Source organism: Rhamphochromis longiceps, linkage group LG17 (genome assembly GCF_057381845.1).
Source record: "Rhamphochromis longiceps isolate RC_006_pf linkage group LG17, R_longiceps_female_GT1.1, whole genome shotgun sequence".
NCBI lineage: Eukaryota > Metazoa > Chordata > Actinopteri > Cichliformes > Cichlidae > Rhamphochromis > Rhamphochromis longiceps.
Genome location: NC_140573.1, coordinates 33,733,758 through 33,805,846, shown reverse-complemented (window position 1 = coordinate 33,805,846; position 72,089 = coordinate 33,733,758).

Below are 72,089 nucleotides of genomic sequence, written 5' to 3'. Positions count from 1 at the left end.
TACCCGGATGCCGCCGGTGAAACTCGCGGAGCAGACCAGGAGCCAGAACCGCCGACCGGGGCACCCAGGAACGTTCCTCTGGCCTGTAGCCCTCCCAGTCCACCAGGTACTGAACGCCCCTCCCCCGCCGCCGAGAGTCCATAATGCGGGTGATGCCAAACACTTCCTGCCCATCCATGAGCCGGGCGGGCGGAGGGGGCCCGGAAGGAGGGCACAACGGGCTGGAGAGCACGGGCTTGACCTGGGAGACATGGAAAAAATTATGGATACGCATATTGCGAGGCAGCTTCAGACGGACGGATACCGGATTGACCAGGGCCTCAATCTCGAACGGACCGATGAAAGCCAGGGAAAGCTTCTTCGACTCGGCACGAAGGGGAACAAAGTGTGAGGAGAGCCATACCTGTTGCCCCACTGTATAGGCAGGCGCAGGGATCCGGTGGCGGTCGGCGATCTCCTTATTGCGCTCCGCCGTCCGCAGCAGAGCGGCTCGGGTGGACCGACAGGCCCGGCGGCACCTGCGGAAATGATGTTGCACTGATGGAACGGTATGCTCACCTTCCACGGCCGGGAACAGGGGTGGTTGGTAGCCTAATGAGGCTTCGAACGGCGACAGTCCAGTGGCTGAAGAGGTCAGGCAGTTGTGGGCGTACTCAATCCAGGGGAGCTGCTCGCTCCAAGTGGTCTGGTTGAGAGAGACGACACAGCGGAGTGCCGCTTCGAGCTCTTGGTTGGTACGCTCGGCCTGTCCATTGCTCTGAGGGTGGAAGCCCGAAGAGAGGCTGACCGCGGCGCCGAGCAGCATGCAGAACTCCTTCCAAACCCGAGAGGTAAATTGGGGTCCCCGGTCGGAAACGATGTCCATCGGAATGCCATGAAGCCGGAAGACGTGGGTGGTGAGCAGCTGGGCGGTCTCCAGGGCTGTAGGGAGCTTCGGGAGGGCGATGAAATGAGCCGACTTAGAAAAACGGTCAACAATAGTGAGGATGGTGGTGTTACCGGATGACGGTGGGAGCCCCGTAACGAAGTCCAGCGCTATGTGAGACCAGGGCCGTCCTGGCGTGGGGAGCGGTTGAAGAAGCCCGGCGGGTGGTCGGTTGGGACGTTTGTTCCGGGCACACGTGGTGCATGCCATGACGTACTCCCTGGCGTCCTTGTCCAAGGAGGGCCACCAAAAAAACCGCTGGAGAAAGGTGATGGTGTGGCGGGCTCCGGGATGACAGGTGAACCGGGCAGTGTGGCCCCAGTGTAGTACCTGAGGTTGGACAGCAGCAGGGACAAACAACCGACCAGGGGGGCCCGTCCCCGGGTCGGGGTCAGTATCCTGGGCCTCGCGCACGAGAGCTTCGATCTCCCATGTGACAGCTCCAATAACACAGGTAGCTGGAAGAATCGGTTCTGGATCGGAGTCTCCTTCCGCACTGGAAAACTGACGGGAGAGTGCATCGGGCTTCACGTTGCGCGACCCTGGTCTGTAAGTGATGGAGAAATTGAATCTTGTGAAGAAGAGGGCCCACCTGGCTTGTCGTGAATTTAGGCGTTTGGCGGACCGGATGTACTCAAGGTTCTTATGGTCGGTCCACACGATGAACGGGTGTTCCGCGCCCTCAAGCCAGTGCCTCCACTCCTCCAGGGCCAGTTTGACCGTTAGCAGCTCCCGATCACCGATGCCGTAGTTCTGTTCTGCGGGTGAGAGACGACGAGAAAAGAATGCACAGGGATGGAGCGTACCTTCAAATCGTTGCGACAGAACTGCTCCCACTCCAGAGTCCGAAGCATCCACCTCCACCACGAACGGTTGCCTGAGGTTGGGCTGACGGAGGATGGGGGCGGTAGTGAACTTCTCCTTTAGCAGGGAAAAGGCCTCCTGAGCAGAGAGGTCCCACTGAAAAGGAACTTTGGGAGAGGTAAGTACAGTGAGAGGTGAGGCAATCTTACTGTAGTCCTTTATGAAGCGTCGGTGGAAGTTGGCAAATCCTAGGAACCGTCGGAGTTGCTGGCGGTTCGGCGGTTGAGGCCAGTCCACCACGGCCCGGACCTTCTCGGGGTCAGGTTTGAGATCCCCCCGAGAGATGATATAGCCAAGGAAGGCCACCGTGTCAACGTGAAATTCACATTTCTCCGCTTTCACGAACAACCGGTTCTCCAGGAGGCGCTGCAGGACCTGCCTCACGTGACTCTCGTGCTCCGCCTGGGACTTAGAGAAAATGAGAATATCATCAAGGTACACGAAAGCACATCGATTAATAAAATCCCTCAGAACATCGTTAACAAGGGCCTGGAAGACCGCGGGCGCATTGGTTAAGCCAAAGGGCATGACGAGATACTCATAGTGTCCAATATGCGTGTTGAAAGCGGTCTTCCACTCATCTCCTTCCCGGATTCTCACCAGGTGGTAAGCGTTTCGTAGGTCTAGTTTGCTGAACACCGTGGCCCCCTGGAGTAGTTCGAAAGCAGAATTAAGGAGGGGAAGAGGGTACTTGTTCTTTACAGTGCTCTTGTTGAGGCCGCGGTAATCAATACATGGCCGGAGCGTCTTGTCTTTTTTTGCAACAAAGAAGAATCCTGCCCCCACGGGGGAGGATGACGGGCGAATTAACCCAGCAGCCAGAGAGTCGTTGACGTATCTCTCCATGGTTTCCCTTTCGGGCTGTGTGAGGCTGTAGAGGCGGCCAGAGGGGAGAGGCGCCCCAGGGAGAAGATCAATGGCACAGTCATAGGGCCGGTGTGGTGGAAGCGAGCCCGCCTCATCCTTACTAAAAACTGCTGCGAGGTCATGATAGACGGAGGGAACCGAAGACAGCTCCGGTGACTTTGAAGGCTTCCCGGGGGGGGAAGAGGGAGCAGATGGCGTGGCGGCCCGAAGGCAGGTCATGTGGCAGCCCACACCCCACCCCATAACTTGCTCTTTCCTCCAGTCGATGTGTGGGTTGTGTTGTGAAAGCCATGGATAACCTAGTACAAGCGGGGTTACTGGAGCCTTAAACACACAGAAACAAACGTTCTCAACGTGGTTACCGGAGAGAGTGAGTGTGACGGGTAGGGTGACGTGTGTTATGTCAGGCAACCGGTGACCGGACAGGGCGGACACGCGGAGAGGATGAGGCAGTGGCTGTGTGCCAATGTTGAGCTTGGAGACTAGCGACGCATCAATGAAATTCTGTTCTGCACCAGAGTCAATTAACACAGAGAGGGAATGGGACAACGACCGGAGGGTGAGTTTTGCAGGCAGCAAGAGACGGGGAAGAGGCTTGTTGCTGGACAGGTCACCCACCAGTACCCTCTCAATTACTGGCGGGCGCCCCCTTTTGCCAGCGCCGGGCAGGCAGAGATGTAATGCCCCTTGCGACCGCAATACAAACACTCACCCGCGGAAAACCGGCGTTGTCGCTCCGCAGGAGTGAGTCGAGAACGTCCCAGCTGCATGGGTACCTCCTCCTCTGTTCCAAACGCTCCAGCCTCCCGTGCGTCGGGTTGGGGCTCCCGAGAAGCCAGAGGCTCGCGAAACTGCCGCCTTCGTGAGCTCTGGCGCGCCCGCAGGCGATCATCCACCTGAATACACAGGGACATCAATGCATTCAGAGAGGCAGGAAGCTCCCGCATCATTATCTCATCCTTGAGCTCTTCGCAGATATTATTTAACAGAGTGGTCTTCAGAGCCTCAGGTCCCCATTTGGTCTGTGCAGCTAGGGTCCAGAAATCAACAGAAAAGTCAGCCATGCTTCGCCTACCTTGCTTCAGATTAATCAAACGATAGCCAGCTGCCTCCGTACTAGAGCCTTTATCAAACACCGACTTGAAGCGCGACAGGAAGTCGTCATAAGACATTCCGGGGCAAGCCTGCAGCTGGGCCTGGGCCCAGGCCAGGGCTCGATCACGTAGTAGCTGGGTGACGTAAGCGATCTTAACCCCGTCAGAAACAAACACATGGGGCAGTAATTGAAAGTGCATAGAACACTGCAACAAAAATCCCGCACATTTTCCCATCTCCCCAGAAAAAGCCTCAGGTGAAGGCAAAAGCTTATCCAGCGAAACCGCGGAGGCTACTGACGCTACCGCGCTAGCAGCCTGGGTAGCTGTGGCTGTTGTAATGACGGCAGGAGCGTGCGTTACCTGGGGAGGGGCCGCGGGAGGCTGGTACTCGGCCAGCGGAATCCGTTGGGCGAAGGCCTGCGTTAGAGACGCCACGTCTCCGCTGAGCTTCACCAGCATTTGTTCGTGTCGGTGCAGAAGCTCCTCCAGAGACATGGGGGCTGCCGAGGCTGGGCCTGCTGAGTCCATAGCGGTGGCTGGATTATTCTGTCAGGCTCAGGAGGGACTCGGAGGCAGACCGTCACTTAAGTTCGTGATTTATTTACACACACAGACACCAGGTGCGAACATATACGGGTGAGGGGGCACAGGAAGAGGGTCTCCGGGGAACACAGGCACGGGAAGAAGAGGGCTAGGTACAAAATCCACTGAAGCTCAGGTAGCTCGGACTCCGGCTTTAGCTCACCAACGGCGGTCCTCAGGCTGGCGAGAATTCTGGCACAGAGAGGTGTCATGGTCTGCGGTGGGTGGCTGGAATTTCCATAAGGCTCCTGAACTGACCTGGGATCCGCCCCTGGGCAGGGCCAACTCCAGCTCCCGCACACCTGGAGCCTATTGCAGGCAATCAAGCCAGAGGGATTTAAACCACACGTTGATGTTCATTCACTGCCAGTTCGTCATCAACACATGTTGGTAACAGGCCGTATACGTTAAGTTCTTGCTGTGATTCATCCTGTTAACACGACTCTCTTGTGCTACAGTTGCTGTATCCACCTTGGCTCACACTCCACCTCTGGACTCAGGATACCTAGTAATCATTCTGGAAATCTCTCTGTGCCTCACCTGCCTGCCCTCCTGCCATCACACTCCATCTGAAGCCCCGGATCTCAGGCCAGCTTTTCCACGCCACTCAGCCTCCCCTGGATCTTCATCACCCCCCTCTCAACACTCCAGGTCCCTAACTGCAAGTAAGAATTGCTGCTCTTACAACTGGCCACTGCAGAGCTGCCTTCACTACCTACCTAACTCCTATATCCTTTTCCTTCAGTGTGACTGTTCCCCACTCAGCTCCGTTCCGCATCTCAGGCCTCATTCCCTCGCCATAGCCACGTTCCCCAGGCCACGCCGCACCAAGACTCCACGTCTCGCTGTTTTTTGTCTTTGCCACATTTTTCTCTTGCACTTAAACCTAATAAATTGTTGCATCATCTGCTGTCTCCGCTCTGGGTTTCTGCACCTGAGTCCTGTTCAGTACCGGCCACCCGGCCACGTGACAAGAGGAAAGGCAGGTAAGTAGTGGCATGACAGAAACTCGAAAAACGGCTCAGATAGGTGATGACACTGACGAGTGTTACACAATAATCCAGCGAGGAAGCACTCTCAGCAGCCGCCTTAAGAAGTGGGTGAGATGATTGCTTGCAGGTGTCCGAGCCAGGGGCTGGAGCCGTCACGACTCCGCCCCGGTAGAGCGCAGTGCGCGGGAGGGGAGAGAGAGAGATGCAGCACAACAAAAACACTTGTAGCCATACAGAGTCAGCCGAGAAGGCACAGGGTCATGACAAGTTGTGTTATTTGGAATCTTTATATTTTTCAAGGTTTTGTTTACTTTTGTACATAGTTTGCCTCTGTGTTTGGTAATAGTTCGTTTTACTTTTCTTTTCTGGGTTTTGTTAGTATTTTATTATTTATATCAGTTTTCTTTACGCTCAGAGTTAGTCAAGTCTCCCAGCATTTCTAGCTTATTTTCGAATTTTTGTCTCTGTGTTTAGTATTTCCCTGTTATGTTACTTCCTCTTTTACTGTAATACACTGTTGTCTTATGTGTCCTGTATTTAGTTTTAATTTCCCTGTCCTGTTGTCCTTGATTTGTTTCAGCTGTGTCTTGTTTCCCTGGTGTTTCCACTTCCTTTCAACATATATTGGAGGCCCAGCTTTCCTTTGTCTAAGGATTCATTTTTCATCTTTTTTGGAGGGTGTTCCTACCATTTGTTGGAGATCTTTGTTGTTTTGTCCCATGAACTTACATCTACTTCTCTACCGTCATTAAAAGGTGCATTTGAAATTGACCTTGTCAGCATTTGGGTTAATTCCTATGACAATGCATATCTTTGTATTGTTGAAGGAAACTAGAGTATGCAGGGAAAACCCCACACAGGCACAGTGAAGATATATACATACCACATAGAATGGCGAGTGGATTGAAACACAGGCCCTTTTTGCTGTGACATAAAAGTGCACCCTACTCTGCTACTCTTCCCTTGATGATTGTATGCTAATAACTGTGACATTGATTGACAGGGATTAAGGAATGACAGCAGTTTGATTTTTTTTTAAACAGTGTTTAGTTGAACAGATGTCTGTCAAGAATCCTGTTCTTCATTCCTGAAGTGTCAAATGTTTCAGTTTTTCTCAAAGCCACTGGCTTCAAAGAGGTTGTCCTTACATCTCTTTGCAAGATGATGTTTGGGTAAGTTTGATACACAAATATATAGCAGAATGTCATTGGATGAAAGATGACTTATTGCAGGACTGAATGCATCATGGATGGGATATTGAGCCGGAGATGGATCCAGACTGGATGGCCTTCAGTACTGAGAAGAAGAGCAGAGGTGGTGAAGAGCTGCAGAGTGGATGAATTAGATACAGAGGTTCAGGGAAGAGGAGAGAGGTGTGTACAGTGTGATAGACTTTCACTGTTCAACTTTGACAATAATTATTTGATTAAAATGGATTTATTCTTTTGACATAGCCAGCCAAATTGATTTTAAACTTTTCCATCATTCTCTTCTTCTATAATGCGTAAATTATTTAGATATGTTAGTTATTTCGATTATTCTTGGATTCTAAAATGTATTTTACCCTATAACTTAAATTCTTCAAGAAGCGACTCTTTGCCATCTCTACTATTGTTGCAAAAGAAATGACATGCTCTGCCAATTTTAACCTTAATAAAAAACAGTTTCCTCATTCTTGATGTGACAGATATATGAGTTGAAGTGAGGACACTTTGAACTGATGGCTACAGATGTTCCAGGGTGGCATACTTGGACGTAATCAACAACAAAAGCAGGGATCTGGATTTAAAAAAACAACTTTTATTTGCATTTTATTCAGAGGTTCATTTACAAGTTTGTCAGATCCTGTCATGGTTTCTCTGTCCTACCTTTGATTTGGTGTATGTCTTGCTTTATAGGATTATAACATTTACAAAGCTTAAAAAAAAGAATCAGACTACTTGTCATAAAAACAAGAAAAGACAAATGCTTTAGAATTCTGTCAAAAAGGTGTTTAAAACTAAAAAAAAAATTAATTTATTAGTCAAATAGCAAACTGAATTAACATTTTTATACCCAAATTTGAGACAGCACACTGGACTTCAATGAGAAGTTAGGAATTAATCAAGCATAATATTAAACCACTAAAACTAATTATTCTGTTCAAGAATGCAAGTAAATAACAAATTCATCATCTTAATGAAAAAATGAATGAGGTTTTTTTTGGTTGTTTGTTTTTTTTTTTTTCATTTTTTTAGCATTAAAATTTTTGATTAAAGAGTTTGCATAGACTGGTTGGTTATTCATTACAGAAACACAAAAGTTTAAAAATTGCTCTTTATATTTTCTTCTTAGATGGGTTAATCAATCTGGACGAAACTTACTATATTTAAATATCTATAATACCAGAATTAGCAACATACAGTGGGGCAAAAAAAGTATTTAGTCAGCCACCGATTGTGCAAGTTCCCCCACTTAAAATGATGACAGAGGTCAGTAATTTGCACCAGAGGTACACTTCAACTGTGAGAGACAGAATGTGAAAAAAAAATCCATGAATTCACATGGTAGGATTTGTAAAGAATTTATTCCTAAATTAGGGTGGAAAATAAGTATTTGGTCACCTCAAACAAGGAAAATCTCTGGCTCTCACAGACCTGTAACGTCTTCTGTAAAAAGCTTTTCTGTCCCCCACTCGTTACCTGTATGAATGGCACCTGTTTGAACTCATCATCTGTATAAAAGACACCTGTCCACAGCCTCAAACAGTCAGACTCTAAACTCCGCCATGGCCAAGACCAAAGAGCTTTCGAAGGACACCAGGAAAAGTATTGTAGACCTGCACCAGACTGGGAAGAGTGAATCTACAATAGGCAAGCAGCTTGGTGTGAAAAAATCAACTGTGGGAGCAATCATCAGAAAATGGAAGACATACAAGACCACTGATAATCTCCCTCGATCTGGGGCTCCACGCAAGATCTCATCCCGTGGGGTCAAAATAATCATGAGAACGGTGAGCAAAGATCCCACACCGCCCGGGCAACAAAGGAGTGGCTCCGTAAGAAGCATTTGAAAGTCCGGGAGTGGCCTAGCCAGTCTCCAGACCTCAACCCCATAGAAAATCTGTGGCGGGAGTTGAAAGTCCGTGTTGCTCGGCAACAGCCCCAAAACATCACTGCTCTCAAGAAGATCTGCATGGAGGAATGGGCCAAAATACCAGCTACTGTGTGTGCAAACCTGGTAAAGACCTATAGTAAACGTTTGACCTCTGTTATTGCCAACAAAGGTTATGTTACAAAGTATTGAGTTGTATTTTTGTTATTGACCAAATACTTATTTTCCACCCTGATTTACGAATAAATTCTTTACAAATCCTACCATGTGGATTCATGGATTTTTTTTTCACATTCTGTCTCTCACAGTTGAAGTGTACCTCTGGTGCAAATTACTGACCTCTGTCATCATTTTAGGTGGGGGAACTTGCACAATCGGTGGCTGACTAAATACTTTTTTGCCCCACTGTACGTATGGCATTTGGGAAACAGCATCAAACAAACAGCTGTCAAACAGCAGCATTACATTTTCTTTATTGATGAAATTATTTGTTCGTTATGTGATGCTGTAATACATTTTGCAAAATATTTTTTTATACTGCAGTTGCACAATGAGGTCACAGATACTGTATGCACATGGTGTCATGCATATTTGTGCACTAATAGTGCCTGTAATTGATTATTCAAAGAGTATGTAGCTAGCAAATATTTAGCTTTTCAATGGGATAAAAATGTGAAAGTTGGAAACTGTTAACAATTGCAAAATTCATTTTTTTTAATGTCCAATTTCTGTTGTCTAAGAATTGTGTTTTTGTTCTGTTTTGGCTAAGTTACTCAAAATGTATCTGTATAAAGTTAAAAATCATTTCCATAAACTATGAATATGCCCTTATAAGTCACCTTCCATTGTCTGTCGTTCTAAATAGAAATACTCAAAATAAATAGAATTTTCTTGCCCTTGAAATGCAAACCCTTTTGCAGTAAAATCACCCAAAATAATGTTATAACTTTTTTAAAAAGCAAGCATTGTTATAAAGCCTCAGCATGTGTTGCAACACGTGTGCTTTAGTTGGATATGTTTTCACCTGTATGTCCTGTTATATTAGTATTTTATTTTTATTTTTTTTTAAAGCCCTCTGGGTTAAAATGTGGAAACTTAGCTAAACATTTTGTTCCACATGCAAGCTTATTTTCTACTCCAGTGCAAAAGTACAGGCACAGTGTAAAAGCCATAATACATAATTCACCACCATCTGTCCACAGCACATGTTGTGTAATAAAAGCTGTCTTGTACCCTGTTTTCCTGCCTCTCGTCTCTATCTCCTTTACTCCCGCTCTCTTTGTGCTGTGTACACAGTTTTTCTAATTTTTGTTTATATTTATTTATTTTTGTCTCTCACACATTCTTGTTCACATTCTCTCACTCTCTCTCTCTCGGTCTTTTTCTCTTTTGTCATATTCCCCTTTTCTTTTATTTCCAGGACTTTCTTTTTCCTATTCCATGCACAGTATTTTCTCCTCCTTCCTCTCAGTCTCTCTTTTATTTGTCTGCTTATTTTTTCTTAGCTGCTCTCCCTTACACACTGAACTGTTCCTTCCGTCTCCCTTTCTAAAATACCGAACTTTCAGTGGCTCTCAATTTCAAAATGCGTATCAGTATCCCTCTACTAGCTCCTAGTGTAGCTTCAGGTCAATTAGGATTTTTCTTAACTCATCAGGACTATTGTCCAAGACCATGCATGTGTGTATGTGTGTGTGTAGGTGTGTCCTTGTGAGGTCTCAATCTCATCAGGTCTATTGTGGAGGCTGACAATGCAGTGGCCCTGTGAATCAGTTTCTTTTGTAGTCCTTATAGAGTCAGACGCTGCAGTATGCGGGTGGTTAAGTGTCTGTCTATCGCTCTATGTGCGTGCGCATATGTGTGTGGGTAGTATGCAAGTTTAGCGTGGCAAAACAGCCCACTATTTAACCTTCCTCAACATTTATTATACATGCTCTTCATAGCTGCCCAGTTTAATCTGTGAAAAACTGAAAGAAGGGATGGAAAGGAGGCAAGGACATGGAAAAGAAGAAAGCAAAGAATAACAAATAACTGTTTAATTAAAAAAAAAAACAATATTTCATCCGCCAGCCTTTTCATTAGGTATAGCTGTCCATTGAGTCAATACTGTAAATATTTAATTGAAAATAGCATGGCAGTAACTCAGTGCATGTAGATATGGTCAAAGTTTTTAGACATGTAAAGCTCAATCCAAGCATCAGACTGAGTAAAAAAGTTGATTCAAAGGACTTTGATGCAGCATGGTTCTTGGTGCCAGCCAGGTGGGTCTAAGCATTTCAGAAACTGCTGATCTACTGAAATTTTCTCACACAACAATTTCTAGACTTCACAAAGAATGATAAAGAAAATATTCAGTGAATTCTCTGGAACAAAACCAGAGATCAAAGGCGAATGGCCAGCTTCAGACTGAAAGCTGGCAGAAAGGCAATAGTAACTCAAGTAACCACTCATTACTACCAAGATACGCACAAGAGCAACTCTGATCTCACAATACATGACCCTTGAACCAGATGGCTACAGCGGCAGAAGACCACACTGTGTGCTACTCCTGTCAGCTAAGAACAGGAAACTGAAGTCATACGTCTCACAGGCACCACAAATATGGACAGTAGAAGACGGAATAGTAGAAGGAAAAATCTGCATAGTGTAGAAAGCGTAGTGTGCTTTTAGTGCTTCATTGAGCAGAAGGAGTCTAATTAAATATCATCCTATTTGGTATGATAAGTCTTGATTTTACTGTATTCAAATGAAACCCAAAGTTCAGATCTCACATCTCGGTCCAACAGAATACCTTTTGGATGTGGTGGAACGGGAGATTCACATTATGGATGTGGAGCCGACAAATCTGCAACAACTGTTTGATGCATTCATGACAATATAAATGCATATTGAATGCACTTTAACGACTCTATGTAACAAAGACTTTTGTGCGGTTGTGTAGCTCTCCAGCTTCAACAGTAGTATCTTTCTTATTGATACTATTGCACTGAGCTCCTAGGTGCTTCTTTTTTAGTGTAGATGTCAGTCTTCTGTTTATATGTATTTAAGACATGCATTGCATTTGGTATTTCTCATTTGGGTCAATTGGCATAGTACCATGCCACTAATTCCATGTTCATTAATGCCTTGTTCCAGTAGCCCACCTCTCACTTGTCTGTCTTCTCCATCACCTGATGCAGACCTTACCTAAAGCATGTGTTTCTTCTTTTCTGATTTTACTTTATGTACTGTTGGAAAATAGAACATTCTGCAAATTTACAAAAATGTTTTTATGGATGTAAAGTGGTAATATTCTATCAACCACATTATAAAACAGAGTTTAGTTATTAAAATATACTTCTTGCACTCAGTGCCTTTATTTCTTTGTACATTTCTTTAAAATTTAATTTGAGGTAGTTAGGGCTACACGGGTTTTGTTTGAATGAACTGAAATCTTTTGGTAGTTAAGGAAGCATACTGATTTGAACTTGCTGGTAGGGAGGAAGTCATACCTGTTTTGTCTTTGGACTAATCAGCTCTTAAATACGTATTGAAAGGTGTGTTCACAAAGGAGAAGTGTGGAAGTGACATTTTTTTTAAAGCACATGTCTTTATTGCTTGTTCTTGACTGTTGCGTGGTAGTAAATGCCAATACTTGTAAAATATCTGCTTTTACATCAGCAAAATGTAAAAGCAGACTTCCAGTAAATTTAAACTGCTTACAATGCTGATCATTTTGATTTATGCCCGTGGCTTGATTTCTTTTTCTCTGAGCACCAAATATAAGTACATTGTACCACTGCAGGATAAATTCGTCTGTTATTTCGTTCTAATTTCTGTTTAGCAGTATCAAGTCCCTTTTTATGACCCAGTGATGTGATGACCTTATTTTTTGTGTGACTGAGATTTTAAGCTTTAACTTAACATCGTTTTTAAGTGGATTTTATTTTAGCTTGTAGAAACCTCCCTCTAACTTGTGCATCGGAGTACGTATAGTAACGATTGCACTTACTATTGTGTGGTAACTAAATACAGTACATGAGATGAAGAAGGCAGGAGTTCCAAATCCATTTTAGGTAATCAAAGTTAATTCTTATTGAATGTGTTTTCCAGCATATGGTTGTTGCTCTAGAGATAAGCAAAATTTAACAAGTACTAACTCATGGCAATTTTCTCTTTTCCCTTAGTATTTAATAATGTGCAAGAGAAATGGTTCTCTTGCAGGTGAGCAGTTCCTTTCTTAAAACGACCTAATTGCCTAATTGATTCTTTGCATTTGCACATTGTATTTCATCTTCTGTTCTCCCTGTCATTTGCTATCCTGTGTAATTTGTGTCTTCTTTCCCAAATCTTCCACATCACAGGGAAGTAAATTTGCTTTTGGACCTCTCTGGTCTTCACTGGCAGGCTTCAAACCCAGTAATTTAGAGCAAGGGAGGCCATGGAAAAGTCTTTCAAGAAGGATTCATTTCTCTGATCCCCAGGCCTCACATTTTATCACTAGCTCTTTAAAAGCATGTTTAATGTGCTGCTCAAAATGGGGAATTGCCCTTGTAGATCACCACCACACAATTCTCTGTCTACCTAAGGCCAATCGTGGTTTATCTATTTTAGTTAAGCCAGTGCCTGTATATATCTACTTCTTCTGGGTTTCGTTACAGGCCAAATTGTTCTGGATCAGACAACCAACCTCCTTCCTTGAGGAGGGAAATTGGAAATATAAACTTTTAGTTTAAAGCATGTGAGGAATTTAGAAACGGGGGAATGTCAGGCTAGGCATATGGACTGTCCATAACTGACTCGGTCCATTACATTTCTCCAGAAAGCACAGCTGCTGATCAGTAAAGTGGAATAATGTAGCATCATGCCACCATGACTAAGAAGGTGACACTGCTACATTGTTCAAAACTCAATTTATGATCCAGAGGAAAGTTAGTAGCAGTAACACACCAATCCTTTTTTTACCTTAATTTCAAAATGGACCATGGCAATGATCCACTTTCATTTCTTCTTTCAGTCATTCCCTTCTTTAAAACTCAGTTTCTGGGCAACAGTGCAACACTGTGTTCATGCTCCAAAGCTTCAGAACTGGTGTGCTCCTTAAACATAAAAAAACATGTTTAGGGATAAAGAGGCTGCATCCTGTTGGAGTGGCCAGGGAGCCTAGCGCTGGAGGCAAGCTTGTTTCGGTGTCGGTGCAGTCAAAGAGAGAGAGAGAGAGAAAAACACTATACATAGACATAAATTTGAAAAACTATAATAGCGTTTATGTGAGAGAGAAAGAAAGAGGAATGCAAATGTTTGAGGGGGAGAGAGAGATGTTTTATATGTAGGAGGGAAAGAGAGAATAAGAGAATTAAGTGGATTAAGACAAGCAGTAGAGAAAAAGAAAGGTGAATGTAGGGGAAAGAAAAATACAAAAATGATGGATGAAGACCGGATGGGAAGTGTCAGGAGAAGAAACATTGAAAGACAGACGTGCAGTTTCAAAGCTCTGCTTGCTATGCTCACATAGAGCCGTTGTTGTTTGATAGCACTTTGTTCTGCATGAATCCAAAGAAGAGAAATATTGCAATATCACTCCATATTGCGATGCAGACACCGTTAATTGGAGCAGGTACATTTTTATGTGTTCACTCTTTACATATTACTTGTATAATAATATCAATCAATTACAACACATCCCAAACACACACACACTCTGATATTATTAAACACACTCTCTAGATTTCTGAATTAAAGAGAACGGCCCTTCAATTTTAAAATAGTTTAAAAAAAATAAAATAAAATAAAATGTGGGCAATTACATCTTTAATTGTGGAAAAACACGAACATTTTTATTCATATCTCCACAGATAATGTCCTTCCACTAAAATGTGTGTGCATGTTCACGCGTACACTCTGGCTAACACTTCAAACCGTTTGGAGAATAAGCGGAGAGGGTCGTGCAGTGAGAGGGCGGTTTGACTTGTGTTGGGTGGTAATGGGGAACAAGCGTCTTGGTGGGCAGCCAAAATCATTTATTCTGAAGCACAGGTAGGAGCTAGCCAACTTTAGAAGGCAGACGTGTTTATTAGCTTATCTGAAATGAATCAAAATGCTTTACCCTCAGAGCCTGAAGTGATTTCACACATATTTGGCAGCACAGAGTAAAATACAAAACAAAATGGACAAAATCCAGTCACTTATAAGAGGAGGCTATTTTCCTGGTGCCGCCAACGTATCTTTTTAATTATATTTAACTAAACCTCATATTTGTATATTTATTTCTTTTTTTCATGTTTCTGAGTTTGTAATTCTGAGGGCAAAGTTCAGGAAATTTCAGTAAAATTGTTGATTAGTGTTAATTTAGCCAAGTATTGGGTTTTAATAGCATACATGGAGGCAATTATAAACAACATGCGATTTAAATTGGCCCAGTTTTTCCATCCAACTGCTCGGGCAGCTGCAAAAAATTTCTAATCACTTCCTGGAAGTCTTGTTTTCACAACTTTTGCTCTTGTTGGTGCAACCTTGACCTGCACCGCTGAGTAAAAAAAAACAACCCTTCAACTTCAAGACTTGTGTTTCATCTTGGGGAGTCACAGGAAACCTGGCAAACTGGTCTGGTGCAACCTAAAAGCATGATGTACTGTGAGTGGGTGAAAGATAGCATTATGGCATGTTCCACTGAATGTTATACCTCAGAACATTACAGTAAAATTCTGCTCTAGCTGTCTCACCCTGGAGGACAAATTCATGCCATAACCTCATGAATATATAATAAAAACATTGAGAGCATGTCTTGGCTGTATTTCTTAACCTGATGTGTCACCTTTGGTATTGTACATTGTGCAGTTCTTGTTCACAGCAGAGACTCAGCTCTCATGACAGGAAGCAATTGATGACATAAAATAGTATTTGTGATGTTAGCTGTTCCTGTTTGCTCTTCGTGCAACTATGAGGTCTATTGTGCAGTCACAAAGCTGTGGTCAAGGACAGGGAAATTTAAATAACTAATCTATAAATACATAAAATATTCATTAAACTCATTTTCACCTGTCTGCCAACAAAATAACTGTGAAACAACATAAAAAATGCATTGCAGATGGATCACAGATGCACTGTATTTTGTATTCAGGACTAGAATCGGCTGCATTGTCATAGCGTCACTCTTTAACATTCAGTGCAAATCCAGCTGAGAGATTAAGGGAACTAAAGGGTAAATATATACAGTGAATCTGTAATAACATTACCCAACAATGAAAACAGGGGCGCGTCAAGTCCAAGGTGGTTCCCAGAGGGTGATGAACAAATATGCCTGCTATCAGGAGCAGATCTAAAGGTGAAGCTTTGCATAAACATTGCTTTCACTCACAAAGGTCCCACACATTCATATTATGGCTTTTCACTCATAATCAACCAATTCTGTGAGCTGTCGGAAACATTTCTAAAACAATACATCTGCCTTTTAATGCATTACATTGCAGTCTAAGAACAACAAGTCCAGCTCATTGTGTAGTTTGTCAAAAAGGCTTCTTTGTGATGATGTTTGAATTAAAAATTACATAACCGCATGAAACCCTTTGTTAGAAAATACTGAAAAAAAACTACTGTCAGGAAGAGAGAATAAACGACCTTAGATAATCTCTCCTCACTAGAAAATGTTATTTGATGTTGCTTTTACTGTGATTTCTTATAACTGTTTCGGCATTATTGCTTTATTAGTAAGCCACATACCACTTGAAGATATACTAGTGCACGATCACAGAGTACCTCAGCTTTTCAAGCCATTAGAAATGACATTTTAAAACAGAGCAAAAGGACCACTCTCTCATATGAACTAATTAAAGCTGCTTTGCTGAACAACAGTACAGCCGCAGTTTATTTTTAACCCCACACCTCGCGCTCTCCTTCTTTTATTATTCTTGCTAGTGATTTTTTTTCTCATATTTTTTTCTTCTTCTTTTTTTTTTGCTCGGTTTGCCACCTTTCCAAGCCACTCCACCTTTTTAGGTAGAGTGGCTTGAGTCCACATAAAAACACAACAGAAGCAAAATCTAAAAGAATAAATAAATAAATAAAATAGAAGAAAAACCTTCACACACACAGTTGGATGGTTGAGGATGGTAGGGCAGGTATCTCTTAAAAGCAATGTTAAAAAGCACTCCAGCAGACAAAACACTTAGTCCACTTTCAGATCAGTCACGACATCAAGCAAACTACTCCCTCGCCATGTTGTAGTACTATATCTGCATACACAAACACTGCATCATGTCAGCATGTTATCGCACTTTAAACCTCCACCAGATGTACAGCGTGTGGGCAGGATCATACTAAGTGTAGGTCAAAGTGACAGCTTTTTGTATTGTATTCTGTTGGTGGAAAGTGCCTCTTATCTTGCTGAATATGCACCATATGTGATCACTGGCTACATTTGCTTCCCAGACTAGATTAGTAGCTGTCAAGCATTCTGTCTGCAGGAAACTGAATGTTATCTAATATCATTATGGGCAGAGGGATTACTACTCTCAAGAAAATGGTGCATAGAAATTTATGCTGAAACACCGAAAATGAACTTCAGATGAGGGATGAGGAGCAATGCAGTTTGAGTCTTTGTTGTGGACCACTGGACCAGCTCTTTATCCTCTCAAGGATATTCAAGGGTGTGGGAGTTTCCCCAATCAGTCTACATGTGTTTTGTGAACATGTATAAGGCGTATTATCACGTCCTTTGTGATTAAGGACATATCATGCTGTAGATAAATGCCTCGTGACACAAAATGGTCAGAAGCCTTTGTATTTTAACCCCCTTTTTCTTGTGTCTTTCTTTGGTTATCAGCACTCAAGATGCTCTCCTGCCCCTACAGTCTCTAGTGAGTATTGCAGTTTATCTGCTAGCAAATGCTGCAAGAAGCCCAAGAATCAGAAATCACTGACAAGAAAAATATATGTGCACTCAGGCACTAGTGCCCAGTCAGAGAAGAGTATATAAGGTTAATGTTTACATAGAACCAAACTACAGGCCATAATCAGACTACTGATCCTACTTAATGAGCTGTTTAAGACTGCAGTTTGTTAGAATTGTACAAATTCTGTTTTTTTGCCTTATGCACTGTATTTCCATGTATGTTTACATGTTGTTGTTGTTTTTGTATAGATCGCTGCATCCATTTCTTATATAAACAAATGAGCAGTGACTTAAGACATTTTTTCAGTACAGTATATGAAACAAATAAAACTGATGAAGTTAAATCAGGTCAAACGAGTTGTCCCAATGGCGAAAAACCACAGTGCTGTTTCAGTTGTGGCCACACTGCCTCCAGAACTGTCAAAACATTTGGAAAGGAAGGCACAGGTGTTATAAGATTGATAAAAAGCTACCCCCCTTTTTTCCCTGTTTCATCACCTTTGTTTGGCTTAAAATTAATTATTTTAACAACAGTCACTTTTAATATCTTTGAAAAACACTTACAAGTGACTTTGAAAGTAAATCTTAAAAGAGCAATGACAAGATTCCAATTTTCTCTGTGGGCCAGCGAGGTGATGTGGGAGGGATTTATAGAGCAGGTGAGATTAGCTGTGAGGGGGGAACCATTAGAGAGACAGGAGCTTAAGCGGATGACTCAGTGGCAAATGATGTGTGTGAGAGTGGTTACGGGGAGTGGAACAGAAAGAGACTGGCTATCGGTAGTGGATTTCCTTTGTTCATGCGTGTGTGAAACCAACTACATGTGTTGGCACTCCTGCGAGTGTTGTTCTTAAGCTCTACTTCTCCGTCGTCTTCTTCTCTATTGTGTTATCCCTTCATATGAAATATTCACTGGGGCCAAATGCAGAACTGTCATCCTGCTGTATATTTGTTAAAACAGATCCAGTCTCTGACAAGGTTTATGAATAAGTCATTAAAGCGACAATGACAGTGAGCTATAAACTGAAATAATGAAGTGTTTCTTCCTTTTTTAAAGTTGTATGTTTATGACAAAAAATACTTTAATGGAACTTCCCTGTCCAGAATGATCAAAAACTCACGGGGGATAAATGAAAAAGATCATCATTTTCATATTTTTCATGTGTCTTTAAAGATAACGCTGACAGTGAACTGTGCTAAGAAAAAAAAAAGTTGAGTGTGACAGTGGTGTGATAAATGGAAGATCTGTGGCTGAAGATGGGAAGCCTTACTTTTTCTGAATCTATGACAATGTGTCGGAATTAAAAAAAACTTATTTTTTCGCCAAAGTTATCTAAAACTATTTTTTAGATCCAAAGATAAACTTTAGTTTTATTCATTTAAAAGTTTCAAGAGCTCAGGAGACAGCTAACAGCAAATACAACATTAAAGGAAGATTGTGAAATCCCACAGAGACACACAAATTACAACACAGGTATTAAAGGAAAAGAAAGAAATTACAGTATGCTCAGCTGTTAGTCATTTGAAATTATATTTATTTGAAACCAACTATTAAATTGTATCTAACAAACACATATAAACAAAAATAACATTATATGTAGAGTGTGCTTTTAGCCGTAACCCTTGAATGTATATAAAAGATGGACATAACCACTGGTACAGTACCAAGTGACTGGTGAAGTCCTCTTATGAAGCCTCGAGCAAAGCATTTTGGTTGTCACCATTTTGGCGTTTTGAAAAGATAAATGAAAACGAAGTTGGATGCTAATGAGGCACTTAGAACACAAGATAAACCTGACCCAAAGCTTAATAGGCATTATCATCAATTTTGACTCTAATAAGAACTATAATTATTTAAAAGTAACATAATATTGCTTTCAAGTGTAAACAAGTGCCTGAGAAAGTTCCCACATTTCTTTGAGATGCACTTTTAATTGTTATTCTAACCAACTGGGATTAGTTGGACCTCAAGTTTAAAACTAAACTTCAAGCTTTGAACAGGAAGCTGTTACTTTAGATTAGCACAGCGGGTTTATTTTACATAAAATAATAAAGCCAACATTGCTTAACTAAGTATTAAACACTTTACTGTGCAGAAGAATAAGAGAAGCCAGAATGTAATCTTCCTATAAGAGGATGCTAGCATAGGTCAATATCGGTGTTTGCAATGGAACCTGTTTTAGCAATGAGATGAGTCACCCCCTGCTGGTTAGTGCACAGAATGCAGGTTTTAGTCCTGTCTTCCCTCTTCAGACCCAAAATGCCTTGCATCTTTTATATACAGTCTGAGATCTTAATCAATCAATGCAAATAATCAATGATATCAACATCTATAATAATACTTTATTCTATTTCTGGGACATAAAGGTGTGTCACATTTGGCGTAGCCTCTGGGGTTCATACCCTAGTACTTGACATGCACACTTTGACACACACTGGAGAAATTGGGCCATTACGCATCAGCTTGTGCCTCCTGAGCCATAGTTGCCACTTAAATGTAGACAGATGTTCATTTGCAAAGGAAAGCAGTTTAGCAAACATAAACTAGAGAAGCAAAGTTTTCACTCTGGGGTTCATCCATGATTCACCCCTGACAGTGAGCTTTTTCTCCCAAAGCCATAAATTTGGTTAATGGCTATTAATCCACTATGCCAGCCGTTTTTTGTATTACAGCAGCTCCTTCTGCTAAGGCTGCTGGGTGTTCAGTGACAGACAAGCTTGGCACGTATCACTAATCTGATTCTTGTCGGCATTTCACATTGGATCACAACTGTGACATTATCTCGCAATGAGCTTGGTCAGCAGAACTTAATTGAAAACATGAGGAAGCATGATAAAATCTGAGCTAACAAGAGAGATGCCACCATCCTCCAGCGTCCCTCACACTGCCTTCTGCTATAATGCGTGACATCTTGAGGCTGCATACACAAGTTTTGTTTGTTTCCACTTGGCTTGTTACTCTGGTTAAAGTGTGGAAAATTGTGTCTGCAACAAATTTGGGACATTCCGCAGTGTAATGATGCCTGAAATGGGTGACAACGTGCTTTAGTTGCTCAGTGTTGCCTGTGCGCGCGGCTCTTAGTGTGCAGGCCCGACTAATACTCTGGCAAATGGAAGGTGCATTAGAGAAGACAGTTTCCCACCTCTGAGTGACCTAAAGACAATTTCTTTTTCTACTCCCAAAGGTTCCCTCGACCACCCTCATCTTTCTTCCAAGTGAAGTTATAGGAGCTCACTGTCATCACAGTGACACAGATTTCAACCGAAGGCGCAGTGAGTGCGGGGGAGAAATGTATAGACAGAAATCAATCAAGCGGGTATGAGGAAATGTAACAGAGTGTGCGTGTAAAATTACAAAATGCAGCACATACTGTTTGTTTTGCAGTATTTGTTTGGAGAGCGAGATTCCCTGTGCCTCCCACTGCTGATTTGTCCAATATGTGACAATCACCCTGTCGTCTTTGTTGTGGTGGCAAAAGGGTGGCAGGATTCAATTAATCAAATTTGTCATTGTCTGCCAAGACTGTTTATGCAATCTGCTAAGGGCAATGAATTTCCCTTACTCCTGGCAACACAGCATACTAATGTATGCTTTGTCTGAGTGTGTATGTTTGGTTTGCCTCAACAGTACAATGCACAATCACTCAGAGCCTAAAAATTAGTCAGAAAACAGGAAATATAACGTATTAGATTAATAATGAAGGTTTACTGAGATTCTAAAACTGGTATTTTTGAATGACAGGATAGAGATGACAAAATTAGTAGCCCCTCCTTTAAAAATGTTTTTTTTTAAACAGAGCAAAGGTTTTTTAATATACCATTTCTAAACATACTTTTCTCTTTAAAAGCAAAAATTATTTTGATTTGCTCACAATAAGAGAAATAATTTCAAGAATTCAAAAATAACCATGATTGATATTTATTTATAGCCCCTTGGAAAACAGACCTTTTTACTGAGATGTGCAGTGGTGTTGTGCTTTAACTTTGTATTGCTCACTACTTGTAAAATAATAATGGATTGCATTTATATAGCGCTTTTCGAGACCCTCAAAGCACTTTACAATTCCACTATTCATTCCCTCTCACACACCGGTGGCGGCAAGCTACAGTTGTAGCCACAGCTGCCCTGGGGCAGACTGACAGAAGCGAGGCTGCCGTTTAGCACCATCGGCCCCTCTGGCCAACACCAGTAGGCAGTAGATGAAGTGTCTTGCCCAAGGACACAACGACCAAGACTCTCCGAGCCGGGGCGCGAACCGGCAACCTTCTGATTACAAGACGAACTGCCAACTCTTGAGCCACGATCGTCCCAAAATGAGCTTACCATCCAATTTACATACAGTAAAAAAAACTTCAATAAAGGTTTAAGCTGTCACTTCAGAAAGCCTCATTCCAAAAACCAAAATCAGTTTAGACAGAAAAAGAATTGTTTATCCATCTCCCGCTTTGTGAGCATACGCAAAGTTATCACATTTCTAAGTATCAAGAACTAGAGTGAGAAGTATCATTAAGAAATTCAAAGACAGCCAAGTACATATGAGTCCTGGCTGAGGAAGAAAGTGAAAGATTTTAAAGATAGAAAAGGAAACTAGTGAGAGATGTGTCTAAAGACCCCAGAGCAACTGCCAAGACATGGGATTGTTGGGGATTGTGGTCTCAAAGAAGACTATTTCTAGAACTCTGCACAGGAATAAACCACGAGGTTGCAAACCAAGGAAAACTTCACTTCTGCAGTAGAGACAGCCTCAAGCCTGACTGATGTATGCTAACAGCAACCCGGAGTCCAGTTAGTACCCTGCCTTTTACTCAGTGGACCCTGGGATGGGCTGCAAGCCCCCCCTGCAAGTATTAGCTGGCCAGATCATTGGATAAAGAGCTGTTGGGTATAGCTAAAACTGCTTTCAGGCAGCCCAAGCTCTGGAAATGTCTTGTGGGTAAAGCATTAAATTTCTTACGCTCCATTAAGTGTTTTAGGATTATTATTTTTAGATGTACAGTGGAGAGTTTTATTTTTAACTTATCTGATTTCCTTTGGCTCCTTCTCTCACTTCCAGGAATACATAATAGGGAGCAGAAAAGCATGCCCTTTCCCTCAGTGCTCAAGTATCTCTAAGAGTTTTTCTTTGCTTTGCCACTTTTGCCTCCATCTCTGCATTGTCATATACACTTCTTTATTTTTTCTTCTGTTCTTCCATAACCTCCTTCCTGCCTCCCCATTAACATTCCTTTCTTTCTGTCTCTCTCTTGTCCTCTCTGTAGCACTCCTCCTGTAGTGAATGGCTCTTGTGGAACTCAGAGGGTAGATGAGTCATTGTGTATTCCCAGAGCTACAGGCATTGTTGTTGTTCTGTGTGTGTGTGTGTGTGTGTGTGTGTGTGTGTGTGTGTGTGTGTGTGTGTGTGTGTGTGCGTGATTGCACACACATACACACAAAGGTCAGTCATGTCCCTCTGGCTCCACAGCACTGAGGGTTATGAGGAAGAATAAATTTTTTTCATTCACACTTTAGGATGTGTAGTGTGTGCCAAACACTAATTTCCCTCCTTTTTTAGTCTCCTCTTCTCTCTTGCTCTACACGCTTCAGATTTATAACCCATCCCACGTCCACCAGCTGGAGTGAAATAGTTAGCCCTACAATGTTAATATTCCATATTATAATCAATTTTCACCTCTGTGATAAATGACTTTGAGAGAGAGTGCAGCTGCACAGCCGCTTGTATGCTGACATTTCAGTCGGCTGAGAGCAGATACGGCACTAGTGCTGCACTTTAAGTTGGCAGTTTATGACAGCGTGATGAAATGTTGATACAAATACCTACAAGTGTATTTAAAGATATCCTTTGACCTCGTGAGTAAGAACAGAAATAGGGAATGCATGTAACAAGCACACACACGGGTCTACCAAGGGATTCAATAATTAGAAGACCTTTTAAACCTTTTAAAAGATTTAAACGACCGTGTAGGATAGTGTAATAAATTGCTGTCATGTCATGTTGTCATCAGACAATGATTTAAGATCGTTATGGCAACAATCAGCGTAGCACAAAAATTACCCGCTGATGTAAAAAAACTTATTTTCCAGTTTGTTCAGTTTCAGTTTCAGTTTGTGGATAAATGGAGTGCCATTAACTGATAGCAGTCTATGTACATGGTGAGGTACAGTTTGCCTTTTCTTGCCTTTGTAATTGCAAAACTCCAACTCTTTATCTGTAACACTTTGCTCTCTGTGAGAGAGATGGTGAGATGCAGAGAGGGATAGGACATGACAGGAATGACTAAAAATTGAAAACAAATGGGGCGTAAGAAAGAAAATATTAGAGTCACGCAGGTGGTGGTGGCATGCTGAGAAAGAAATTGTTCAATCAAATCAAATTCTAAACAACCTATTTTCTTTTCCTTTTTTTCATCTCTTTTTTTTTTTTTTTACTGTAGAGTAATCCAAAGAGAGCATTATTTTTTTGTGAGGCACATTGATTTTAATTTTGCTCATAAGTGAAAGACGCAAGAATATTTCCCTTTTGCTAGTGAACATAACAAAGGAGGATGAAATCTGGTATTTTAAATACAGAAACAGATCAGAGCCTACAATCAGACCCCAAAAGCTTAAAGGAAAAGCCTAGCAGTGTTCTGTGTTTTTTACTGTCTGTGACAGGATTTGATAGCAGTATAGAAAATGTTCTAAATATTTGTTCATTTGATATTGGAGCAACCCAGGGCTTGAAAGTGAAAAATATGCAGTAGTATAGTTAACTAAAATATTTTTTGAGTTATAATTAGAGTACCATCTGGAAACTCCAGATGGGATTTGCTTCATTTCTGTGACTGAGAATTTCATGCTAAAAAAGTATTCTAGATGCTTGCTTAGTATTTTGAAAGTCAAGTATATACCATTCAGAAATTGTCACTAATTATCTTTTGCAAGGTGAAGCTTTTCTAATTATGTGTGCTCAAATATGAGACTTTAAGGGAGTGCTGGACTTTTCTTTAAATTTTAACTAGCCAATACATAAACCTTTTTTGATGCATCTGTCCCAAATTACAGTTCCTTATTCATTTTGATGGTAAGAAATATCAGTAAAAATTTCAGGCTTTTACCTTTAATAGTATTTAAGATATTCATATTTAAACATAGCTATAGATTTTAAAAAGTAGTTGAAATATAAAGCTAAAATTTCACAGCAATTGCTACCTATGTTCAAACTCTGGCCCATAAAATTTGTATGCAAATCAGAGCTGTATGAGCAGAAAATGTTCTAAAAATTGCCTGATTTGAGATGGTATGACCCAAGTGAGAATGTAGGAAAGTGTTTTGAGTGCTTGAATAGAGAAAAAAGTGTTTTGTGAAATACCAGAAAAATGTCTTACCAAATTATAGTTAACCACCAGTACTTCTACTCTACGGTGCCCTGTTCCTCTTCCATACGCAAAAAGCTATATATGGAGAATTAGATATTGTAAAGACAAAAAAGCATTAAAACATTAGATAACTTTGTTTTGCTTTACATTTAAAGGTATTTTGTTGTTCTAATTGCTAAAGCACAATTTATAAATACAGTGGTATGAATAAGTATTTTCCCCTTTCGTAGTAAGTAAAGTAATTGCAATTATTAATTATGAATTAACTGTGATGAAACACTTATTTTTTTTGTAAAGCTGAGTTCAATTTCACCAGGGACACACATATCTGGTTACTAAAAGACCTGTTGAATCACGAAATCACTTAAATAGAACCTGTCTGACCAAGAAAACCAGAATTAATGCCAGGGATGCACAGCAAACTTATCCAGGAGGTTACAAAAGATCCCAGAACAACATCTAAATGTCTCACCTGCTGTTGTTAATGCCATAGTTCATGATTTACCAATAAGAAAGAGACTAGTAATAAATGGCATCCACGAGAGAGTTCCAAAGAGGACACAAAGGCTCGTCTCACATTTGCCAAAAAACATCTTGATGATCCCCGAGACTTTTAGGAAAATATTCTGTGGACTGACAAGAAAAAAGTTGAACTTTCTGGAAGGTCTTCATCCCCTTGCATCTGGTGTAAAACTAACACATTTCATAAAAACAACATCATACCAAAGGCCAATATGTTTGTGGTAATGTGTGATGACCAGGGGTTTGCTGCATTCAACTCTGCCTGAGATTGAAATGGTCCAGTGTGGCTGAATTAAAACAATTATGCAAAGAAGAGAGGGCCAAAATTCCTCCTCAGTGATGTGGAGGACTCATTGCCAGTTATCACAAATGCTTGGCTGCAGTTCTTGCTGCCAAGCAAAACAGGTTATTACGTTTAGGGGGGGTAAGTACTTTTTTCACAAACAGCCAGGTAGGTTTGGATTGCCCTTTTCTCTTATTATACAGAGTTAACATTTAAAAACTACTTTTCATATCTACTGGAGTTATCTTTACCTGATAATAAAATATGCTTTATGATCTAACATTAGGTTTGAAAGATGTTCAAAAAACTAAAAATCGGGAAGGGGGCAAATGTATTGTTCTAGAACACAGAAAACCAATTTGTGTGGCTAACTTTTTGGGGGGTGAATCACACACTTAAACTTAGTTTCAGCCATTTCTTTACGTTTCTGGAGCAATATTCGTTTAATTCCAATTAAAGATTTTGCCAAGATAAGTGGCTCCCCCCACTTATCACACAGTATGCTGAGGAATGCATCAGCTGTTGAATAAAAAACATCCTTGCCAGTCAGAAGACATACAGAGACAAAGGAATAAAGAGATACATAATTCAGGGGGGGAAAGTGAGCTGGCAAAGGAAAGAGCTATACAATTTTTTGCAGAGGAGGATGAAAGAGCAGAAGACAAAAGGGAAAATAGCAATACAAGCAACCAACAAAAAACAGCGGTACTTAAAATCAGAATCAGGCAAAACTGCTGAAGAAAGATAAAACGAGAAGAGAATGACAAAGACAATGAGGGGAAAATGATGCAGAGAAGCTAAAAGATGACACCCGGAGAGTATGCGTGGGAGGCAAACTGCATGGGGAAAAAAATGAAAGTGAACAGTAAATATGTAATCTCTAGAGAACACTAAAGACTAGAGTAATCGATAAGATATGGAAATTTTATCACAGTTACATGTTGCGAAAGATTGATACAAGAAGAAGAAGCAAAAAATAACTATAAGAAGTCAGCTTAGAGGAGAGAGGAGAATAGAACCAGTGTGGTTATCATATGGCGCATGGCTGCCTGTCACGGTTGGCTGGTGAGCTCTATTGATGCTTCCCTGCTCTCGCTCTTTGCAGTTTGCTGAGGGGGACACAATCTTGTCATGTGCCAACATATTGCATGTTGGTGCTGAAGCATATGGACAGCTAATGCCATCCTTTGCTTCTGGAAATAATATTAGCTAGATGGGGGGAAGGGGAAGGGGGGAGCAAGAGAAAATATGAGCGAGGCTGCGATAAGGGAAGGTCTGGTGAGGCAGATGAAAAAGAGAGCTCAAAAGGAGTTAATGAGAAAGGCTGAGAGCATGCGAGAGGTGTGGTTGTTGATGAAGAAGACGACAACTGGTGGAAAGAGATACAGATGAGAGAAGAGGGAATGAATATGTGTCCCCAAATAGTCGACCAAACATTACTCAGTGTTTCTTTGTCAAGCAAGTTTTGATCTTTCAGTTTGTCACAGGAAAGGAAACAAAATCTTCACACAGTGTGGTGACAGTCATTTGGTAAATCATAGACAAACACTGTCATTTAGACAGCTGCTCCCTGCGATATTTAGATAGTAATTAAAAGGAAAATCAGTGTGGGATCATTTCAAGAGGGTAAAGAACACCCCTGAGACGCTGCCATGGAAGCTACAGGAAAACATCTGCCTGGCTTTTGCTGATCTCAAACATGGCTTATATCGACCATGGACTTGAACCTTTAACATTAGCTTTTTGGCAGCAATCATGTTGATTTTGGAGCAGGTGACAATATTTCATAGAGGATGGAGCGTTAAGTTATCAGCTAATGCAATATTGATAAACTTGCTGGTGCTAATAACACCTGCAATAAAGTACTACAATTTCATTCACTAAATCTCAATCATAAACTTCTTGGATGGCCTGTGCCTACTAGCAGACCATATCAAATCATTAGTCAGAAAATTCCATTGCAACTTCTTTAAGGTAGGAGTGTCAAACATGTTAGCAAGGGCCCAAAACTGGCCTGAATAATACAAACTGGCCCAATAGTTGTCTTTACAAAGTCTGAAAATTGGAGCTAAGTCATTAGGAACATGTCTTCACTGTCCCACTGTCCCAAAAAATGTAACCATATGTGGTACAAAAACTAAAATAAGTTTGGCAAACCTTCCCTAAAGGCATCATCAACACAAACACAATCAAGAAGTCCACAGATTCTGCATTTAAAAAAAGAACCCCATACAGTTATAAAGGTGGGGGAAAGGCCAATTAAAACATTTTCTGGTCCAGGATGTAAAAACATTTACACTCCACATGTGTGTATACTGTTATGCTTGTGAGGGCTTGGCACTACAATGTCTACTATAAACTTTTTGGATGGACAACACAACATTTACACAGCATGTAAAAACATTTACATACTGAAAAAAAAAAACAAGCCAGCTTCAAGTGGCCACTAGAGGAACTGCAGTTTTTGATTCTTGTGTGTTGGATTTTTTTTCTTTTTTTTTTCAGCTCTGGATGTTGTTTGATGTGTATTCATTTATTCAGCAATGCTAGCTGTTTCTTTTCTGGTTGTTGTAATAGACTAAACAACTCCCCATTTTGCATGTGATGCTAACAGGTTACTTCTACATCCACACTAATAAACTTTATATTTTACAGGGCTTGTTATTTCACTTCACTGCAAAGTAACACAGTTGATAGCATCTATACTGTACTGTAATATTCCTTCTCAGCCCTAAAAATAATAATTTCAATGATTTCCTGACTAATTGCTTGAACTTATTGCTACAAGTCGACTAGGAATATCTTTGGATGGGGACAGACCCTAGAGATAAGTGAGGATGGAGAGCAGGAAAGAGAGAGAAGAAAGGAGATGACTAGAGTGTGACAGGATGTTGAATTATAAATGTGGTGGAAGTGAGGCATGGTCTCATACTCCAAGCTTGCGCAGCCTGCAGTGTGGGTGGTTCATTGATGTCATCTGGCATGCAGGGCAGACACATGCACAAATGTACCAAATGTACACACACACACACTGTAATAAATCTACCAAGCAGTGAAATGGTTCCACCCTCATTCCGCATGTGTGCATACTGTGCATGCTCGTGAGGGCTTGGCACTACAATGTCTACTGAAAACTTTTTGGATGGACAACACAATGAAGAGGGCTGACATCAATGCAGCAAAAATCATGTTGTGTCAAAAAGCTTTTGACAGAATTTCAAATATTAAAAAAATTAATTACTATTAATTAAAAGTAGTAAGCTTAGGAAGTACACTCTAAAAACTAAAACTGACATTTACTTAAAATTTTTGAGGCAACACTTTTACACTTAAAAATATTGTGTAGACTGGAAACCAGTCAAATCTGTTCCATATACTTGATCAATTGAATAACTAAGGCTTAAACATATTAAGTTGAAATTAATAATTGTAGTTGTTACACAAACATGAAAAAATGAGTAAATAATACTAACATGCTTGGTCAATGTAACTGAAATATAGATGGTCACTTAATCCAAAATTTTGTTCCATTTACTTAATATTTTAAACTGAACGTAATCAAAATTGTACTTAATATAAAGGTTTGCAAATGGCCTGTATTTGTATAGTGCTTTACTTAGTCCCTAAGGACCCCAAAGCACTTTACACTACATTCAGTCATCCACCCATTCACACACTGGTGATGGGAAGCTACACTGCAGCCACAGCTGCCCTGGGGCGCACTGACAGACACGAGGCTGCTGGACACTGGTGCCACCGGGCCCTCTGACCACCACCAGTAGTAAGCAACCGAGACTGTCGGTGCCGGGGCTCGAACCGGCAACCTTCCGATTACAAGACGAACTCCCAACTCTTGAGCCACGATCACCCCCTAACATTCAAATATGAATGCTATTGTATTTCACTGGTAGTCTAAGTCTAAAAAAACCAAACAAACTAATATGCAGTTGTGTGTTTCATAATACATGTATGAAAAATGACCACATGTTAAACATTTTTCCAAATGAAAATTTAACTTTAATAAACATGGCAATAACTCAAAATAAACAAGAACTAAAAAGACAAGAGCCTTTCCCCTTTTAGCTCAAAGCCTTACAAACTTGAAGGATAAATGGCAAACCAGGAGAGCAAACACAAAAGCTCAGAGTATTTAAAGAACAAAATGAACAAAACAATGAAAAAGGCTCATGGTACTCAATTACTCTACGCTATCGTGTTTTACTTACACTTTTCAGTTGTAGTTGCTGACAATAAATAATATTGATTTGAATAATTAATGATTTTAGTACAAGATACTGAGGAGTATAGATACATATTTCACAAATACTTTGATTCAATTTTAAACAAAAATATTAAGTACATGCAAAGGAGCTATTCTGTGAACCACATACAGAATTTTTTGTCTGAGATAAATGTAAATAAATACCTTAATTTAACACAAACACATACGTTAACATTTTAGACATTTATTTCAACTTATCAAACTCAAAAGGATTTTCATAAATTTCATCAGGCTCATCTAACTTATATTTATAGTGATATTTACTAAGCCTCTGAATTATTCTTTAGAGTGTACCCTTTTCTCTGAGGAATGCAAAGTTCAGTTGCTGTCTTTATGTAATAAATATTTTTGAATCTCTATTTTTCATGTTTGTCACTTTGGATCATGGGCCATTTCTTTTTAAGTGCAGTGCACTTTATCACGCTCACATTGGCATAAGCTGAGGTAGATTTCACAGTAAGAGGTGATTTATTTATAGTCTACGTCACGGCTACATCAAAGTTATGATAATGACACCAGCGCATGATTCAGGGCCATGCAAGAAAATTGCATACATTACAAATATTTAGTCAAAGTTAACCATCAGTTGCAAAACCAGCAAACCCTGCATGAAACATCTAACATAGATGACTTTCAGATCAAGATCATGCTGCAGACAGGTGCGTAGTTCCAGTTCAACACGTTAAAAGTGTTGTAGGGCAACACTTTTAACGTGTTGCCCTAACTCACCTTTGTAGGGCATTCTAATGTCAATGATCAGGCAAGTGGTTGCGCCACAGTATTTCTAGGAGTCTCCCAATGACTCGTGTTCATTTCTCTTTTATTTAACCAACTTGGACAATTTGTCATGTTTAATGCAAACTAAGGCTGCAATCTGCTAGCAATCAAAAGAGAGGTTTTTGCCAACCAATCGAGGAATACACAATTTTCACTTGCCATATGGTTGCAGACCCCTCTCTAGGCCTGTATGGTTGAGACCTTATTCACTTGACTCTACACTGACAAAAATCTAAAATAGCAGATGACTTAACGTCCTGTGATTAGCAGTCAAGTAACTTCAAAACCTCAACAGCATGCTTCTTCAGGGACATTTAGAACCATGTAATTTTACGGCATTAAATGATGATTTAACCCTGACATAAGATGGTTTAGGTCAGGGTTAAAGTCACGGCTTAGGTGACAGTGTGTGGCATAAAAGATGTGTGAAAAACAATAAAGATAACGTGTGACAACATGAAATAACTTGAGAAAATTTCATGATGCAAGACTAGAAACTCACCTGAAACACAGTTATATTAAAGTTTATCACTTGCTATAGTTTGAGCTACCTCTGCATGCTGTTGTAGAAAATGCAAAAATCCAGCTTTATTTACATACACGGATAACCTCCATAGAATTGCACAGGTCTTGTCAGAATTCTGCCTTCCTTTAAATGACTTTTTTTTTTAGGTTTTGAAGGTCATTAACAGGCTTAATGGTACTTTGATGATTGGCAAAACAACTTAACTATTTGAACTTTTGCATCGGACAAAGATGAGTCAGCTTGTAATGGCATGTAGGATGGCGTGATGAAAATTATATACAACATTGGGTTTGACATTTTCGTCTGAGCGATTCATTTTTCAGAAAGTCTGCCACGGTGTAATGGATTTTTTTCTAAGCTTTAGTCAATTAGAAAGGGGGGAGAAAAGAAGTGAGATAAAGGAAAAGATGAAAGGAGACGAATGTGAACAAGCAGAGGCCAAGACAGAGGAACCGATGGACTGAGATGGAGAGGAAGGACAGAGAGATAAACAAGAGTCAGTAAAGATACACAAGATAAAAGAGGAAATGACGAGGAGGACAAAGAGAGACAGTGATAAAGGGACAATGAAACTAGTGAAAAGCGGTGATTAAAGAAGAAATACGAGAAGGATTTAAATGGTGGCATAAAACAAGAGAGGAGGTGAACAAACAGGCCAAAAGAGTGAGTGTGACAAACAGTACTGCATTACAGAGATCAACAGAGGCAGAAGTTCGGTTCCAATATTTAATCTGATCGAGACATCATTAATCACAAAGGAACTAGCTTGTGCTGAATTGAACCCACTTAATGGGAAGAAAAGCTTTATAAGAAAACAGGACAAGACGTGCACACTTTAATGTTTGTGTTGACTCACAGAGAGCTTTAATGTTTGCTGCCATGTTTGGCATGCACACACACATACACACAAGTGGACAGTATGTAATCCTACAGAATCACAAGTTAGAGATGCACTTATACTATCTTATTACTTAGAACATATAGCTTATTAAGTACTCACAAGCTATGAATAGTTATTAAGATGTAGGTGCACACACATCTAACACAGAAATGGTCTCATTGGATACCAAACAACTTACTCTCTTCAGTGTCTCCAGAGGGACAGGCTACAGTGTAATTAGGTCTTGTTTGGTCAGGAGTTTCATTGGAAGCTTGGGAATTGTCTCAAGCAAAACCACAACTTCTCACAGAAGACAAGAAGGAGAAGTATTGATAATATCATCTAAAAGCCAGAAAACAACAAGAAGTAGGAATAATTGAAAACTGATTTTAGTGTGGAAAACTAATGGCAGCAACTTGTTACTAGCCAGATTTTGGCTTACAAGTATATCAGTATATTTTTCAAATATTTATATTTTTAAATGTCCACTTTTTTTGCTTGTGGCTGGTTTTCCTTTTAAAATATATATTAAAGTGTTTAAACAGGTTATAACGCTGTATTTGGTTTAGTTGTAGTTGATACAACTAAATTAATTCGTTCCCGAGGGTCTTTCGTAAGTCGAAAATTTTCGTAAGTCGAATCACCCATCGTGCCTTTTGAGTGAACGATAGGCTATAGGCTAATTGCTAACTGCAACAACAATACGTCGTTCAAGTGGAACAGCGAAGCGCAAGTACGAAAGCCAAGGGGGTCGTCACATGATTCAGTAGGCATTGTGGGCATTGTAGGCATTCTGGGCTCAGCCAATCAGAGCCAGCGGATTTCGTTACGTGGGCATTTTGCCATAACATGGGCAGAAATATTGCCATTGTACAGACACATGAAGGAGCCACAGCTTAACCTTAAGTGCATGGGTGAAAGGTGTGCTCCTTGGATAAAGGTGTGTAGTTGAGAAATCATGGCTGGTACTCAAGTGAAGAAAGGCGCTAAAAATGTTTATCTCAAAGCACAGCAGGAGGGTTTGAAATGGCAAGTTCTAGTCAGGAAGGCCAGCAAATATCTTAGAGGTTAAAAGGGCTTTCTTGGCCTGAGTGAAACATAAAGCACTTTCCCCCAGGCACACATCTCTGCTTCAAACAGCTTCGCCAGTCAAGTTCTTATGGCTAGGTTACAGAAGGTCCTAAAGCAGAGGAGAAGGGTTTAACAAAGGGAGAAAAATCACACCAGTGTTTTGAATGATCTGCGAAACAAATTCTTCGTGTTTTTTGTCTTGAACCTACAATGACTGAAACAACAGGAAATCCACGACATAAGAATATGTTACGTGCAGCTTATTTAATAAAATCAAAGTGATTTAAAGCTCTGGTTATTTTCATGGAGAGAAAAGATGATGTGTTTCAGAAGATGTTCTTAAGATTAGAAATACATGTAAATTAAAGTTTACTGCTTTGAAATCCTGATGATCCAAACTCTGACCCTGAACACGTTAGAATCGTTACTGCCAAAAGGCCACTAAAAAAAAATTCAATTTAATTAATACAAAGTTTTTGATTAGGTTGCAGTATGTTGTGTTATGATGTCCAATAATGCCACACACATGGTGGTATCCTCATGCAATAGTGTTGTGTTACATGCAATGGTTGTAGTGTGAATAACTGTCACTGCAAGGAAGGTACCTTTTTGAATCTCATTATATTCCATGTATTTTTAATGACAATAAAGATAAATTCAATTCAATTCAGTATGCAGGCCAGAGGTTACACTTAATTTAAGTAAAGTTTAGGTATTAAACTTTTCTAATTAAAATTCTGTCATTAGCAGAATGCTTGATTGCCAGTAAAGAGTATTTTGAAATGATTTTCATAATGATATAGATAGGCAAGAAAGGAGAATCGCTAAAATGAAATTGCTAATAAAGCTTGTTTAAAATGGTTTAGTGGTAACCTTCTATGTTTGACCTTATATAAAGGTAGACCTAGGACTTTATTTGTAAAGATTTTTTAAAGATATATACTTAAATGTAGTTTAGGTATATGATGAGCATATGCTGAGGGAAGAAGTGCTTAGGTCATTTCATAGAAATCGACAAGATCAGAGACGTGGTAAAGAAGATTAAAACCACATAGCTTTTTGAATAGGCTAAACAGGGGATTGATAAACAAAACCAAATATTTGGTTTCATTTAGTGGTAGTGTGTCACCATAGGCTTAGATGCATTTGCTACCCAAACTGCAAAATTTCTTCATACCCTGCAAGAAAATGAACTGGATCAAACATATTTAAAGTGTAGACATTTAAATTGATCTTAATTAAATGAGATTATGGTCATTATGAATACATGTGTTGCAATAATATCACTGAATTAATTTCCTAAGTGTCAGCACGACAGTGAGAGAGAGAAAAAGAAGGAGAGAGAGAATAAAATGGATTATCTTGGTGTAGTGGCACCTGGCCATTATGACATACATTTTTATAATTCTGTGCTTCCAGTGTGTGTAGTAGCTCAACTGATTCTAGAAGCAAACATTCATTAAGAGACTATGTTAACCCTTTAAGACCTACCATAGAACCAAGTCCGCCAGAGCTTATATTATATTTCTACATGTTGTAGTGCCATTTTTGGGAGCATTTCAAGTTGCTATACATCACTACAACCATTATAGCCCAAATTTTAATAATATGTATGCATTAAGTGCATAGTAATTACATAAATTGCAAAAAAGTGCAATAAACTACAAAAAAATTGAAAATCATTTTTGTTTTTTTAACATATATTTCTAGAAATTTAAGAGGCTTATCCCTCAAAACTGTAAATACAAAAAAGTTGCACAAAATAGTTTCCCACCACAGGAAATTTAGTTTGAGTGTCATCACAGGGCTCTAGAGTGCGACCAATTTGGTCGCAAATGCGACCAAATTTTTCAGTGGTGCGACTAAAAATAAATATTTGGTCGCACAGGTGCGACCAACTGTTCCGGTAACAAAAAAAAAATCTCTGTAACTCTCCGTGTGGTCAACAACAGACACACATTATGCCCCTATCGTGGACTAAACCAATCAGAGATAGTCAGGGGCGGGACCTCTCTGATTGGCCGTGGTCCAGTTGAAAGTGCAGGTGGAAGAGAGAGGTGAGTAGCTTGAATAAAGCGATATCAATTCATTAACGGATTCCACACAAAGACCTAAACACGGAGCGGACCCAACACATCAGAATCAGCTTCGTCTTTCTCGGCTTTCTCACCCGACGGCCTGAACACGGACACGCTGTCGGAGCTTAGCGATTCTTCGGGTCCGCGCTGTGTTTACGTCTTTTTGCGCTGATTCTGAGCTGCAGGTTTTGCCTCTCTCCAACCAAAATTCACCGAGCCTGCAGCAAAAGAAGCAGCAAACTGCGCTTCACATTTGATCAATGTCGTCATGAATTCCCTCTGACTTTTGCTGTTTTGCTTCCACCACGATAAAAATCACACTTCCTGCACAGCTCTCTCTCTCTTTGTACTTCAGGAACAGTTTCCCGTCTCAAATCTGTTTTCTGCATTATTCATTCGCTTATTACCCACCAGTCTAGCGTTGTTTACAGCGCTTTTTCTTTTTTCACTTAAATGACCTTGGACAAGAAAGCCTAATTTCTGCTGTTCAATACTGAAGAAATTTAAATTTCTTAAAATTATGCAAAATTGCAGAATATTTTTAAGGTTATCTGCTATAAAAAGCCAGACCAGGAAAATCTCCTTCATGTTTTCCTGTGTTTTATTCTCAGTTACTTTCACACAAAGGCATCTGCTGTGATTTTCACAATTCTGATGAAGTCTCATGTGTATCAGTACTGATAAATGATCAGAATTATAATATTTCTGACTGTCTGAGGCTAAATTGAATCAAATCAGGACTTTGAGAACCGGAATTGAATGGATTATAGAAATCAGTGATGATACTCAGCCCTAGTGAGCAGCCTAGGCCTGAGAGAAGTGGATGTACTGTAGCTGTGGGTAATAAGAAAAGATGAAAAGAACTATTGATAACTTTTTTGTTAAGTTAAGGCCTGATCTGTCTGAAATTCATAGCCAGTGCTCTGACACGGTGCCATCAATATTTGAATGCTGAAAAAGCACAGTGTATCCAGAAAACACATATGCTGCAGTAAATGCACTGCCCAAGTGTCCCCTCTCCCCACGGCCTTTCAGCAGCAGACAGCAGCAAACAGGTCGTCAGAGGAGGCCAAGATGATGATTAAGTTTTTAACATTTTCTACAATATTGACAAAGCACTTTAAGCACAAGTTTGTTAGTTAATAATTTAGAAATTAATATTGTCTGTATGGACTTCCCCCCCCAAAGAAAGTGCACATGTAAAACTGCGGTGTTAAGCGATGCGGTTGAAAAATTTGAGTGCGCCTAACTTTTGTGCCGGTACGCCTAAATTTTTAAAGTTAGGCGTACCGGTGCGCCCATGTCAAAAAGTTAGTCTAGAGCCCTGCATCATAGTTTTATTTTTGAAATACACCAATTTCTATATAATGCAGGAAAAACAAAAATAAATATTTGTGGAATACACCAGGCACAGACACACGCACACACAGGTATGTACTGCCAACTTCCACATTTATTGAAGCTTTGAGTGTTGAGTTTTGACAGCTGACTCAGTCGTACAGTCTGACAGCTCACGAGCCCAGCTGATCTCTCTTCTGGCCGCCCCTCCCCGTCTCACTATAAACACAGCGGAGGGAGACCATCATCAGTACATAAACACCATCAGCTGTTCTTACCGGCCTCGCAGCGCCGCCCTGTTGAGCCTTCTGCTGCACTCCTCCCCTGCAGCTGCGCCCGGGGCCACGCCTCCGCCACAATATTATAATGCAAATTTGCAAAAAAAACAGTATATGCATCAAAATAAACTATTTCCAGCAGTGCAATTAGACTTCTAAGCATCCCAGAAACGACACAGAAAGTCATTAACATAACTTTTAAAAACACCAGTATAGGCTTACAAGGCCCTGAAATGAAGTCACTTCTGGTTTTGGGCAGGTAATGGCGGACATGCGATCGTTCGCGCTGACGTCTATTCCAACATAGGAAATGTTACAAACAGCTGATCAGATCGGCAAAGCGTGTTTCTGGAATATTATGTTTTTGTTGTTGCAAGTGTTTTTTATGTAATTTTTGCAAAGCTATATGTGGAAGGAAACCGTGACCTAGGACAAGCTGATGGCATAAGATAGGTACAACTCCTCCGGTTTCATATGCAAAAATATTATTACAGCATTTATTTGAATAGTTATTTAAAGTAGTTATTTAAAGCCAGAATCTAACTTAACTTACAATGAATGGTGACTAGGAGAATCACTTTAGGTATAGAATCATTACTCAAATCTGTTTGCCTACTTCCCCTCAAAATCGATCCATCCATCCATCCATTGATGTGGGGGTTCTCATTTTTAACAAGAGGGGACCGGAAAGTATGCACCAACTATATGGGGATTACACTCCTCATTCTACCCTCGAAAGTCTATGCCAGGGTGCTGGAGAGTCCATCTCTTAGTCTAACCTCAGATACAGCAGGAACAATCCCCTCAAAATAAGATTTTAAAAAGCTTTGTTTTCTTTCATATACTTCTAACACTAGCTATACTAGTATTCAATTAATTCTTTAAAACCTTGTTTCTTTTAGGTAATGCCTCTGTTGGCACCTACCAAAATGTGCCAGGGGAAGAGCAAACTGAACTAGCAACAGGGACATAGACATGACAGGCTCACTGCTACAAGTAGGGAGGCCAAAAGAAGAGCTACTGCAGCAGAAACTGCTTAATGGCAGAAGGTGTTGGAACATCCAGTGTATGCTAACATCTAACTATCGCCCTTAGAATTGGGCAGGGCAATAATATTCTCTCTCAATGGACTTTAGCAGCAGGACTTCCTGCTAATTTGTTTGGCTCTGATACCACAGGACAACTTTCGAGTGTTGCCCATTTCCATGTTCTATTGACACAAATCGACAAACCCAAGATGGATTTAATTATTTAGCTAATGATTGTGTGTTTGTGCTGAGGGTTATGGATAATGTACTCTTATACAATGAAATCTGAGTGAAATTTTAAGAGAAATGGGCATAGGCAGAGCCACAGTCCCTAAAGTTTTGGTTTCTGTCTGCCTTGAAAGTTTTTCTGAATCAATTTATAGAAGAATGAAGTCTTTAAAAATAAAATTTCCCATCCCCACCCAAGAACATGTTTCATGCTGCTGTAAATGACTTTGTTAATAGACTAATAAAAGGTAATCCTCAAAGCATGATAGGTATATTAACTTTTGGCATTAAATGGCCCAGTGAGCTTCACTGCTTGTAGGCTTAATCTATAAGAGCTTTCAGATCTTCTCTCTGGATACTTGATCTCCTTTATTAAACATAAAGCCAGGTCAGGAGTCAAAGCAATAATCTCGACAACATATTGTTTCTGTCTACTGCAATAAGATAAGTCCTAGAGTAACTGATCAGTTCCTTCTCAGGATTTTGCCTACTAAGATGCTGAAAATCAAGATTAACAATGATGATTGGATCCACAATCTTTAAGAGTCTGCATAACACCGCATTTCTCTGAGCTACTGCTTCAGATCACTTCCATTTCCTTTGAGCTTGCTTTGTCAACACTCCAATATTCCTGGTGGGGTACTTCAATACACAACTTCTGACCCTCTGACTGGTTTTTAAATCTTGTTATTCTGTAAGCGATACAGTTCCATCTCAGCACCAGAAAAGTAATGCAGGCTCATATGGCAAGAAAACAAGATGCACTGTACTCCAATATCCTACACCATAGTATCAAGTGTATTCTATATTTTTTGTAAAACAGAACTAAATTCTAAATCTCGATGTTATATTGAATATACTGAATAAGGGAAACAATATAACAGAGACATACAGGCCACTGTGTCATGTTATTTTAAGCAAAAAAACTGAACTGCCTTCCTATTCTAACTATTCTAGCTCTCTTCCATGACCCTTTCTGTCTCACTGTCAGAAAAAGAAATCTCACTTCCCCTGCCAATCCAAACCACCCTTGTGACAAGTATTTCCAGAGCTGTGGAGCCTGTGAATATGCAACCTTCTGGAACCCAGTGGAAATTTCCAGAAGCTCACCCGCACCGTGATATATGTCAAGTGATACAGGAAATTAATATGAATATTTTTAAAATAGGAATATTTTAAAGCAGAGATATGTTGAAGGTATACCAAAAATCATGATACTGGTATAACTGTATGTGTTGTTTTATGTTGTTATTATGTTGTTATTATGTTGGTGTCTTTGTTTTACCTTGTTTTTCAGTCAATTATATTTTATTTCATTTTGTATTTGTTTTTATGTTTTATATATGTGTTTTATACAGTGTAGTTACATAAAAGAGTGATTTACAAAATAAACTGCTTATTAAAACATGCATTTCATATGAATACATTTAAACAGTCCCACTGTGCCTAAAAATCTGACATTTACTGTATAAAACATGGTTAGAAAATTATGAAAATATTAATTGTTTGGTTGTATTTATTTAATAATAAGTATTTTGTTTTACTGAGAGTAAACTTCTAATCAAATTGTTAGAAAAGACAGCTATTTTGTCTTCCTGTAATATAGAGTGATATGTATTTAACATATTACCTTTCAATTACAAGATGAACACTTTCATCAGGGCTATGGAAATTATGAACTTGTCAGCATGTTAAGGCTACAAAGAAATAATCAGTGGAATGTACCACTATGTAAACAATGTAACAAAATATAATTTGCACTTGTAGATTCTCTGAAATGTTATGGAGCTGATGAGCCTATCTTCAGAGGTTGTGGATGGTCCATAGAGTGTTCAGTATTGTAGGACAGTGATGGCTTTTGTGACAATTTTTTCCTTTAGAAAAGTAAATTTAAATGCAACTTTCAGTGTTGGTGGTTGCTTTGAAATTTAGCCTGGCCTCGTATCCATGCTTGTAAAGTGAAAATCAAGGCTTGCACACACATCCATCCCCGGTTGAATTTATTGTCCCCTATTCATAAACAAATGAAGTTTAAGAAGCTCAACAATAAATTGTATCAGTAAACATTATACCTGTCTTTTTAGTATGTTTATCTTTGTTTGTGAGCACATCAACAGTGTTCGCTTAGTGCTGTGTCAGTACAGCCGTAGAGTCTGTAGCAAAGCTGTTGGGGAGTATATGTCAGCATGACTGTGCAATCAGGGCCCTATTTAACCTAGGAAGCTGGTCTTCAGCACATAGGCTGTGTAGCAGCCTTGTGCCACTTAAAGGGGATTTAATCAAAGTAAACCTATTGGACAGCCATGCTTAATTGCACTGAGCTGTGGCGCAGAACTTCCCAAATTAGCCTTCACATGGCTGCAGGGGTTTGATGGAGAAGTTTTTCATTTGTGGGGCTATTCCATGTTAATTTAATCAGTTCGTTTTTTTATTTCCACACCTCACTTTTATTGATTCATCTTCCACTAGAAGATAAATCAATATTCCAAAGGCACCCAAATGTTACAGCAAGGTTTTTAAAGCTGCGAGTGCTTTTAACAAGGGTGTGGGCAAGTTTACATGTCTACAATCCTCACCTAAATTATAGAGCAAGTTTAGAGGTTTAAAATGACTAGGTTGGGCATGTTATGCATCTGTCATGTCACTTATGGAAAAAGATATGTACGTGCTTATTAGGACAAATATATTTTGAACATTTCACACAAATTGTGGCTGACAGACACCACAAAAATGGAAAGACTGAAAGTGATTGTTTATGCCAAGATACATTGCTTCTAGACAACAGGCTTGTGTGGAGATGTGTGCGGTCTATATTAGCAGAAATATGACCTTTTAATGTGGATTCTGAACAAAAACACGAAAATTGGCATATTTTCAAAATTAAATTAAATCAAATGAATGGATGGAAATTTTAATGGAATTTACTACTCTTTTATTCCTGGGAACAAAGTTGGTTTGTCTCTAAATCTGACTAGTAACTTAATAAATCAAAAACTAAGAAACTTGTGGAATTTATGTTACTATCATATCAGGATCTCCGGTGTTCCCTATTTTTAAACCATATGATCCTGTGCAGTTAAAATCCCAAGCTTTTTTAAAATCATTATGAACATGTTGAGTTTTCCGGTGTAGACATTGCTACTGACTATCCCACAGCCTCTGAGCATCTCAGTCGGTAGCTTATCACTTGAGGACCATCAATGACTTCCTTAGACCTGCGATGGCTACACCTCATCATGTGTGATGCAGAAGGCATTAAAGTTCTCCTACTGTATACACAATAGTCACAAACAAGCGCCAAAAACCAGTTTCCCTCTAAAATTGCCTTCTTCATGTCTTCCTTGCCTCAGTCCTTTTTCCCACCCACATCTCTTTCACACAGTTTTCATTCCTTTCATCTATGTGTGTGTGTCTGTGGATGGTTCAGTCAGTAATGGGATTGAGAAGATTATGCTTGGGCCATTGTTGTAATGTCCATGTTTTACAAATCTCTCCCTCCTCAGAAACTCTAATGCCAGTTGCCACATAAAGAATATGAAATGATGCAGCTTTTACAGTGAACACTTCATCCCTCTTTTCTTCACTGTCTGCCATTCTTTTCTCTTTCCAGACGCCAAAGTCTAAACAGTCTAATCAAGTTTACAATCTGCTGCACAAATCAATGCACAAGCTGTGACAAGCACACCAGAATCCAAATCTTTATGTGGCCTTTCATTTTCTTTATTTAAGGATTTGAACAATGACACAATTTTTGTAGTTTGTTCTGCTCTGCACCCCAACATTGGATTTTAAGTACATTCTTTCAGCTATGGCCAGATGAGGACTGATTTCTTATTATCCCATGACAAAGATCCAGAGTTGATTCCAAGTGTTGTACTTGGTAAGCATTTCTTGGACTCTTAATATGAAATCTAGGAGGCTGAAACACCATAATAAAAACACCAGAATAAAAGTATCATAGAGATGGAAAAACATTTAACCACTGGTTACACTCAAGAACAAGAAGGCCAGATTAGACTAAAACAGCCTGGTCAGTTCTGAAATAAATACATAAATAAAATAAAATCTTTGGAAAGATGAAACAACTGAGGATCTGAAGCATGCCCCAATATCTGCCAAACACAATGGAGGTAATAGTGGCATTTGGCATGTATGGCTGGCAGTGGCACAGGGACACTAGCGTTTATGTGACGACTGAGAGAAGTAGGATGAATTCTGAAGTGTAGAAGGTTATGCTCTGTGCTCAGATTAAGCCAAATGCTGCAAAACTGATTGGACAGTGCTTCCCAGTGCAAACAGATAATGACCCGAGAGTTTCTCAAGGCGAAGAATGCGATATTCCTTAATGGTCAAATCAGTCACTTGATCTCAACCTAACAGAGCATGTTTTTCACTTACTCAAGATAAAACCGAATGCAGAGAGACCCAAAAAAACAAGCAGCAACTGAAGGTCAGTGCAGGACAGCTCTGGAAGAAAGTCTAAAGAGAAGAAACAGTATTTTGTTATGTCTGTGGGTTCTAGGCTTCAGGCAGTTATTGACTGAAAAGCATTTTAACTATCTATTTAAAACAGTCGTATGCACATAATGTAAAATAAATGATCACTTCCAGTAAAGTGCTGAACAAATGTAACAAATTAACAATACTGATATTTAACACATTCCTAAAATATTTGTGTGTTCTTGTTTTTATGACAGGTGATGTAATAAATTTAAGCACTGTATCTGTTTAATAAGAAAAAAAAACATTTGGCTTTAGTGGGCAATAGAAATGTAGGATGAGCACAAATTATAACAAAAATGTAAGATAATGATAATTAGATATGGTATTTCTACTTTATCGCATTAAAAATACGAGCAGGAGAAAGTCTGGTTGGTGATTTGGTTAATTAAAGAACAGGTAAAGGTTTGTAAACACAAGGTAGTTATGACAGGGCCCTGTCTAACAACAGGGAGTTTTCAGGGTCCATCGAATAGACAGAGGAGAAAATGTTGGGCAGATTTATGTATCTGGGACAGAAAACTGTAGGATGAGGTGGGGTCTTCGACTTAAGGAATGTCATTAGTTATAATTATCAAATGCCCCTAAAGTTTAATATAGTATGAAAAATGTGGTTAGTCACAGATTACTTATGTAATTAGTGTAAATTTGTACAGTAAGTTCCATAATGCTTAGCTGCAGCCTTTATGAAGGCTATGTATTCAAATGGACAACTCGGGCCATTTTCCAACCATATTTTATGCATTTTATGTAAAAATGTTACATCTTTTGTAAAAGCAGCTTTAGCAATAATGTGTAGCATGAAAAATTAATGATGCCCGAGAGAATGTTGAGAGCTTCTCTTTTAGTTTTGTAGTGGTGCGCTTACCTGCTGCTCCTTGGCAGGTAGCTCCATGCCCTCCTGGGTTTTAATTGCACCTTAGAACACATATGCATCAACACTACAATGAGCGGGTGGAGGGAGGTTTGGAGTCTTCTCCCACCCCCATTCTCTGCGGCCTGCTGGAGCGGGAGGGCTAGTAGGAGGAGTTGGCCATCCGACTGCGGTCTGGGGTGTGGGGCCTCCCTGCTGCTGCGGAGTCGGGGTGGTCTGCCTCTCCCCACCGCAGGGAAAAGGGTAACACCACCTGGGTCTGGGTGCAATTCCCCCCTCCAGGGGCAAGGGTACCTAGACCCGGTTTGTAGAGTACGCTTGGGGAGTGTGATTGTGTGTACAGCGTCTCTTTATGTCTGTCTCCACGTTGGTTGAGTGTGGAGTGAGTGCATATGAGAGCATGAGGGTGGGAATGGATGTTTGTGTCTGTGTGTGCCTGTATGTCTGTGTCTATATGTCAGGTTGGATATCAGACGCCACCTCTCTGGGGACACCTCAGGCCCTCCAAGGTTTGGAGGCCTATCTCCACCCACCACCACTTCCCCTGCCGGTGGCGGACTCCCTCAGGTGTCGGTGTGTTGGTGGTTCTTTGTGTCTGGGGGTGGGCGTCCGGGTACACACCGGCTCACTCCTTGGCGGCCGCTTGTCGGGGCCTGGGGCCTGGGGCTCGCTCGGGCCCCTTTGGAGGTGGGGTGCCCCCGGCCTCTCGGCCTGGGGCTCGGTCACTCAGGCACAGCTGGGGGCCGGCGGAGCTCACGGGCGCGTCACTGCAACTCCCCCTGACTTCTGCTCCGCGGCTGCTGGGCGAGCCCTCATCTGGGACTCTCCTCAGCTCTTACTGGAACAGTGGCGCGGCTGCCCCTCTGTTGGTCTTCCATGGTCTCTTGTGTTCTGGGGGCCTCTGGATGTCTGGAGTTTTGATCTCCTCCATACCCGCTTCACACCCTGGAGGACGGGGCTGTGGCCCCCCCACACTCCCTAGCAGATCATTACATGGAGAAACCTTTGGAATGCAAGCATGCTGATCCACACAGGTATGCACACATGGGTATTCACAGACGCGGACTAAAGCTTTCTTGGCTGCTGCCTCAAAGCACACTGTGCGCTGTCTATCTTGCGTGCTGCACAATATCGTTTATTATTTAGTAAATATTGATATCTATGACTAGCTAGTTTATTGTGATGGTGCTTTGTTTTCTCTATTATTATGTTACTCTTTGTTGTTTGCTGTCTCCTCTGTTTGTTTTTTTTGTTTTTTTTTTTTTTTCTCCATACAGGTGACCCAGGAGTTCTTTTTTTTTTTCTCTCTCTTCCCCCCCCTTCTCACCGTCTCTTCTCCCTTTGGTTTTCTTTCTTTCTCTCCCCCTCTTTCTCTCATTCATTCCCCCTGTCCTATTTATTAAAAAAAAAAAAAAAAAAAAAAAATGACAAAGGATGAACTGAAGCTCTGCCATCACGTAATGTCGCATACTGCTGTTTCTGATGTCATTTAAAAAAAAAAAAAAAAAAAAAAAAAGTTTTGTAGTGGTGTAATCCAAAAAACTTTTGACATATAGTTGTCCCTTACACAAGCTATTCACTCGCATTCAGCTCCATCCCTGCACAAATGTATTTGTTATTCTAAATATCTCTGCACATGTGACTGAATGCTGAGCTGGAAGGGTGACTGGGAATGAAGCTTTCTATAATTTCTTAAAGATGTCAAACGTAGCCATGGGTTTTGACCTTTCAGTGTAGACATTCGAAACAACTCACAAGCTGTGATAGATAAATAGAATAGAATAGCCCTGTTGTACATGTAAAATGAAATTGTAGGAAAAGTTACGTAGATTAATATATATGGTCCAATAGTAGGCATAGAAATGGTATCTTTGAAGCACAGTTATTAACACAAATACCACTAAGAATTTGTTAAACAGTGGTAATTGAGAATCACACAGAGCCTTGTTAAACTTATTAAAGTGAAACGATTCATGTGGCTCTTGTGGGCTGTACGGTTCATGCTACAGTAGAGAGAACTCTTTATCTTTTACATTTTACTTCTTCAAACATGAGACCCAACGTACTTAAAAATTTCTACACAACACCCTGTGGGTATTTGAAATTATTCTTTTCAGCGGTGTTCAGTTTTTGTCAAAGAAGTCAAATGAAACAGTGGGCATTGGCATTTCAATCGAGCTCTGATTTCTGATAGTGTTTATAAGAATATTTTCTTACCAACAGCACTGAGATATCTGGAAGAAAAAAATAAAACATCTCTGGTTACTAGAGCAGGGCGATATGACCAAAAATATTTATCACGATATACTGTAGATTTGAAAATTTGCGATAACGATATAACTTACGATATAATTGACACTAGACAAGATACTTTACAACTCCACAACTTTATTCGTGCAAAAAAAAAAAAAAATCAAGGTATTTTCAATTAAATGAGCACCTGTTTTTTATGTGCATTAAAGTTATATAAAAATTTAACAGTGCAAATGCAAATTCCTTGCTGACAGTTTAACCAAAAGGCATTTCCAGTGGAAATTGGCCAACATATCCTCAGCATAACATGTATAATATCCACAAAACTTAAAAAGAGGCTATACACACACAATATAGTAATATTATGTTGAAGCACAATACGTATCACTCCGCGAGGCACCTGCCTACGCTCCGACAATCCATCAAGCGGTGTGGGTTTGTAGCTTAGCAAAGTCGTACTAAAACATTTGACAGATTTTCCAGCGCCGTGTACCACATAAAATTGTTTCAAGGTCAGTAAACACAACCAGAATTCATACATAAGGCACACGGGATTATAAGGGGCACTGTCGATTTTCAGAAAAATCGAAGGATTGATTTTAAGTGTGCCGTATTTTCCAAAAAACACAGTAATAACGACGGCCCGCTAGCATGCGCTACCAAAAATAGTGCTTTGTTGTGTATCTGATGGACGAAAGCTAAACCAGTTCCACACCACTGAAGTTGCAGCATGTTTACAAACCAATTCTGGTTCATCCGTTTTATTCAACAATCCGCTTTCGCCTTTCTCATTCTCTGTCGCCGGCACGCTTTTTCCGCCATGTGCGTATGAAAACAAAGGCACTGCGCATGCGCGTTTTACCCATATTCTATCGCAATATTTCATTTTCCTATCATTGCCCGACATTACACAGGTATTACCATGAACGGTATGATATGGCCCAGCCCTACTGGTTACAATCTACTCTCATTTTCACAAACGGCATGAGCTGATTTATGAGAGCTCTTGGAGAAATAGTTGAGTTGGCCAAGTCTGGCCTGCTGTTATTTTTCCACTCAGGCTGCTTTGGTGGCCAAAATAGACGCTTCCTCTCGTATTTTCTTTTTTTTCTTTTTTTTCTTTTTTTTTGCAACAATGAACTAAAATCCAAAATCCCCCATAAGCAGAATTTGTAGAGCCTGAAAACAGAGCCCGGTGGAGCCTCAGACCTGTGCTGAATTACAATAGTGAAAGGTTATTATGGATTTTTTCCCCCCTCCAGTGATGCCAGAAACAGCAGCTTTAACAAAACAGGTTGGCAGTTTGGAGCAGAGATTTCTGTTGTGTGTTTTGTCCGCTTTTGTTTCCATTATTAACCCTAATTTAAGTGATAATTGTCCTTTTCTGCTTCTGGAGGGAAATCGTTTATCACTGCTTTCTCGACCGTGCCAGAATAAGATTTTTTTTTTCTTTCAGCTTCTCCAAGCAATGCTTAAGTTGTGAAAAGCAACATTTTCTTTATGCACATGTTCATCCTGGCCTACAGTTACTGCCAAAAGTGGAGGGTGAAATTTAATTTTGTTTTGGGGGCATGCACAAATGGCTGCCTATCATAGCAGAAGGAATAAGAGAGAATTCTCTATGGACTTGGATCTGAATACTTTTTTTATCAGGATGATGAAGGCCAGATTGAAAATTGATTACAACTTGTACAGCACAACAACAAATGTAGAAGAATTCAAAAGCAGATGGTGCTTTGGTGTAGAAAATGACCTGATGTCTGGACTCATTTCAGGTTCATTTCTTTTGCTTTTTGAAAACGCTCTAAGAAAATAAAGAGGTTTTGAAAATTCAAATTCTCAAGCTCTCTCTATCTCACACACCTCCGTACATTTCCACTCTTCCAGATAGTAACCTGATGGATGAATGGCTGAGGATAAAGCACCACACATCTGCTCTGTATCACAGTCTCAGCGGGATGTGGAGCACTTGTGCATAAAGACATTACACAGCTTGTCCTTGCTGAGATAAATTACTACCTGTGTGCACACAAACCATGTCCCCTCTCCTTTATGCAGACAAACACCTACGAGGATACAGGAACACTGTTGAGAAATAAAACTGCATCGCAGAGGGAGCTCCCTGCTGACTTCTGTCCTCACCTCAAGTTTTACATTTACATTATCCTACACTTCTCTTTTACAACCTCAATCTTAGTTTTCCACAGAGCCTAAAAAAAAGAATTCACCCTCTGGTTTGTGGATAGTGGTACAGACCAGTATTGGATAGCTGCCAGAAAAGTGAATTCATAAACTGTGGGTGAGTAACGGTGTTTTGCTCCTGTAAGCACATTCTCCTTGCACTCGCTGTAAAAATGCATTTTGTTTGCCGACATGACAGCTTCTGATTCAAACCAAAAGGGAAAAAAAGAAAAAGAGGAAGGTATTTACATAAATTCTGTCAGAAAATGTAAAACTCTTTTTAACTTCTCTCGAATTGTCCCAAAACTAAAAACAAACGGGTTTCATTATAAACGTCATGCTTTTCTGCTGTTTTGAAAATGTGCTGTATGAGTTCTTACAATAAAATAAAGAGGATTTAATGCTTAGGTACTCTTTGAAATCCTCAAGACGAAGTGCATTGTGCATGGACAAATAGGCATAAACTGTAGAAGGCAATGCTACACGTAGTGCAATGAGAATCTTGGCTGCATCCTGTAATGTCATATTCCAGTGTTTTCCCTGTTTAGCAGCGCTTTCCAAAGTTAGAGTGGCGCCAGTAAGGTTTGTCTAGGCTCTAAGCCCTGCTATTTCACTCAGTATTTTATATTTTCGCAGCAGCACAGTGGCATGGTGTTTAGCACTGTTACCTCACAGAAGGTTTTGAGTTCAATTCCACCATCAGGCTGTTGTCTTTCTGTGTCGTGTTTGCGTGGGTCCACTCCAGGTACTCTGGCTTTCTCCCACTGCCCAACGGCATGCAGATAGTGGGAATAGGTTAATTGGAAGGCTCCCGCTACTCTGAAAAGGATGAGCAGAAGAATGAATGGATTTCATGTTTTGCCAAAACAATGGCAATAAAGTATGCCGCATTAACTGCAAGAGGATTCTGTTTAAAGTGTACCCTGAGATGTAAAAAATAACTTCTGCTGAATTATTTCAATACTGAAGAAAAATATATAGAATGCTTTAAAGCAGATTTTTTTTGAGTTTGTGATTGACAGGAATAACAAAGTAGTCAAAAAATGTAAGTCAGAGAAAGTCTAAAAATAAGTGCTTCACGCATATTGTATCCTCTTTGTTTGCAGCTTTCTGAATTATGGCTTTTCTGACTGTTGGTAACTGCAGAGCTTTCTAAGGTTGCTAAATTACTGCCGTCATGAACTGTATTACAGCTGCTGCTACAGATGATGATTGCGTTGGTACTAAGTGGGTCAAATCCACTGGTCCAACCACAATAACAAACTACTTTTTTTAGAATACCTGCACCTGAATTTTTTACCTGATGGATCGTCTTTGCATCACCTCTCTCGCTCTTTCTTCCTCCCCCTCAGTTCTTGACCTCAGAGTCTGAAAGACTAAGCTTCATGGCTTCTGTGTGGAAATGATGCACAGGTACACATCCATGTGATTTAAAATACTCATTTGGCTGAGTGGCACAAAAAATGAGCACTTAAGACAAGTTTTTATAAATTCACTGTGTTTGCTAATACTGTACACCTGTGGCAGTCTGCTACAGTATACGTTCGCAAATGCTCAGGAACAGAGTCCTATTTCATGAGCCAGTTAGTTCAGTCTTTTTCAGGCTCAGAGTTAGGATGTCGTTGTTGTGCAGCATGGAGTTGTACCATAAATCCTGCTCTGTCCCTGACAAAATCCCCCTGGATCATATTCTGATTTGGACTTCCACTGTCTGTCTCCTCAAAAGCCTCAAGATTTTTCAGAGATTAACTACAGGCCAGTGTAGTCACTTTCGGTGTGTGGTGGGTGTATGTGTGCATCACACTAATAAATGATTGATCCTGTGTGCACGTGTATGTGCGTGTGCGTGTCTTCAGTTTTCCCCAGAATTGTTTATCTGGTCTACTTCAGACTTGGCAAGTGTTTTTCTGGAGACCCAGAGAAGTGTTGTGTCAGGTTGCTTGGATGAGCCTAAAAAGAAAAACATGAAATCGCAGTCACCGTTTTTGTGGCAGTCAATCAGCTTATTTGACGCCATCAATTATGACAAAGATATCTTTCTAAAATACCCATGAGTTGACACTCAGAGAACAAGCTAAAGCAAATAAAGCTAAACATGTTCATCTACTGTGTGGAATCATCAACAATGTGATGCTCTGTAAGCACTGCAAACTAGAAAGTGATAATCACCAGTGCAAATGCATAAGGACTTGAAGAAAAGCATCCAAGACTGCAGCAACAGACAGAACCATGTTTGCTTTTGTTTCAACCCAAGCAGGATATATGAGGATTATCAGCACACAGGACCAGTTGGACCATTCCAATCATGTCCTAGTGTAGTTAATGCAAAGAGTTCTGGGTCACGTGAGGAATAAGGAAGTGGCAAAATGATCATGGGAGTCATGCACTGCAATGAATTCATGTCAAGTTTGTCAGTTGCATAGCATGAAGGACTGTGTAGTTGTGTAGTGCGAAACTGTTTTAAGAGTAAAACGTGCCCGTCATCACAGCTCAATGCATGTTTCATCTGCTTAAGTCACTTTGCAAAACATACACGCTTCATGCAAATCTGTCACCTTACATTTCTGTCTCTTTCCCCTTCCTAGCTCCCTGTCTTGTTTGTTTGTTCATATTATCTCATTAGCTTGTCCACCGTTAGTCAATCAATCTCCCTCTCATTGGACCACTACTCTTTGGGTGAAGCCCATTAGTTCCTGAGTCCTTCACTGCCTCTGTTTCTAATGCTCACAGTCTATTCACTGCCTGTCACTATCAGTTCTTATAGATGCATGTGGGTGTGCGTGGGTGTGTTTGTGTCCATATGTATTACACAATTACTGTTTGCCCTTGCATGCACGTGCATCTGGGGTAATGCTTTCTGAAGGCATAACCAAAGTTCAACTGCAAACTTAACACAGTTGATGAAGCGTAAATGAGCTTCATCATGATGAGCGAAGGTCACAATGAACACAGCCAACAAAGCACACAAACCCACACACTTACATACATCGAGTCCTAGCTCACAATTGCCTTTTTCTGTTGTGACATATTCACGAGTGAAAGTGGAACAAGGATCACATCAGGAAAAGAACACATGAGGCCGCAATCCTAAAATCAAAAAAGTCATCAGATCAACAAATATTTTCGTTAAATATTTCCAGGTCGAAGTGTCTACTGAGGCTGTCCTCTTTTTAAAATGCTTGCGTCCTATTTTACTTAATAGAAAAGAGACTCCCCAAAAAAATCTGTGGTTATTCTCAGCCTCTTAGGGTTATTTATTAGCATTTTGATGCTCAGTTACTTAGCATTTAAGCTAAATTTTTGAAAATTCTCAGAATGTCCTACATACTTGAGCATCCAGGACATTCAGAAAAGAGTTACTCTCATATTTCATTGTGGACATTAAGCTTTGGATCAGGACTTTTCATAGCGAGTGATCCAGATTGCAGCAACATATAAATAACTAACCTTGTGTTGTGGCTGAATCATTTCAGAAGTTCTCTTGCCTGAAGTTTGACCTGTTTTTGCTATCTTTTTCCTACAATATAGCTTTTGCCAGTCTGGAACTCTCAAAATAAACTTGTATTGACTTAGGCCACATCCCTTCATCTTCCATGTTAATGTGTCTATATTAGCCGAATCCCAGCTCAGTAGCTAGCTACCAGATAGTGTACAATTATTTCTCAGCTAACCTGACTTCACTAACCATGCAAACATTGCTGCTATTTTATTATCCATCTTTTTTTTTTATTTTGATGTTATAGCACAGTTCTATCATTTAATTTTTCTAGAAATATGATCAGAGCGTGTTATGTCATTTTTAAAAGGTAAAAGTTTTAACTCCACTAAACCTTATATGTCCTTGTTTTCTTGGATGTCTGGTCATTAAACTTAATTACACCTGGGAGAACAGCCACACTGATCATTTTATTGGAGCTGAAAGAATTTGGACCATATTAAACTCTCAGTGTTTCTACAATGTTTATTTGATATTGGAAACTGAAAAAGGTTTTGGACCCGGAAACGGCTAATGATGTCAGGTTTAATGAGCGGATGCTGGGGACTTCCTGCGATATGATAGATAAACTGAGCATTTCCTCTCTACTCACCTCTTTCCACCTCCGATTTGGTTATGTACCACTGCTGCATGTCATTAAACTTTTCTTCTCTTTCTCCTCAGCAGCAGATGGCTGTCCCTCCATTAAGCTTTTCCTTTTTTTTCTGCTGGTCCCTTTCTGTTAAAAGGGGGTGTTACGAACTTGCATGTTCATGTGTTTGTTTTTATGTTAAATCAGCTGTGCCAGGGCCCTGCTCCGATTGGTGTGTGGATACACCGCCCCAACGTGACTGGTCCCAGCTGGAGGACCCGCCCATTAAAAGGAGGCTGGAGTGCTACAGCGGGAGAGGTCCTCGTGTTTCTCCTCATGACCCAGCAGTGTAACTGTGGCAGCCGCTGGCTACATCCATCCATCCATCCATCCATTCGCTACCGCTTATCCTTTTCAGGGTCGCAGGGGGTCCTGGAGCCTATCCCAGCTGTCATAGGGCGAGAGGCGGGGTACACCCTGGACAGGTCGCCAGTCTGTCGCAGGGACAGACAACCATTCACACTCAGATTCACTCGCACATTCACACCTAGTGGCAATTTGAATTATCCAATTAACCTATCCCCACAAGCTGCATGTCTTTGGACGGTGGGAGGAAGCCGGAGTACCCGGAGAGAACCCACGCAAACACGGGGAGAACATGCAAACTCCACACAGAAAGACCCCGGCCTGATGGTGGAATTGAACTCAGGACCTTCTTGCTGTGCGGCAACAGTGCTAACCACCATGCCACCGTGCTGCCCCCCCGCTGGCTACAGTGCGGCTTAAAAGTTGTGGAAGTGGAGTGGGTAGGGGTGAGCTGCCGTTTCTTTTGATCACCCGTTTTTTCTTGTTTTGAATTAGTTAAGGAGGTCAGACGCTGTCTTTATTTTTGGACTTTGTTTTGGTAAGGTCAGGGGTGCGGGATTTGTGTAGATTTGTTTTTGTTTATTATTTTGGCCTTGGCTCACCCTGGAGTGATGACACTCCCGTTTTGTTGTTCCTCTTTTTTGCTTGGGTCTTGGGGGGGGAAGCGAGTGCTGTTCTCATGTTATTGCCTGGCCCTAGACGGGTCATAACAGGGGATTGTTGTCAGGACAATGTGTGAGGCAGGCAGGAAAGGACCAAAAATGCAGGACTCTCAGAGAAACAACTGAACTCAAAAGACACAGCCTAATTGCAGAATACAAAGCCAAGACTGGGAATACACTAGAAGTCAGAACTAACAGGCAGAACATACAGCAATAAGGGAGATCACAACAACAGACAAAGGAACACAGAGGACTTAAATACTGGATAACAAGAGGATGGGAAACAGGAGGGAACAAAGCTGGAACTAATACAGGCAAAACAGGACAGATGAAGCAAAACTAAGCACACTGAACACAGGGTGAGAAACTCAAAATAAAACAGGAAGAACAAAGCTCCATCAAAAATTCTTCTTAACTTAAATTGATCAAAAAAAAAGACAACTTATAGAGCAGGAGAACAGACTATAATGCAAAGATACCGAAAACAGAATGAGAGCCCCCCAACCTCTTACAAAGTCAAAACCCTTGGTTAATTGAGTTTTGATTGGGAAACAACCTTATTGTGAATCAGAATGTTTTCTCTATGCATAACATCGGGAGAAGGTTTATTTAAAAATATTCGCATACTGTTGAAGAATGTAAACAGATAAATTCAAAAGTAAGTAAATAAATACAAATTTGTCACATGGTTTTCTTTTGATCTCATACACACTGCAGCCTTCTGCTGTGTTACTAGCTATTTCAGGCAGAACACTGTAAAAATGCTACATCAGACAAATTGATTTTCTTTTTCTTGTTCACCTAGCTTACCCTCACTTCACTGCCTTCTGGTCCCATTGTAACCATGGTTGAGGCTCTAGCATGGTTCAGTCCCCTGAGATGGATAACAAAGGCTATCTATCTGCAGATAGAGTCTGGCCTTTTGAGAACACTTTAACACCTGCATGGTCTCTTCAGGTAGCTCAGATTGGTTATGATACACTATTTTTTTTTCTATTTTCTTTTTTTTTGCGCAGTGCTGAAATGTTGTGTTTACAGCATGGAGTGCATATGATGGAGATGACAGCTGAGAGTTTAGGTGGCATTAAATTGGTGGATCTGCATCAGCCCTGCTACCTCGGTTAGTGCTTTCACCAGGACAGAGAATAGACGTCCTTGTCAACACTGATAGGCAGAGACATGTTGAGTAGACAGCAGTAGCAGCATACACAGCAAGCGTGTGTTTGTTTGCCATGTCTCTGTAATGCCACGGCACAGAGGTTGACGGGGTAGCAGTCTGTGTCAATGAAATGTGTGTGGCTATACCTGTCTTCTGTTTTTGTGTCCCTTTGTTTTCCTCTGCTCTCTTTCTTTTCTCTTTCTCTCCTTGTTGAACGGAGAAATCGTTTCTTTCTCTCCCCTATCTGCCTACTGTCTGAACTGAATTATGTCACAGAAATGCATTAAGATTCAGTTTCACTGTCCTTCTCTAACTTCCACTCACTGACAGAGAGCAACTGGAGTGAAAATCTCTGCTTTCTTTCATTGTTTCTTTCTTCGTATTCCTTCGCCTCTTTCTCTTACTGCAGGGTCTCACTTTCTGACAAGAAGGAAATGCAACATTGAGTGCACTCAAGACCTGTATCAAGGGAGGGTGTCGGAGAAGACAGAGAGACAGAATCAGCTTGGCACAGGCAGACAGGAAGATAATGAGAATAGATGGCAGTAGACGACCGTCAGCATCCACCTATACACACAAACGCGCACAGACACAAACACAGAGGAGAAAGATGATAATCAGGTGACAATGGATGATAAGTATTTATAGAGTGTTTGTTTCTTTTCCGTCTTGTTGTGTGAGCCTTGAACCTCTTCAGTGAGTTTCCCACTCTTCTGCAGTGAAAATCAAATTTGGCAGCCATACACTGCCGTATATTGCATTGGAATAATTTATGAGGCGCAGAAACATTGTGTTGGTCCTACTGAAGAAAATGTGTTGCTGAAATGCCCACTTGCTGGTAATGCTACACTGTACCCATTGAGTCTGTTTGTCATTATTAGCCAATTGAGACTCGCGACTGCTGCAAGCGGGAGGTGTGTGCAGACAAGCTGAAAGCCTGGATACTGTTGTTACACTAACACATGGAGTTTTAATATGAATACATTACATTACATATACAACATATTAATATATTAGTGGTTAGAGGGAACGCTGTCAGTGGTTTCACTTTTTCCTTTCTGGGGCTTTGTGTGACTAGTTTTCTGTAATACTGGTGTCTGGGAGCTGACTCACAGTTCAGTGCACAGCAAGTAGGGATGGATACCAAAAGCCTAGGTGATGGGGCACAGTCATACTTGGCTCAAAGCACAGTTCTGAATAAATGGTAGTATTTGATAATAAAGACTATGATTTATGGTGTAATTTTCCCAAGTTTTCCACGTACTTTTTCTGAATTTCAGGTATAATTTTCATTACAAAAAAGACACTTACAGGTAGGTGCAAGTAGAACAGGGGACTAACAATCAGATTTCTTTTTTTTTTTGGTACAAAATGAGAAATAATTATACTGATTTTGAAGAAGTCAGCAAAAGAGTTTTTTGACAAGGGATTAAAATGGCAGGGAGCTTTACAGATGTAAAGGTTAAAGATGTCTACATAACTGGAAATGGTTTAAGGATATATTGTAACATAAAAGTAATATATCAAATTAACGTGAATGCTGGCTATAAGCTGACAGAAAATAAATCACTATTATCTCTAACGATTTTACCACTTATAAATGTCTTTAAAAAAACAGAAAGAACTGATAGGAGTTTGATCAGGAACAGGAATAACAGACAGTATTACCCGTAAAGTAGTTGTATCCAATCTGAATCCTCAGTGTTTTTGTAGATGATAACCATAACCTCAAATCTTGGCCATGATGTCACAGATAGCACCTTTTCACTGGGCCCCTCAGACAAGAATGATCAAACACATTGAGCTTGTTGTTTTTGTTAAGAACAACAGGAAATGCTAGATGGACTCAGGGTGATGTCATAAATCCATTCAATCAGAAAGTCATCTTCCTTCCAAAGTTCTAACATAATAATCCTATGATCAGTTGCCACACTGCCGCATATCAAACATGGTGGTGGCATATACTTCCTCTATTCCTGCTTTCTCTTTCTTTGTTTGACTGCCTGACAACTCTTTTCAGTTTTTTGTTTGTTTGTTTTTGGTTTGGTTTGGTTGGTTTTTTTCAATTGCAATCACTTGTTGGTGATCCCCCGGCATCCTCTGGTCACTAGGTAAAAGTGTGTATTGTCCAACGGGTTGGTGAATGGTTGCTTGAGGTTACTGGCTGTTGCTAGGTGAAAATGGTTGCAAAGAAGGAGCTGCACTATAAAGCTCCTTGTACTTTCTTTGGTCACATGAAGCTTGAAAAAATGTGATGCAAACTGAAAACAAAGAACAAAGTAAAGGTTGTGCCTTGTTGTGTTGCAACCAACACATTTCAAAAGGTGGTCCATTTCTGTTTGAAACTTGTAGTTGTACTACCACTTGATGAAGTTTCTGAGTGTTTGCAGACAAGCCGGCATCTTCTTTGTAAACTCCTGGTGACTGAGGCAGCCTGCTAGTTACCTAAGCAATCATAAAAAAGGTTTTTGTTGCTCTCTGAGACCAGTGTTGAACAAATAACTACTAGCAATGACCTGCAACCATTTGCAGATGATACACTTCTCCCTACTGACCAGATTGGTCTCTAAGCCGGCGTGAAAGGACCTTTAGTCATAAATGTTACACCAGCTGCCAAAAACCAGTCTAACTACAATACAATAATATAAATACAGTTAGACCTGAAGTGTGTTTATGTGAGAATTTGTTAAATTTTTTTCAACAATTTTATTAAAATTTAGTGGTTAAGTGGTTTGAGTTTGAATATCTTTAAGTACCTTTATCTTACAATGCAAAGCACCTTAAGGCAACTGTTGTTGTGATTTGGTGCAATATAAATAAATTGAATTGAATTGAACTGAATACAGAAGCATTGCAGTAGTGTTTTTTTAATTTTTAAAAATCATTGATTTGCCTTTAGGCTACTTAACTTTAGGAAAAGATAAATAGCCAGTTTAGATAAGAGTACAACTGACTCTTTTAGCGTCTCCATATTTTTTTTTTTCTAAAGCCAACAGCATAACTGAACCCCCACTGATACTTTTGATTGGTGCAGTTTTTCTTTGCTCACAGCAGTATAGCAGTATCCAAGAAAGCCACAACCCTTAATTTTATTATACTTAACAAAGAATTCTGGCGTTGGCATTCATGACAAAATTGTAGATACAGATTCTCAAACTCACCGCTTGTCTTCTACACCCTACACCCTGATAACAGGGCTGTATGTGTGATGAAGGAAACTATTTTTTCCCCTTTAAGTTTTCCAAGGTGAGCACACTTCACAAAATAGCTGCTGAGGCCTTTGACAACAACTGAGATTGAGTGCACAGCTATCAACATTTTGGCCTTGTGTATGTTTTGGCCTCGGAAATCATTATGAGCTGTTTTCAACTAAAAAATACCTAGAAAGGGATGTGCCCATCTGGATGACACCACTTCTATTAATGTGCTCTACACCTCTGTCCTTAGATAACCATGGATCATTTCTCTCTAGGCACACCGCATGGTATTTAAATTAGTTGATGCGCACGGTGCTTTGTGGTGATTTAAGAACTGCTAAGAGGCATAAAACGGAGCAGAGCTGTGCCCGTGCCTTTTTCTACTCATGCTCTGGTATGCATCATGGTTCTAGAGCAGGGGTGGGCAATCTCAGTCCATGAGGGCCGGTGTCCCTGAAGGTTTTAGATCTCACCCTGGGTCAACACACCTGAATCACATGATTAGTTCGTTACCAGGCCTCTGGAGAACTTCAGGACATGTTGAGGAGCTAATTTAGCCATTTAAATCAGCTGTGTTGGTTCGAGGACAAATCTAAAATCTGCAGGGACACCGGCCCTCGTGGACTGAGATTGCCCACCCCATCCTAGAGTATTTGAATATTTGAGAATCAGAATAAAAAATGGTAAGTTTTACTCTAAAACAAATTGTATTCCCTTTATGATACACAGTTCACTGTGTTCAAACCAATCAGGGATAAAACCTGGAAATATCCAGTTTATTACATTCGTATTCCAACAGTCAGCAAACATTTACATCACAATCTTGGATTGTAAATTCTGGTCAAATTATATGCGCTTTAATTTTTTCATTTAAAACTAGAATCAACTGTGCTGAATAGACTAATGTGGAGTTTAAAATAAAACATTAAAATAAATAGTTAACAGTTATTATCAGGTTTCTAGCAAGTATCAATTTAATATCTTTTTTTTGTTCCTGTTTTAGAATCTATGTTGAACAGAATGAGCAATGCAGAAAATTCATGTTTTAGAGAATTTTCAGGAATCGCTACTGGCCAATTTCTTGGCCAGTTTGTATAATTCTAATGAGCCTGAAAGTCAACGTTTGGTGTGACCACCTTTATTTTTCAGCATGCCTCAACTCTCGCAGGCAGCTTTCTTGTAACTTCTTTAAATACTCTTCAAGAATAGTTTTTCAGGCTTTTTGTTGAACATTCAAAGCTCAAAGGCTGAAAGCCTCATTCAAAGGCTGCTTTTTGTTCTGCTGACGATCTGTTTTAATAATGTTGAGGTCCAGGTTCTGGGGAAGCCAGTGCCTGACTGATGGTGTTCCATTGTGCAATTTTCTATTTAGGTATGCTTTTACTGCATTAGCAGTGTGTCTGGGGCCGTTTTCATGCAAAAAAGTCAGTGCCAATCAGCTGCTTTCCAGAATGTATTGCACGGTGAATCAAAATCTGACAGCATTTTTCTGCATTCACATTTTCCACCTGTCTTGACACTGGCTGAAAAGCAGCCACAGAGTCTCCACCATCTTGTTTTTATTGTTTGTTTTTTTTGCAGATGGGTGTAGACACTCACTGTTGTACTTCTTTCCTGACCTCTTCCATACATTTTGATGATAACTTGAGGCAAACATTTCATCACTCCACAAGATCTGTTGCCCACACAATTTTTCTTTGTTGCAGACTATGGCTCCTTGGAAGGAAAATGTAAAGGAATTGTTATGGTAGTGGTAATTGTGGTTATTCTATAGAACAACATATCACGCTAGAAGCTGGGTCACCAACTCTACCCACTGCAACTATAACCACTTAATTTATTAGCACCTAATGACATAGCAATAAATAGCAACCAAATACTGGAAGAATAAAATGTTAAATACAGGGGGGAAATGTGGCCTTCAGTGTATTGCTGTGGTACATACTGGGAGGCTTTTTATTAGAGTAAAATACAAGGTTGCCTCATAAAAGTTACAGCTGTAATCATTGTTTTTTGCTCTTTAACATGTAAATAGCCATTTTCGTTGAAGTACTAACGCATGATCTGATGGTCAGCTACAGTTTACAATTCAGTGGATTATGTCCTGATTTTTCATTGTTGGCAAATAAAACATCCTGAGTCATGTTTCCTGTGTAATTTGAAAATTCCTGTGACTCAGCCTCTATCCTTTGATTCTCAAAGTATTGTAAAACCATTCAGCTTGCACCCTTTATGGAAATGCTTTTTTCTTTCTGGGGTCACTTAAAAGAGCCAAGCATAAGCGTCCCTTCAATTGAAAATGAAGAATGATTCCAGTAAGCTCATCCTTGAAAGCAGCAGAAAAAGATGATTTCAAGGAGTATGCGGTCAGGATAGAGAATAAAATGTCATTTTATAACTTTTTGTGATCAATGTTGAAAGCATTTTAATTTTAATTTAACTAAGTGCATACTGAATATGTGGTCATTTTAAATATCAGGTACCTATTAAAAAAATAGTGGCCATGGTGAGAATGCATGTGTGTGCTTGTGTGTTCATGTTGTCATGCATGAAATACACTGAGACAGCGTAATTTATTATTTAAACCAGACTGTAAGAATGTAGGCTTTGAGATAGTGTGTGTGTGTGTGTGTGTGTGTGTGTGTGTGTGTGTGTGTGTGTGTGTGTGTGTGTGTGTGTGTGTGTGTGTGTGTGTGTGTGCGTGATTGCACACACATACACACAAAGGTCAGTCATGTCCCTCTGGCTCCACAGCACTGAGGGTTATGAGGAAGAATACATTTTTTTCATTCACACTTTAGGATGTGTAGTGTGTTCCAAGATCTCTTTCCTTCCTCACACTCACTTTGTGTCGCAAAATTTTATTAATTAATTTATTTTACTTTACTGTTTTCTTTGTACCCATTCTTGCATACAAAGGAATGAAACACTATTCAGTGATGAAGAGCTCTTTTACACAGTGTTAACAGGAGAAGCATTTAAAGTTTTAAAGGTAAGTCTGTATTTGTGCACTGACTTTGCTTATGCGTCTGGCTTTTTCTCTGCTACTTTTCACTCCCGCGCCAACCTTCTCTATTTAGTCTGTGCCCACATTTTCTTCTTTCTTTGTTCTTTGCTGTGTAATCCTCTATACATTTCATGTGAAAGCTAAAGAGTGACACTTCACCAGCAGGGGTTTTTAGAAATTAGAGTGCCTGCTATAGAGTTGTAGAGGCTGATATTCTTATATTAAAGTGATGGGATGTTTATTTAAAAATACAGTCGTAAAATGTGTTAAATGTATGATGTCTCAGAAAGTATGCTCACAGCTACCTGGTGGGCTCTTGTGAGAAAAATGTGCAGGGTTTTATCACCTGAGACTTCAGCTGTGTCCGGAATATCCATGAAAGTGACAGGATGCAAGTACCCAACCCAAGCTGACTGCTTTAAAAAACAAACTGCTGCTCCAAGCATTATTTCTCATATCAATAAAAAGTATTAATTGTCACTTACATAGTAAGTTAATCATAGTAATCATTGGTTAATCATATGGCTTACAGATGATTTATTTGTTCTTGTTTCCTCGTATACAATCGCCTGGTGAACTGGGGAAAAAAAATTATTCGTGTAATGAGTAGAAATGTTGCTAACAAAAAAAATGCTGATATGCATAAACTGCATTTCTTTAAGTACTCAGTTGTGACTGGTTCTGAAAAGTCTAACCCACATAGAATGCCATGTTTAAATTTAGACTAAAAAGAGGTTTAATTTCTATCGTTAATTGTTTGTGACGGCTACGAGAAGTCAATTTCGTTTATATAACTTCCCCATTTAAAATGTAATAAACCCTCGAAAATATGGATGATGAAGGAAATCACTACTTTGAGTGACAGATGGCGGCACCACAAGCAGCACTACAGTTAACGTCACCTAGCTGTCAGCTATATGCCAGTTTGAGTCTCCTAACTGGACCGCTCAACTATGTTTTTGAAGTTGGTACTTTTTTGTTCATTTTTAATTAAATTATCTGACAAATACCATGGTTTGCTTTGAAGTAAAGTCCCACTCCCACAAGACAAGTGTTACATCCCCCAGGAGGATGTCTCTTCTCCCTATTAACCCTTTGTTTTGTCCAGGCTCCACCTCCTCTGTCCTGATTGGATGTTGCGCAGAGTCCGGCTAATTGGTAATCAGCAGAGCACTACTTAAGGCCTGTGGAGCTGTGCTTCTGGGCCCTCTGGCCATTTTGGGTGCCATACTTGTGAAGGCTTGCATGCCTTTGTATTTTGTGTGAGCATTGTTGTTTCATGTTCAGACTGCTTGTAGGGGAGAGCTGCCTTTTGTTTTGACACCCTGTTTTCTCCTGTTTATGTGTTGTTAGGTAGGTTATGGTTATAGGTTGTATGTATTTTGTTTCTTTGGAGTTAGGTAAGTTTCTTTTATTTCTACGTCAGGGATGTTTTGTTTGTTATGTTGGCCTTGGCTCTCCCTGACGTTACACCTCGGTCTGAACCCCATCACCAGTATTAAATAAACCTTTTAGAATTACCATCTTGGCTCCTCCTTTTCTATCCACATTTATGTTCGTCCCTTCAACCCCCTAGACTAGCCAGGGGACGTAACACAAGAGACTGGTCAGTAACGCCCTGACGACCAAGAGAAAAACGTATCTTCTCTGATCCAGTGAGCGTGGCTGCTGGGAGTCGCTGGGTGAAAATTGATTGCTAAAGCTCCAAGAGAGGCCTAGAGATTGGTCAGCGACCTGACAAGTGAAACTGGTGACAAAGAGGGTGCTGCATCAAATTGTTCTAGAGATTGTTTGGCCCAATGCTGAAGGTACCTACAGGCGCTATTAAACCTTTACCGCTGTTTTTTTTTGTTTGTTTGCTTTAAATCAGCTGTCTCTTCTGGACATTTGTGATTATTGCACTGAAACGTTACTGATGTTGCTGGCGTTACTTTTGTGGCTGCACAAATGTATAAAGATACTCTTCTCTCAGATACATCTACAGTACAAGAAGCTAAAATCAATAAGGTCCGTGCAGATGTGTATGAAGGGAGACCCATCTGTCTATTTTGTTTTGCCATGCTTTCCATTAAAATTTGTTTCTACTCTTTTGCTAAATGCCTGATTTTATTTGTCAAATAAAAGTGTAACATATGGTATATATAATTTTTTAAAAAGAGATGAATAAATGAAAAATGACCAAACAGCCTTTTCAAATTACTTGCCCTTTGTTTTTCTCTTTCTCTCTCTTGTGTAATGCTTTATGTCTCTCCCCACACTGACAGTCGGACATGGCTACAGACCCCAAAATAGAGCTGCTCTCATCCCACTCCTATTCACAGCTTGGCGCTGGGAGCCAGGAGGCTTTCAAACATTCTTATACTGTGCAAGCACAAGGACTAAAACATGTAAATGCTTACAAATTCATCACAGTATAAGAAGGAAAGAAAGTGAGATTCAGCCTGAGGAAACATGCTTCAGCAAAAGACAGAAACACTATTAGGGAGCATTTACGTAGGCCCATCATTATATGCAAAGCCTCAGTTTCAGCAGTTTCTTCATTATCTTTTTCTTTTCTCATGTCTCCATTCACTCTTTTATCATCCTTTTCTACCTTCTCCCTTTGTCTACTCTCTCCCATTTCCCATTTTCCCTCATCTCTGTCTTGATCTTTTCATCTATCTCTCCATCTCTTTCCCGAGGGAGTACTGCTAATACTCTATAATTATGCCACCGATTAAGCATGTATTCTCTCTCTATGGTGAATTACAGATGAATTTTTTTTTTTATCTCAGACCTTAAATTGTACAAGCATCTTCAAATTCTGATCCATGTCCAAAAAGTTTCTTGGCAACAGTTAGTGTGCAGTAGTTAAATTAAACAAAAAAAAAAAAAAAAGGAAAGAAGAAAAAGAAAGAAAAATGGTGCATTGTATCAAGCTTTGGGCAAATGTAGATAATGAACTGAAATTTGAGTTTCTAATGTGGTTAGAGGAAACAGCTAAAATGTTATCAAAACACAACAATTTTGCATAGGGCTAGAGCTGTTTCCTCTCCCTCCTTAAGTAGCTTATACATATATAGTTGGAAGCCAGTATTGTTGTCATCTTTTTTTTTTATTAAGATACCAAATTACAGTTTTTTATTTGCATTTGTGAACAGAAAAATGTTTTACTGATTGAATATCATGCTTCTTTAAATATCTGGCGTCCAACAAGATGGATAGATATAGATGTAGATATGGCTATAGAAATGTATATTAGTGAAGTATAATTGATGTCTCTTCCTTATGTTCAGTATCTATACTTGTGTATTCCATTAGTGTGTGACCTTTAGGTACTGACCTTTAGCAACACACTGAATGTCCTGAGAGAATCCCAAAGCAGGGTAAAAATAATGCCATGCATCACTGTAGCCTTGCACACCATTGAAATTAGCCTCTTTCATCATGTCTACTGCACAAGGTCAAAGCATTGGTAAGAATTGCCATTTTGAGCCATAAAAAGCCCCGCTTGCACTTTGACAGCCCAATTACCCCACAAGATTTGTTGGAATATGATTGTCCACTGGTTTTCATAGCTTTAAAGACACGTCTTTTGTTTTTGCCATTGGTTAAATAATTAGTTTTAAAGTCGAGGTCATTTGGAAGGACACGCAAACAACACATAACTTTACCTAAAAACAGTCTATGACAGTCTATGACTAACACATTCACACACTGTCATGTGAATGTGTGTGTGAATGGGTGGATGATTGAATGTGTAAAGCGCTTTGGGGTCCTTAGGGACTAGTAAAGCGCTATGCAAATACAGGCCATTTACCATTTACCATAAACAAAACTATGGAACACAATGTTGATCGGTCAACATTTCTGAGTATTCGTCCATCTGCAATGGGAGTTTTATAGCAAAAAAGATTTGAAGAATGGTGGTCCACGGGATAAAATCATTTACACTTACCTGTATCCGCATTCATCGGGGTGCTCAGAACACAACTGTGAAATTGCACATGTTACTGCCTATATGAGAAGTTGTTTGAAAGTGGAAATGGAAGGCTGTTGATGGACAAAGAAACACCTGTTCACTGCTACAGGGTAAGGCTCATGATTGAATTGCATCACGCTACAATACGATATAGAAGTTGTATAATCTGAATTGAAAAAGTGGACATGGGTATTGTAAGTGCTGCATTTCTGCCTGACTTTAACTTTTGTAGTCTGTAGTAAGCTGGCAATTGTGACACATTAACAGCGTGCGTGCATGTGTGTGTGTTTGAGAAAATGAAAGATGGAGTGACAAAGTGAGGAAAAATGAAAAGACTTTCAGGCAAGTGTTGAATAGTAAATTGCATTATTTTGTAAAACGTTTATTTCATTTGAATTTTCCTCATAGTATGCAAATAATCACTTGGATTAAAAAATATATACATAATGAAACAAATTCAAAAACAGAACAAAGCTGTTAATTTATACAGGAAAAAAGAATAATTAACTTAAGTGCATTACTGTAACAGTATGCACTATGTCTATCCCCAATGGGTGAATGACTGAATGTAGTGTAAAGCGCTTTGGGGTCCTATGGACTAGAAAAGCGCTATACAAATGCAGGCCATGTAACATGTCAGTCCAGTGTTGCTTCTGCTGTTTCTGCTAATGTGACCAGATGGTGCAGGGACAAATAATCGGAGGCAGTAGAAGATAATAGAGCAAAGTGTTTGTGTTTCATTTTCTCCAGAAATGTAAGAAGAAGTAAGTACTTCTGTGACACAAAAATCAAAACTGGCGAGATGCCATGAATAAGTGGAAAATTCTTGGTGAATTAAAAGCCAAATGACACAGCTCTAGTGTGTCAATAACTGTTGGTTACATGCTGTAGAAATACATCCAGGTGGCACTAACCAGATACACTCACTTGAGCTGGGCATCAAGAATGATCCTGTCACAAAAGGGCTTGTTATCAGCTAAGGCTGAGGCAACCTTTCACTGCTTGAAATGAGCAGGGCATGCAGCGATGGTCGAGACCGAGGTTAAGCGGTGTGCAGATATTATTTCAGGGGTCACAAGTGGGGCAGGAGTCTTTTGCCAGCATTTTATGCTCTAAGCAAATTCTCCTAAGTTTCTCCTCACTGGCCAAAACCCTGCAACTTATTACTTTGCCTTGACCCCAAAAACAAGCTTACATTTTGAATTTTTGATCAGACTTCATCATCATTGCGAGTCCACAGCAAACATAATGTCCAGAACTTCATTAGTGAGGTAAATCCAGTATGAATCGCACTGAAGGTTTTCCCAGAAATATTTAACTCCTAAAAGTCGAACACGTCTATGTGTGTGTTATTTTTCTTTGTTTTTTTGTTTTTTCAAGGAATGTGTGGAGAATGCTAAAGGTTAAAGTCCTCTGGTAGAAGAAGGAAAAAGAAAACAAATGTGCAAAGTGAAACCCACAGCACTATACCCCTTAATTATGCAACAACCGGATGCGAACTACTCAAAGTGCATCTTGGGTACGTCATCCGCTATTTATGTGCTCAAATTATGCTATAAAAACTTTCCCTTATTGATTATAAATGACATCAAAAAAGAATATAGGCAACCAGTGCAAACAAAAAAAGTGTGAAAAGCTATCCACATTGTTTGCTCAAGCTTACCCTCATGTCCACCACATATTTATCAGCTGAATGAATCCCAATTAGAATGATCTAAAAAAAAAAAAGCTTAATATGTTATGCCTAAAAGCCGACACATGTTAGGCTTTGAATGCTGCTGCTGCAAGGAATTGTGGGAGGCTTTATCTCCCTTTGTAAAGGATTGTCCAGTGAATACTAAGGAGATAAGACAGAAAGCACTGGAGCAACTTTCCTTCGCAATTAGAGAATTCGACCAGCTCTTATCATGGCTGCCATTTAGATACCTCTGGGCCATTTCACTCAGTTAGGAACCTCCCCAAGCAAAAAGATTATTCAACCATATTCAAGTATTTAATTTGCGTCATAGCCACGCTGTTGTTCTGCAAGGTTGTCACCTATTGGTGAGTCTTTGCAAGGCCACACACAATCAATTACAATGGCAGTGCCCACATAGGGGTTCAGATAATCTCCTGGAGCTCAGGTCTAATTTGTAGTAGTGCATTGTTAACTTGGCTTTCGTAGCTGCTTGTGTTCAGTGTAAGCACAGCTAATGTAGGGATATAGCGGTTATTTATCCTCACCCTTCCCGGCCACACAACAAAACTATTGTTTGATAGTTGCACACTGTGAGTACAATAGGTGTTCACGCAGCGCCTACCTGGATTTTCACATGCACAGACTCTCTGCTACATAAGCTGAAGGGATTTTCAGGCTTCTGACAGGGCTGAAGAGATTAATGCAGACAGCCATAGAAGGGAAAAATATGATTTGCTGTGCTGTCTGATTTGACTTTGTGAGGGTATGTAAAATAGTGATTTTCCATCCTTTTGTTGAGAAAATACACAAGTCAGAATCATACATCTCTGTGCCTTACAGGAAAAACTGCTCTGTCAGTCAAAAATGCAAAAGTGCTCTGTGAATCCCTTTTCCAACAACATCACCATCTGGTAAACACTGCTGTTTTGGCCTTTTTAATCTGCTTGACATGAACATAACATTGGTGTAATTTGAAATAGGAATGTTGCTTCTTTTTAAAAGTGTGCTAGTGTTGAAATATTAGTAGAACTTAATGACTCGTAGACGCAAAAGTAAATGCAGAGTGAATGCACTGGTGGAAAGCCAAATTTGGGCACAATTCTGTCTCAGAGCTTACATTTAGTTCTGATGATTGCACCGCAGTCAAGCCAGAATTTAGCTGATTTTTGATTTGTTCCAATAATGGGAATTCTTGATTTTTATTACTGTGCCAACTCTGTGCTTTCTGCTACCAGAGTATAAATTAGGTGTACTATTTTGAAAGCAAATGTAGATTTGAAGGCTTTTTTTTTTTTTTTGTCGCAATACTTTGCTTGCTAGAGGCTACCAGACGCAGACTGACTCGCTCATTCAACAAGGGATTGACTGAGCAAACAAGTTTTTCATATCGTGATTCTTTGTCTTGAAGAAAAACCAACCCAAAGCGAGTTACAGACACTGAGCTCATCCATCAACATCACTTAGTTTCACATCCTTCGTGTTTTTCTCTACAAGCCAACATTTGCAGATATGAAATACACAAACATCTTCATGCTGAACCACACGATTTGAGGCTTCTGCCACTCTTTTCATTATGCAAGGACACACATATTTAAATGTGGAGAAACTAGGGCTACATAAGAAAACAGAATCGATGTATTTACCCAGATCTCTGCCGCACACACAACTACACACCCTGTCTCACACACACACACACACACACACACACACACACACACACACACACACACACACACACACACACACACACACAGAACACAACATCCGTCTGTTCATCTACAGGCTCCCTTCTGTGTATAGAATACAAGGGCGCATGTATTCCCCTGAGGGTTTGGATCTCATGTTATCATGTTCACGGAGCTACAGCGCTCCATGAAAGATTTCAGTTTTGTTCCAGCATGTCACAATCTGTGTTGCTGTGCGATGTGCCTTCCCTTGTAAGTAAGAGTTCTTCAGTATTCTTTGTTTCTGTACTGGGTAAATGGCTGAATGAATACAGTCCTGCACTTAAGTTTCAAGCCACTCATTTCTTTATGCTTTACTGGGAAAATGGTAAACAGGGGCAGCAATTCGTTGTAATGTACATATATGGACATGCAATGTATAAGGCAATTCTAACAAGCTTGAAAGTCAATATTGGGTACCACTATTCTTCAACAACAATCCTTCAGGAATAGTTCTCCAGGCTTCTTGAAGGACATCCGAAGCTTTTCTTTGGATGTTGACTGCCTTTTGTTCTGTTCTCTGTCAAGAGGATCCCACACTACTTTAGTAATGAATGTTGCCAATCAAATAGTATTGTGTGGTGGATCAAGCCCTGGTGGTACTATTCTGAGTTTATGATTCCATAAGTTTTGACAAGATCACCAACACCACTGGCTGAAATGCAGCTCCAAACCATGACAGAGCCTCCATCGTTTTTTACAGATGGTTGTAAACACCCAGTTCTGTACTTATATTGACAATAATTTGAACCAAAACTTTCAGAATTGGCTTCATCACTGCATAAGACCTTTTGCTACTGTCTTATAGTATGAATGTCAGGTCAGTCCAGTTCTTGTGTAATTTGGCACACCTCAGCTTTTTCCCTTCTTTAACGATGGCTTCTTGATTGCCACCTTTCCACTGAGAGCATCTGTAATTAAACTATAGCAAACAGTAAAAAGGAAATTATAAAGAAGAGAGTGGTGCCTCAAAGTCCTGAGAGTGAGAATATGCACTGTCTTGCAAAAGCATTTCTTCGTCCAGTACCCAAGTTTGTGTGTTTTCACTGCATGTCCAGAAATGTAAGGCAGAGCTTCCTGTTACATAGATGAATGTTCAGTAGTTTATTGTCTGTAAATGTCTTGTTTATGTATGGTTTTTTAGAGGAATGCTCTGTTTTTTCTCTTTGGTAAGAAGAAAAATATTAACTTTGGATGCTCATTTATTCTTATTTACACCTCTGTCATTTATATTACATTCATTAGCAAAGAAAGTATAATCCTCATTGTGTTACAGTATAAGAAGAGCAGATCATCATTTCAGGACTGGTGGAATATAATAACTTGAATGTGCAAAGACTGGATTTGCCGGATGTTGTAATTTGAGCTAAATCGTTTCCTTCGTTTTCTCTGAAGTAACGTGTTTGAAGTTTGTGCTAAAAGAAAGAAAGAGAGGAGTGGCAGACTTAGAAGAAGAAGAAAGGAAAGATCTGTTTGGGAGTGTAAAAGGGGAAAAATGAGATAAGGGAAAGGTAATGAAGAAGACAAAGGAAACAAGAGAATGTGGGTGTAGACATGTAAACGGGCTATAGATGAGAAAGAAAAAGCCAGACAGAAAGAGGAAGAGAAATTTCAGATAACAATAAACAGATGGAGTCTAGTAGAAATTGGTAGCGAAGGGTGTCAGAAAAAGGGCAAGAGGAGTAGAATGAAGCATAGACCTGAGATTCCACTAACATTCACAAAGATAATGAGGCATGTGTGCCTGGATTATGAGGCAGACTCTCACAATACAAGCTGGACACATTTTAGGGAAAACATGGAACAGAAACATGGTTATTTTAGGAACAAACGTGTCCATCACCTTTTGATGAAAAGTGGACGGGAGTTAATGATTCACATGAAAAATATTTCAAACTTTCTGTTTAACGAAGGTCTTTGACAAATCCAATTTCAGATGACGATGATGAGGTTAGAAAATACATAGCTGCACATCCGAAGGACTAAATAGTTAATACTAAGACAGCAGCAGATTGCTAATTAGGGTTAGTAAGAATAGTAGTAATAATATTAAACGATGTCTCACCCAGGTGTGGTGAAGTTACATCATATCTGCTCTAAAAGGTTGCTGTGTTAAATGACTAGCTCGAAAGCAGTAAGGGCTGCCATACTGCTAACATCTTAATTATTTCAGGAAGACAATGGAAAACAATAGGCACATGAGTGCCAGTGTAGTGCACTGAGTGGAGCAGGTGATCTATATATTGAAAGGCTACTGCAGGGGCCAGGGTTCAAGTCTCCTTTGAGTTTATTGCCTACTCCATCTCCTTGCTTTCCTGTCAAATTAAAGGCTAAAAAGCTGGAAATATCCTTCCACTTAATAAATAAATAAATAAGGGCTTGGTTGAGCAGGTGACCTATATTCTGCCCAAGATCATTTGCTGCATGTCATTCCCCCTAACTATTTTCCCATTTTCCTGTCTGCTCTCTACTGTGACTGTCTAATAAAGCCCCAAAATGACCAAAAAATGTTGATAAACCACACCATGAACTGCCAGGCATCCAGATGACATCCTATATCAAACAGGAATTGGAAAACATTTTGCTTTCAAATCTACATGAGTTGGTCTCAACTGCTAAAAAGTAATAATGAAGAGGTGAATACAGTGAAAAATTTGCTCGTGGCACAGGTTTTTTCAACTTGATGCTGAAAACAAATCTGAAGTAAAAGTATGTTGGAGATTTTTAGTTTCTACATTTCATGTCTTGATGCCTGCTAAATCATCCAGGTAAGTAAATCAAAGGTCGATTCTGAACATCTGGATGTAGCGTTTTCAATAGGAGAAACGTTTCGTTACTCATCCAAGTGACTTCTTCAATCTTAGCTGACTGCAGGTTTGCCCAACATTATAAACAGTACATTGCACAATAACTGAAACAAGCCGACTCATCAATGGTCTTTGATCAATAGGCTTTGATCAGTGGTTGTTGATCAGTGGTCATGACAATTTGCATATTAATGATCAAGGAACTAGCCTCACAGCCCACTGTTCATTCGCGAATTTGCAAATTTTGAAAATGGAGATTGACATTCATAGAGAAAGATGACTTCACTTCCATTTTTTTTAAATCCTCCACTATTCCTGCTCTGGAAGCTACACAACAAGGCCTATCCACTAACCCTAACCAGTTATGCATAACCCAGTGTGCATATCAGGCCTACAGCAGAGTGCCTTTATCGTGGAGCACCTGGGCAACCTGCATATTGACAGAGACAGATTTCTCTCTCTTTCTTTCTGTGAGCATCTTTCTCTGCTGGCTGTCAAAATGAATTATATGCATGGGAAACAGTGGTGATGTGTGTGTGATATATGTGCCGGAGAGCTTCTGGGGGTGGTGAATGTTCTTTATTCAACTGTGTTTCAAACAGTTCTAAGACTTTTCCTTAGCTTTGCTCTTTTTTTATTATTATTAAAATGTAAAAGTTGTTGTCTCTCTAACCAAGTGTCAGAACAGGTATGGACATAAAGTATACTGGATTTTCCATTGTGGATTGTCTCCATGATACTTGGTACTTGAGGTTGACAGCTCAGTAGAATATAGAATCTAACATCTAGAATGTCAAAAAAGCAGTAAAGAAGGTTGTTGAAGGTAAAATGTGTGAATAATATAATCTAAGGATGAGCTCTGTAATTTTTTTTATCTGGATATTTTGTGGTTCCCCCCGTGAGTTAGAAACTTTTACAAAGCATACTTTGAAGGACACACAAAAATTCTAAAACCTTAAGCGCAAAAATAGCAATACACCTTTTCAGTGCGTGAGCTAGTTACTGTGTATATATGTACAATCATGTGAAAGTTTTCATTGGACTTTGTGCGAACATCTTGCAAAGACTGCATTGTAATAAACAAAATAACTCTCTGGGAATTCCTTAAGAGGCTTCTTGAACATTCACTAAAACATTACTTTTCCAAAGTTCCACCTGAACAAAGCGCAAGTCTTCAGAAACAATATCTTTTGGACAAATAAGACCAAAAGTGTGGATGTTTTGCCATAATGCAAAGCACAAACACCTAAAGGCAACTGTCAAGCATGGTGGTGGAAGGGTGATGATTTCGGCTTGTTCTGAATCTAGTGTCTAGCAGACAGTTAAAGCTTATTTAAACTGTGTCATGGAACAGAAGAATGATTCCCAAGCAAAGCATCAAATCTACAACACAATGGGTGAAAAAGAAAAGAATGAAGGTAGTGCAATGGTCTAGTCAAAGTTTGGACGTCAACCTGATAAAAATGCTGTGACGGGACTTTAAGAGAGCTGTACATAAAAGAATGCCTGCAAATCTCAATATTCTGAAGCAATGTAAGAGACTGATAAAATCATACAGAGACTGTTACTTCAGGTTATTGCTTCTCAAGGTGGCTCTAAGAACTATTGAATCTTTCTGGAAGCTTTCTGTTTTACAGATCTGTAGCCTTGGATATGTTTTTAACTGGGGAAGAAGAAGGGAGTATTGGAATGGAGACTACAGTAGATATCAGAGTGC